We start from the raw sequence: 62149 nt of genomic DNA, 5'->3' as shown, positions 1-62149 counted from the left end.
AATTGAATTGGAATAATAATAATTGGCTTCGGCATGAATTTAATTGTGTTGGAATTGAAATAATTGTGAGCAATGAAGAATTGAATTGGTTTGGAATTGAAATCAGTTTTAGTATTATTTCAAATTAGTAATGTTAATTCAATGCATTGACATTTGAATTGAAATTAATTTTGGGTGATTTTCATTTCAATGCATTGGAATTGAATTCGAATAAAAAAGATTGGCTTGGGCATGAATTAAATTTGGAATTGAAATAATTGTAAGCAATGAAGAACTGAAGTGGATTGGAATTGAATTCATTTTGAGTAATCTTAATTCAATGCATTGAAATAAATTTTGTGTGCTTTTCATTTCAATGCACTGGGATTGAATTGGAATAAAAATTATTGGCTTGGGCATGAACTGAAGTCGGCTGGAATTGAATTAATTGTGAGCAATGAAGAACTAAATTGGATTTGAATTGAAAACATTTTGAGTAATGTTAATTCAATGCATTGAAATGAATTTTGGGTGCTTTTCATTTCAATGGCTTCTAATTGAATTGGAATGAAAATGACTGGCTTCGGCATGAATTTAATTGGGTTGGAACTGAAATAATTGTGAGCATTGAAAAATTGAATTGGTTTGGAATTGAAATCATTTTGAGTAATGTTAATTCAATGCATTGAAATGTGAATTGAAATGAATTTTGGGTAATTTTCATTTCAATGCATTTCAAGATCCAAAGTATTGACCTTGGTATGAAATTTGCTAATGTTAATTCAATGCATTGATATTTGACTTACATCGAAATGAATTTTGGGTGATGTTCATTTCAATGCCTTGGAATTTAATTGGAATAAAAATGACTGGCTTCGGCATGAATTTAATTGGGTTGGAATTGAAATAATTATGAGCAATGAAGAACTGAAAGGACAGGAATTGAAATCATTAAAAGTTAATTCAGTGCATTGAAATGAATTTTGGGTGCTTTTCATTTCAATGCATTGGGATAGAATTGGAATGAAAAAATTGGCTTGGGCATGAATTGAATTCGGTTGGAATTGAAATAATTGTGAGCAATGAAGAACTCAATTGGATTTGAATTGAAATATTTTGAGTAATGTTAATTCAATGCATTGAAATGAATTTTTGGGAGATTTTCATTTCAATGAATTGAAATTGAATTGGATTAATGATTGGTTGGGGCATGAAATGAATTGAATTCGAATTAAAACAATTATGAGAAACGAAGAATTAAATTGGAATTGAAATCAATTTTCTGTACTGAAATAACTGACATTGTGTGTGACAAGTAATAATACGTAGTAATAGTTACTCATGTTATTTACCTTTGTTCCAAATCCATGAAATGGCCCTTTTGGTATTGATATTCAGTTTACCATTCAATTGACAGCAAATTTTTGTATAACCAGTGTTGTTGATTTTTGGGTTAACTAATTAACTTTGTATACCATTAATTTTGTATAATTTTTATGATTTCCCGTAACAATCTTCATCTACTTTCATCATAGTTCAATTATTTAAGCTTTTGTGTTTACAGAAACCCTCTTAAATCTAGTGATATCAAAATAAGTACCTGTAATACATACCTAGATGACTTATGTGTGCCATCGAGGGAATAGCAATTCTGGCTATCTACAAAACATAGCCAAATTCATTTTTGACTGCTAAAAGTTTTTGCCCCCCCCCCTCGACCAACCCGAAAATCTTTGAACATGATAAATTACTGGGATCCTAATGTGCAAACCCTAAATGGTCTGTATAATGGGAGCAGGAAATATTGAATTTCTGCTTCGCCTCTGTCAAAATTTGCTCCCCACCCTTTCGGCATGTCAAAATATTCTTGCCCCCGGAGTTCATAATTATTGCAAAGTTTCTAAATTAAAGAGTGTTCTATGATTTTTTGACGGGTTAAAATGATCAGAGTCAAATAGGGGGATATTTGTTTCTACCCCGATGGATATTAGTAATTTTCTTCTACGGCAATCACTTGAAATATAAATTGTACATTTCAACTTTTACAAGAATTCTGGTGTATCATCCTGCAACCTGTGGCCGGAATCACAATGCTAAAACATAAAGACCGCAAGCCCGGCAGGACTGAAGCCACTGACTTTGCAACGTATGGAGTTCCACTTTACTTTCAAGAGGTCAAAATTTTTATTTGCTTCCCTTTATTTTGCCTGTCCCGCACCAAAGGTTTTCTAAAGACACCCTCAACAAAACACACACGAATTAGCTTACCTTGTTGTTTATTTCTTATTGCGAATCCCGTTGCGAATGTAGCTGAATGTGATTCAACAGGGTATATGATCGTCTCGCACCACCGCCTGTTTCTTGTCTGTTCGGCATTTTTATAGGTAATATTTGTGTGCGCGCGCCCTCATCTTAAATTACGAATTTTGACACTGGTTTGACACTGTTCATATACCGCGCGTGATGACGCTATTGCACTTTTAGTATATACAGCCATGATTTGACGGTATGCTTTAATGTTTCTTTCAGATAAGCTTATTGAGCAAGTTAAAATCTACTCGAAATGTAATGCGATTACGTAGTAATACAGACCAGAGTTCCTGTTTTGTGGTTGATCAATTCTAACGATTATGGGCTCCAATTTCCCAAATGCTTAATCAACGTTTCTCAAACCATCAATCATCTTCAGGACCATGCACTAACACGACAATGTCTGATGTTATTCACGATATGCATAGCTTGTTTTTTTTAAATATTTTGTTAGTATTTATTTTATTGCGTTGCGAATATAGCTGAATGTCATTCAATAGGGTGCATGATCGTCTCGCACCACCGTCTGTTCGGCATTTTTATCGGTAATATTTGTATGCGTGTGCCCTCATCTAAAACTACGAATTTTGATACTCACTTCAACTATAATAATCCCCCTAAAATACCTAAAATAAGAAGAAAAAAGCAACAATTACCCGGAGCATCTTAAGTATATAACACCGTTCACCGTGCTATGCGCGCAATGGCCCATCAAAAAGCATAACATACCTTTATTTGGCGCTAAAATCGGAACAAAATATGCTTGTATTCTAACCCCCTCCCTAGTCTTAAGGGTAGAAGAGGTATTGTTGGTCGAAGCAACCTAAAAATCGATTTTCATTATCTAGATCAATATAGTATTAAAAATAATACCTTGATGTTTTGCAAAAGTTCATTCTACAAATCGTATACTTTGCAAACTTGCTTAATTTATTGTTGTTAATGAGTTATGTACGTTTTACAAAAGTGTTGTTGTTTCAGCCCTCTTTACAACGTAACTCAAGAACCGCAGCACCTATAAAAGTATATCTGTGATATTTTAATTCTTCTACACGCTCGCTATGAATTGAGCAATGCAGTTTTTGCCAAAGCTCACTACCATTCGTAAGATGCTGTGAACTACCAAAACACAACAGTTTAAAATAATTAATAACCTTAATGCGTCAATCGACTCTGAAGACTGTGGTGAAGTTGAACTACAGTGAAGAAACCCAGCATGACAGTTAACGACTGTAAGAGCCCAATACGTAACAAAATCCCAGTACGTATCAATTTGATACGTATTGGGCTCAACCTCTTCTACCTAGAACAAAAAGTGGCAAAAAATAATTCATCCCGCCCAATACGTAACAAAACTAAAATTTGATTAAAATTACTTTATTCATACTCCCTCCCTCTGTAGTGGTTTTTGTTACGTATTGGGCTCTATACATTTTTTTGTTACGTATTGGGCTCCGGTTGTTTTTCAAGCAAATTATGGATATTATGTGCATGTGTTTTAATAGAAGTACTTTATATTGACCCAGTAACTCATTTTGAGTCTTTCTAGAACAAAATATTTGACAGTGTTTTATCTCTAGACTTGGAATTTATTTGTTACGTATTGGCCTCTGGTTATTTTAAAAGGACATTATCATGATTAAATGCATGTTTTTGTTATAGAATTACTTTATATTGACTCAGTAAATCCTTTTGAGTCATTTTGAGTCTTTCTAGAAAAAAAATTTTGACAGTGTTTTTTTCTCTAGACTTAGAATTTTTTGTTACGTATTGGGCTCTGATTATTTTTAAAGCACATTATGGGTTTTAGGTGCATGTTTTTGTTATAGAATTACTTTATATTGACTCAGTAAATCCTTTTGAGTCATTTTGATTCTTTCTAGAAAAAAAATTTTGACAGTGTTTTTTCTCTAGACTTAGAATTTTTTGTTACGTATTGGGCTCGGGTTATTTTAAAAGCAAATTATGGGTTTTAGGTGCATGTTTTTGTTATAGAATTACTTTATATTGACCAATGACGTAGAAAAACATAGATCGCTGAGCTCGAGCTGGTACGTTGCCGTTTCATTGACAATCACACACTGAATAAGCCATTATGAAATGAAGGGACCTAACAAAATCAGCATCAAATACAACTAAAATGGAAATTGAATTTACTCTAGCATGTATGGATTAATAAAATTAAATAAATTACTTGTTTTAGCATATTCAACTTTACTGTGTACCATTTTTTTATCAAAAAATTGCTGAATAATAAAGGCAAGCACGTTCCTAAATCTAGTTCATTCGCCCGTTGCCATGCGGCGCTACAGGAACGGCGACTGAAGGCGAAATTTCGTAAAGTGGTAGAGTTGTTTAGCGTGGCAACACTGATGAAATACCAGATTTAGGCGTGTTTGCCTTTATAATTCAGCAATTTTTTGATAAAGACAATGGTATACTGGGAAATTCAATGCGTTTTAATACATGATTTGTTCAACTTTGTGATCTATACAGCACCCAAACCGGGACCCAAACCTGCTTCACAGATTCGGCGAGCAGGGCACTCTATCCTTTCTACCTCATTGATATTGACTCAGTAAATCCTTTTGAGTCATTTTGAGTCTTTCTAGAAAAAACAATTTGACAAGTGTTTTTCTCTAGACTTAGAATTTTTGTTACGTATTGGGCTCTGGTTATTTTTAAAGCAAATTATGGGTTTTAGGTGCATGTTTTTGTTATAGAATTACTTTATATTGACTCAGTAAATCCTTTTGAGTATTTTTGAGTATTTCTAGAAAATTATTTTTTACAGTGTTTTTTCTCTAGACTTAGAATTTTTTTGTTACGTATTGGTCTCTGGTTATTTTGGTGATTATTTGCATTTTTTGTTTGCTATAAACTTACTTTATATTGACCCGGTAACTCATTTTGAGTCATTTTGAATAATTCTAGAACAAAGCTGATTATGGTTATTAGGTGCATGTTTTTGTTATAGAATTACTTTATATTGACTCAGTAACTCATTTTGAGTCATTTTGAGTCTTCTAGAAAAAAATTTGACAGTGTTTTTTCTTTAGACATAGAATTTTTCTTGTTACGTATTGGGCTCTGGTTATTTTTAAAGCAAATTATGGTTATTAGTGCGTGTTTATGTTATAGAATTACTTTATATTGACCCAGTAACTCATTTTGAGTCATTTGTGACTCTTTCTAGAGTCATTTTGAGTATTTTTAGAACAAAATATTTGTCAGTATTTTTCGGCTGGATTTTTTTTGTTACGTATTGGGCTCTATACATTTGTTATGCGTTTTGGAGGTTAAACTGTCGGAAAAGCTCTTTTATCCGGATTTGTTCGCATATATGGACATGAGCTGACCTCCAGTTAATATTTATCGAAGAAAGAAAAAAAATTCGAGTGGGTCTAATTTTTTGTTACGTATTGGGCTCTATACATTTTTTGATGTGTTTTGGAGGTTACACTGTCGGAAAAGCTCTTTTATCCGGATTTTTCGCATATATGGAAATGACTTGACCTCCGGTTAATATTTATCGAAGAAAGAAAACAATTCGAGTGGGTCTAATTTTTTGTTACGTATTGGGCTCTATACATTTTTTATGTGTTTTGGAGGTTACACTGTCGGTAAAGCTCTTTTATCCGGATTTTTTCGCATATATGGACATGAGCTGACCTCCAGTTAATATTTATCGAAGAAAGAAAAAAAATTCGAGTGGGTCTAATTTTTGTTACGTATTGGGCTCTTTACATTTTTTATGCGTTTTGGAGGTTACACTGTCGGAAAAGCTCTTTTATCCGGATTTTTTCGCATATATGGACATGAGCTGACCTCCAGTTAATATTTATCGAAGAAAGAAAAAATTCGAGTGGGTCTAATTTTTTGTTACGTATTGGGCTCTATACATTTTTTGATGTGTTTTGGAGGTTACACTGTCGGTAAAGCTCTTTTATCCGGATTTTTTCGCATATATGGACATGAGCTGACCTCCAGTTAATATTTATCGAAGAAAGAAAAAAATTCGAGTGGGTCTAATTTTTTGTTACGTATTGGGCTCTTTACATTTTTTATGCGTTTTGGAGGTTACACTGTCGGAAAAGCTCTTTTATCCGGATTTTTTCGCATATATGGACATGACCTGACCTCCATTTAATATTTATCGAAGAAAGAAAAAAAATTCGAGTGGGTCTAATTTTTTGTTACGTATTGGGCTCTATACATTCTTTATGCGTTACACGGTCGGTAAAGCTCTTTTATCCGGATTTTTCGCATATATGGACATGACCTGACCTCCAGTTAATATTTATCGAAGAAAGAAAAAAAATTCGAGTGGGTCTAATTTTTTGTTACGTATTGGGCTCTTAACATTTTTAATGTGTTTTGGAGGTTACACTGTCGGAAAAGCTCTTTTATCCGGATTTTTTCACATATATGGAAATGACTTGACCTCCGGTTAATATTTATCGAAGAAAGAAAACAATCGAATGGGTCTAATTTTTTGTTACGTATTGGGCTCTATACATTTTTTTATGTGTTTTGGAGGTTACACTATCGGAAAAGCTCTTTTATCCGGATTTTTTCGCATATATGGAAATGACTTGACCTCCAGTTAATATTTATCGAAGAAAGAAAAAAATTCGAGTGGGTCTAATTTTTTGTTACGTATTGGGCTCTATACATTCTTTATGCGTTACACGGTCGGTAAAGCTCTTTTATCCGGATTTTTCGCATATATGGACATGACCTGACCTCCAGTTAATATTTATCGAACAAAGAAAAAAAAATTCGAGTGGGTCTAATTTTTTGTTACGTATTGGGCTCTTTACATTTTTTATGCGTTTTGGAGGTTACACTGTCGGAAAAGCTCTTTTATCCGGATTTTTTCGCATATGTGCCTGGACACCTCGAATAAGCCGTAAAGTCCCTCTCTGGTTATTTTTACTTTTTTACATATTTGCAAAGAGCATGTTTCAGGGATTAAAATGACACCTCAATGAACTTCATATGACAATCAGAAGCGAAGTTATGGCTTGTTATAGGTTGTCATGAATCAAAACGCGAAACCGAGAAAAACGCGTTCAAAGTTATGGAAGCAAAATGACCATTCATCAGATGGGCCTCAGAAAATGTGGATTATTTCATGTTTCCACTTATTTCTTTAAAATAAAACTTTGTATGTGTTTAGAAGAAAGCTTAAACATTTCAAATTTGCAAAAATCTCAACTTCGCCAAAATACGAGATTTGCATAGGCCTATATTTACACCTGTAGCTCGAAATGAAGTTTGCCGAGTTTACGGCTCATTCGCCGCGTCCAGCCACATATATGGAAATGACTTGACCTCCGGTTAATATTTATCGAAGAAAGAAAACAATTCGAGTGGGTCTAATTTTTTGTTACGTATTGGGCTCTATACATTTTTATGTGTTTTGGAGGTTACACTGTCAGTAAAGCTCTTTTATCCTGATTTTTTCGCATATATGGAAATGACTTGACCTCCGGTTAATATTTATTGAAGAAAGAAAACAATTCGAGTGGGTCTAATTTTTTGTTACGTATTGGGCTTTATACATTTTTTGATGTGTTTTGGAGGTTACACTGTCGGAAAAGCTCTTTTATCCGGATTTTTTCGCATATATGGAAATGACTTGACCTCCGGTTAATATTTATCGAAGAAAGAAAACAATTCGAGTGGGTCTAATTTTTTGTTACGTATTGGGCTCTATACATTTTTTATGTGTTTTGGAGGTTACACTGTCGGTAAAGCTCTTTTATCCGGATTTTTTCGCATATATGGACATGAGCTGACCTCCAGTTAATATTTATCGAAGAAAGAAAAAAATTCGAGTGGGTCTAATTTTTTGTTACGTATTGGGCTCTTTACATTTTTTATGCGTTTTGGAGGTTACACTGTCGGAAAGATCGGTAGGTCGGCGTGTTGGGGAAGATGGACATGACCTGACCTCCATTTAATATTTATCGAAGAAAGAAAAAAATTCGAGGGGGTCTAATTTTTTGTTACGTATTGGGCTCTATACATTCTTTATGCGTTACACGGTCGGTAAAGCTCTTTTATCCGGATTTTTTGCATATATGGACATGACCTGACCTCCAGTTAATATTTATCGAAGAAAGAAAAAAAAAATTCGAGTGGGTCTAATTTTTTGTTACGTATTGGGCTCTTTACATTTTTAATGTGTTTTGGAGGTTACACTGTCGGAAAAGCTCTTTTATCCGGATTTTTTCACATATGTGACCGTACAGCACGAATGAGCCGTAAATGTCCTCAATTGTATTCTGAGTTACAGTGTAAAATGGGCATGAAGGTCGTATTCATAGGTACCTCAATTGGGTGCTACGTGTACCTCATTTAATGAGATACACGTAGCACCAAATTGAAATACCTATGGATATGACCTTCATGCCCATTTTACACTGTAACTCAGAATACAATTGAGGACATTTACGGCTCATTCGTGCTGTACGGTCACATATATGGAAATGACTTGACCTCCGGTTAATATTTATCGAAGAAAGAAAACAATTCGAATGGGTCTAATTTTTGTTACGTATTGGGCTCTATACATTTTTTATGTGTTTTGGAGGTTACACTGTCGGAAAAGCTCTTTTATCCGGATTTTTTGCATATATGGACATGACCTGACCTCCAATTAATATTTATCGAAGAAAGAAAAAAAATTCGAGTGGGTCTAATTTTTTGTTACGTATTGGGCTCTTTACATTTTTAATGTGTTTTGGAGGTTACACTGTCGGAAAAGCTCTTTTATCCGGATTTTTCACATATATGGAAATGACTTGACCTCCGGTTAATATTTATCGAAGAAAGAAAACAATTCGAGTGGGTCTAATTTTTTGTTACGTATTGGGCTCTATACATTTTTTATGTGTTTTGGAGGTTACACTGTCGGAAAAGCTCTTTTATCCGGATTTTTTCGCATATATGGAAATGACTTGACCTCCAGTTAATATTTATCGAAGAAAGAAAAAAATTCGAGTGGGTCTAATTTTTTGTTACGTATTGGGCTCTATACATTTTTATGTGTTTTGGAGGTTACACTGTCGGAAAAGCTCTTTTATCCGGATTTTTTCGCATATATGGAAATGACTTGACCTCCGGTTAATATTTATCGAAGAAAGAAAACAATTCGAGTGGGTCTAATTTTTTGTTACGTATTGGGCTTTATACATTTTTTGATGTGTTTTGGAGGTTACACTGTCGGAAAAGCTCTTTTATCCGGATTTTTTCGCATATATGGAAATGACTTGACCTCCGGTTAATATTTATCGAAGAAAGAAAACAATTCGAGTGGGTCTAATTTTTTGTTACGTATTGGGCTCTATACATTTTTTTATGTGTTTTGGAGGTTACACTGTCGGTAAAGCTCTTTTATCCGGATTTTTTCGCATATATGGACATGAGCTGACCTCCAGTTAATATTTATCGAAGAAAGAAAAAAATTCGAGTGGGTCTCATTTTTTGTTACGTATTGGGCTCTTTACATTTTTTATGCGTTTTGGAGGTTACACTGTCGGAAAAGCTCTTTTATCCGGATTTTTTCGCATAATATATGGACATGACCTGACCTCCATTTAATATTTATCGAAGAAAGAAAAAAATTCGAGGGGTCTAATTTTTTGTTACGTATTGGGCTCTATACATTCTTTATGCGTTACACGGTCGGTAAAGCTCTTTTATCCGGATTTTTGCATATATGGACATGACCTGACCTCCAGTTAATATTTATCGAAGAAAGAAAAAATTCGAGTGGGTCTAATTTTTTGTTACGTATTGGGCTCTTTACATTTTTAATGTGTTTTGGAGGTTACACTGTCGGAAAAGCTCTTTTATCCGGATTTTTTCACATATGTGACCGTACAGCACGAATGAGCCGTAAATGTCCTCAATTGTATTCTGAGTTACAGTGTAAAATGGGCATGAAGGTCGTATTCATAGGTACCTCAATTGGGTGCTACGTGTACCTCATTTAATGAGATACACGTAGCACCAAATTGAAATACCTATGGATATGACCTTCATGCCCATTTTACACTGTAACTCAGAATACAATTGAGGACATTTACGGCTCATTCGTGCTGTACGGTCAATCATATATGGAAATGACTTGACCTCCGGTTAATATTTATCGAAGAAAGAAAACAATTCGAATGGGTCTAATTTTTTGTTACGTATTGGGCTCTATACATTTTTTTATGTGTTTTGGAGGTTACACTGTCGGAAAAGCTCTTTTATCCGGATTTTTTTGCATATATGGACATGACCTGACCTCCAGTTAATATTTATCGAAGAAAGAAAAAAATTCGAGTAGGTCTAATTTTCGTTACGTATTGGGCTCTTTACATTTTAATGTGTTTTGGAGGTTACACTGTCGGAAAAGCTCTTTTATCCGGATTTTTCACATATATGGAAATGACTTGACCTCCGGTTAATATTTATCGAAGAAAGAAAACAATTCGAATGGGTCTAATTTTTTGTTACGTATTGGGCTCTATACATTTTTTTATGTGTTTTGGAGGTTACATGTCCATATATGCGAAAAATCCGGATATCCGGATTTTTCGCATATATGGAAATGACTTGACCTCCAGTTAATATTTATCGAAGAAAGAAAAAAATTCGAGTGGGTCTAATTTTTTGTTACGTATTGGGCTCTTTACATTTTTTATGCGTTTTGGAGGTTACACTGTCGGAAAAGCTCTTTTATCCGGATTTTTTCGCATATATGGAAATGACTTGACCTCCGGTTAATATTTATCGAAGAAAGAAAACAATTCGAGTGGGTCTAATTTTTTGTTACGTATTGGGCTCTATACATTTTTTTATGTGTTTGGAGGTTACACTGTCGGAAAAGCTCTTTTATCCGGATTTTTTCGCATATATGGAAATGACTTGACCTCCGGTTAATATTTATCGAAGAAAGAAAACAATTCGAGTGGGTCTAATTTTTTGTTACGTATTGGGCTCCATACATTTTTTATGTGTTTTGGAGGTTACACTGTCGGAAAAGCTCTTTTATCCGGATTTTTTCGCATATATGGAAATGACTTGACCTCCGGTTAATATTTATCGAAGAAAGAAAACAATTCGAGTGGGTCTAATTTTTTGTTACGTATTGGGCTCCATACATTTTTTATGTGTTTTGGAGGTTACACTTTCGGAAAAGCTCTTTTATCCGGATTTTTTCACATATATGGAAATGACTTGACCTCCGGTTAATAGTTATCGAAGAAAGAAAACAATTCGAGTGGGTCTAATTTTTTTGTTACGTATTGGGCTCTGTATATTTTTTATGCGTTATTGAGGTAACACTGTCGGAAAAACTCTTTTATCGGGATTTTTCGCATATATGGACATGACCTGACCTCCAGTTAATATTTATCGAACAAAGAAAACAATTCGAGTGGGTCTAATTTTTTGTTACGTATTGGGCTCTATACATTTTTTATGTGTTTTGGAGGTTACACTGTCGGTAAAGCTCTTTTATCCGGATTTTTTCGCATATATGGACATGAGCTGACCTCCAGTTAATATTTATCGAAGAAAGAAAAAAATTCGAGTGGGTCTCATTTTTTGTTACGTATTGGGCTCTTTACATTTTTGTATGCGTTTTGGAGGTTACACTGTCGGAAAAGCTCTTTTATCCGGATTTTTTCGCATATATGGACATGACCTGACCTCCATTTAATATTTATCGAAGAAAGAAAAAAAATTCGAGTGGGTCTAGTTTTTTGTTACGTATTGGGCTCTATACATTCTTTATGCGTTACACGGTTGGTAAAGCTCTTTTATCTGGATTTTTCGCATATATGGACATGACCTGACCTCCAGTTAATATTTATCGAAGAAAGAAAAAAATTCGAGTGGGTCTAATTTTTTTGTTACGTATTGGGCTCTTTACATTTTTAATGTGTTTTGGAGGTTACACTGTCGGAAAAGCTCTTTTATCCGGATTTTTTCATATATATGGAAATGACTTGACCTCCGGTTAATATTTATCGAAGAAAGAAAACAATTCGAATGGGTCTAATTTTTTGTTACGTATTGGGCTCTATACATTTTTTATGTGTTTTGGAGGTTACACTGTCGGAAAAGCTCTTTTATCCGGATTTTTTCGCATATATGGAAATGACTTGACCTCCAGTTAATATTTATCGAAGAAAGAAAAAATTCGAGTGGGTCTAATTTTTTGTTACGTATTGGGCTCTATACATTCTTTATGCGTTACACGGTCGGTAAAGCTCTTTTATCCGGATTTTTCGCATATATGGACATGACCTGACCTCCAGTTAATATTTATCGAACAAAGAAAAAAAATCGAGTGGGTCTAATTTTTTGTTACGTATTGGGCTCTTTACATTTTTATGCGTTTTGGAGGTTACACTGTCGGAAAAGCTCTTTTATCCGGATTTTTTCGCATATATGGAAATGACTTGACCTCCGGTTAATATTTATCGAAGAAAGAAAACAATTCGAGTGGGTCTAATTTTTTGTTACGTATTGGGCTCTATACATTTTTTATGTGTTTGGAGGTTACACTGTCGGAAAAGCTCTTTTATCCGGATTTTTTCGCATATATGGAAATGACTTGACCTCCGGTTAATATTTATCGAAGAAAGAAAACAATTCGAGTGGGTCTAATTTTTTGTTACGTATTGGGCTCCATACATTTTTATGTGTTTTGGAGGTTACACTGTCGGAAAAGCTCTTTTATCCGGATTTTTTCGCATATATGGAAATGACTTGACCTCCGGTTAATAGTTATCGAAGAAAGAAAACAATTCGAGTGGGTCTAATTTTTTGTTACGTATTGGGCTCTGTATATTTTTTATGCGTTTTGAGGTAACACTGTCGGAAAAACTCTTTTATCGGGATTTTTCGCATATATGGACATGACCTGACCTCCAGTTAATATTTATCGAAGAAAGAAAAAAAAATCGAGTGGGTCTAATTTTTTGCTACGTTTGGGCTCTTTATGCGTTTTGGAGGTTACACTGTCGGAAAAGCTCTTTTATCCGGATTTTTTCTCATATATGGACATGACTTGACCTCCAGTTAATATTTATCGAAGAAAGAAAAGAATTCGAGTGGGTCTAATTTTTTGTTACGTATTGGGCTCTCTACATTGTAATGCGTTTTGGAAGTTACATTGTCGGAAAAGCTCTTATTCGGAATTTTTTCGCATATATGGACATGACCTGACCACCAGTTATTATATATCGAAGAAAGAAAAAAAATTCTAGTGGGTCTAATTTTTTGTTACGTATTGGGCTCTGTATATTTTTTTATTCGTTTTGGAGGTTACACTGTCGGCAAAGCTCTTTTATCCGGATTTTTTCTCATATATGAACATGACTTTATCTCCGGTTAATATTTATTGAAGAAAGAAAAAAATTCGAGTGGGTCTAATTTTTTGTTACGTATTGGGCTCTATACATTTTTTATGCGTTTTGGAGGTTACTCTGTCGGAAAAGCTCTTTTATCCGGATTTTTTTGCATATATGGACATGACTTGACCTCCGGTTAATATTTATCGAAGAAAGAAAAAAATTCGAGTGGTTCTAATTTTTTGTTACGTATTGGGCTCTATACATTTTTTATGCGTTTTGGAGGTTACTCTGTCGGAAAAGCTCTTTTATCCGGAATTTTTTGCATATATGGACATAACTTGACCTCCAGTTAATATTTATCGAAGAAAGAAAAAAATTCGAGTGGTTCTAATTTTTTGTTACGTATTGGGCAGTATACTTTTTTTATGCGTTTTAGAGGTTACACAGTTGGAAAAGCTCTTTAATCGGGATTTTTTTCGCATATATGGACATGACATGACCTCCAGTTAATATTTAACAAAAAAAAAAAAAAATTCGAGTGGGTCTATTTTTTGTTACGTATTGGGCTCTTTACATTTTTATGCGTTTTGGAGGTTACACTGTCGGAAAAGCTCTTTTATCCGGATTTTTTTCGCATATATGGACATGACCTGACCTCCAGTTAATATTTATAGAAGAAAGAAAAAAAATCGAGTGGGGGTCTAATTTTTTGTTACGTTATGCGTTTTGGAGGTTACCCTGTCGGAAAAGTTCTTTTATCCGGATTTTTTTCGCAAGGAGTTACTTGATTTGATCTCTAATTAATATTTATTTATTGAAGAAACAGGAAGTACCGACTATTTCTTTTAAAGGCGCATATTGGAATGTCATCTTTCCCTGGGTAAGATCTGACACCAGGCCAGCCCATGGCCCGAGGGTAACATGAGTATGTTTGTTTTACCTTGAAGGCAAGGATAGTCTTGCAAATATGGGCTAACTTTCCCTAGGCCCTAGGAGTACAAGTTCACAGATTTTGTTATGTTATGCGTTTGGAGGTTTGCATGTCAAAAATGGGGTTTATAGGATTTTTGGTTTCATGGTTCGACTTCATTTGATATCCCATTAATATTAATCATAGACAAAAATTATTCCATTTGTAGGTGTTAATGTAAAAAAATGATTTTATTCTGATATTTTTTAGCGGCGAAGCCAGCTGAAGCAATACCCGTGTATCAAATCGCTTGTTAAAACCATAGTGCAGTTATGTCCACGACAAATTCACCGTGACCTCTCCAACCATAAACCCGCTTAGTGAAGATTAAACCGAGATATGCAGTACTAAACCATTATAGTAATCGATTGTCCAATGCAAATTTATTACCACGTGATAATATAAATCCAAGACCGCTACGGTCGACTAATCCAATCGATAATGACGCTATTGACATGTACGGGCGGAGCTCCACTGACCGAGTTTTGGGGTATTTTGCAATGGTTTGCTGTCATTTACTCATCAAGGTAGTCCCCCGTTATTATAAGGACTATGCTAATGATTTAAAGATTGACATGTAGAGAATAAACCATACTTGATTGACAGAAAGTACTAAGTTTGTACCTATTACGGTTTCGTGACACCCTCTTCCAAATGCGACCAAGCCAGGGCGGTCCGGTGAAGCAAAATGTGCATTGGAATAACATGGGAGTTTGGATATAGATGGTAGGATTTCTTTCTCATACAAATGTATGGTCCTCGTTATTGAAGCATGTACCGGGTCGAAAATTCAGAAATTTTGAAAAGAATAAGTAATTGAAACATAGAGCAAGTACTAAATCATAGCTTTTATACTTTTTGATATATGACGCTAACTAGTTCATCTCCTATATCTACAACACAGCGCTACCAGTAGGGGTCAATTGCCTATTGTGATTGCCCCTGTGTTGTGTACATACATGTAGGCAACAATAACTGCATGATGCACCGAACAAACTTTGAGATGAGTGTTGTGTGAGATGTGTTCAGTCCCACACAGACTGTCCTGGACTGTCCCACAATCTTGGTTCGGTTCCGTCTTTGGATAATGGAATGATACATAATTACATACGACCTATGAACAAAAAGTTCTGTAACCCCATTAACCCGCCCCAGTTTCAAATTCCGCTTCTAAAATAGGCCTACTCCGTGCCAAAAACCCATTCTTCTTTTTCCACAAATCAATGTCAATGATTACACACACTGTCGGATCATGCGGCGATCTTTTGTGCGTAATTATAGAGGGCCAGGGGATTTACATTAATTAAAAAAATCAAACAGCCCTAGAAATACAAATTGTAGTGTAATGATTGACAGACACTATTATTTCTTTTAATGAAAACAAATTGTAATCGAAAACCCAGTAACCAGTAACCAAACATTGAACTGATTAATAATGTTACATAGTCTTCATTACCAGTCATTATCCACGGATCCGAGTGTAGAAGGGTCTAAAAGAAAGCCGGTGGACTGTGATGAAACGCGGGAAGAAATTGCATAGAAGAACGAATAAAAGGAGAGAAAACGTAGAGATATAGGCCTAAACAAAGAAAGAACGTGATGGTTAACGTACAAAGAAGAGGGGGAAGGAGAAAACGAGAAAACGGAGAGAGACAGGGCGGCCGTAAACAAAATGGACTCTGGTCGGACATAATGACCCCACCCCCTTTAAAAGAAAATGACAGCCCGTGAGACCACCGCTTCCGAAATTTTATCGGCGCTTGATTCAATTTCGGACTGTATTTTGTGAAAATTTGGGTATAATATTTAGGCCTACATTGTTGACAAAATATGAAAAGCACATGAGGCCAATTTAATGTTTAGCGTACAGTCCTTTTAGAAAACAGGACATTGACATGGCCCAAAATGGGGTTAATTTTAAGTCTAAAATAAACCAAAAGGAAAAAATTGGCAAACTGTATTTTTTTCACATTTTTGTCGACTGAGCAGGAGAGGGGAACTTGCCACTCTGCCCCAGGGCGATACTCCATTGGTGCTGATTTAGGGTGTGGTGCAGAGGGTAATCGGACACGCACGTATTTTTTCAATCTTGCTAAATTATTACTTCAGTGTCTATTTCGTGTAATTGATCTTTTCGATGAACCCATAAGCCTTTGCGATTACACCTGATATGTCGTCATTTGACTCCAGTACGCGTCAGGCCGATCCGAACATCGTTTAGCAAACATCGTTACTGCGATATTGTATATAAGTCGACGTGACATCTCAGGTGTACTCGCAAAGGCTTATGGGATTTACCGAAAAGAATTGGATGTTGGGATATGTTTTTAAACATAAGATACATTTTTATAACTGGTATTGTTGATGTTTGGTTACACATTTGATGTTGTTTCAGTTATAATATGCTAGCATATTTGCCCTCCCAAGCCTAAAATCTGGTGGTACAGCCGGCCGGATTGTTTTAACCAACTCAACCATTTGATACCTACTATTTCACAGTAACATGAGTGAAGAGAGGCAAATGCATAATATCGGCTGTATTTTCTACCCGATGTTGAATATTTTATTGAAGTAAATAATATCAAGGCCCTTCACAATTAACTATTAGTTTACTTTTTTTTTTTTTTTTTAATTTGTTTAATTTGTTTTTTTAAACCCAAAATAAACCGGGCCCATAATTATTTTCGCGATTTTGACCCGGCCGCGCATGGCAACACAACAACTTTTTTTTTTTACCTAATCATAACACTTGTATATCGATCTAATCTCCTAAGAGGAATACACACATTATTTTCATTTAAATGTTTCCGACTTTTTATCGTTTCCGGCATATGAAATCTTACTTTCGTTATGAGTTCACCTACAAAAATATGGAAAATGTATAAAAAACAGTGTAGGTAACATTTAGATGTACAATTATGCTAAGCTTGAAGAAGCTATCATTTTATACAGGACAGAAGTTATAAGAGTGGAGGTAGAACTTTTGAATGGCCCTCGTATATCAAGGAGGTTCAACGCCCCTGGGAAAATGCCACAATGAAATAAAATATGAAATATAATCTTCAGTAGATAGCAATGACTTCACATAACAATCTGCTATCATTTGATAGCACTGTCTTTACATAACCATCAGCTATCTTCAGTAGATAGCAATTACTTCACATAGCCATCAGCAACCTCAGTAAATAAATATGACTTTACATACCCAGCAAACACAAAAACGTTTTAAAAACATTTTAAATAAGTTATATTTTGGCTTTTGGTTTAGGTAAAAACGTTTTAATAACATTAAAATGTCGGGTTATATAAAGGTCATGATAACGTTTTAAAACGTTTTGTATGAAAACACACTACAACAATATTTTTAAATGTTTTCAAAAAATGTTATTGTAAACTATTTTTGCAAACATATTTGCCAAATATTGTGTCAATACTTAAATAACATTATGTTAAAATATTTGAACCCAGCTAACACAGAAATGTTCTTAAAATGTTTTTTTCAAAACATTTTAAGAACATTTAAGTGTCGGGTTATATAAAGGTCATGAAAACGTTTTTAAAACGTTATTGAAAATATTTTGGGCAAACATTTTTCGCATAATATTTTTTCAACCCCAAAATAACATTCTGTTTAGAATGTTTTGTATCAAGTTTTCAATAATGTTTTTGGAATGTTATTAAACGTTTTTATACCCTTTATATAACCCGACATTTAAACGTTTTCTGTAAAACATTTTTGTTTGCTGAGAAGTAGATTATCAAAAAATGTTTTTAAGGTTACGAAAACGTTTTATACTCTTAATATACCATTTCTATAACCCGACATTTAAACGTTTTCTGGCAACCTTTTATAACCTTTTTTTCGAATGATGTCGAAAACGTTTTGTGTTTGCTGGGTAGCCATCAGCATATATATCAATAGATAACAATGACTTTATATGACCATTTCTAGATTGGCAAATACTGTATCAAGTTGACAATTGATATAGGGCCGTAGCCCTCACCCTAACCTTTAACCCTAACCCTAAGCCCTATAACTGTAAATCTTAACCCAAGTCCCAAACCAAAACCCTAACCACAAGCAGCGCCCTTACCCTTACGCTCTGAAAACCTTAACCCAACCCGAATATCCTAAACCCTAAACCATTACCCTAAGTCCAAACCCTAAACCCTAACCATAACTAATTCGGTGGGTTGGGATTGTATTTAGCAGTTCAGCATATAGGGGGCGAAATGTCAGGTAGGCGAAGTGTCCTATTTCCCTTTAGTAGATACGTGGTGTGTGAGCACTATATTCAGCAGTTCAGCATGTAGGGGGTGAAATGGTAGGGATGCGAAATGTCCTGTTTCCCTTTAGTAGGTGAGAATAACTTCACAGAGCCATCAGCTAACCCCGGTATATAGCATTAACTTTACATAGCCATTAGCTATCTTCAGCAGATAGTAAAGACTTCACATAGCCATCCGCTAATATCAGTAGGTAGCACTGACATCACATATATCCATTAGCTATCTTCAGTAGATAGAAATGACTTCACATAGTCATCAGCTATCTTTAGTAGATATTAATGAATTCACATAGCCATCAGCTAACCTCAGTAGATAACAATGACCTCACAGAGCAACCAGCTGTCTTTAGTAGATAGCAATGACTTCATAATAGCCATCGGCTTTCTTTAGTAGCTGGCAATTACTCCATATTAGACATCAACTATCTTCAGTAGATAATAATAACTTCAAATAACAATGACTTCATAGAGCCATATCTTGAATAATTAGCAATAACTTCACATAGCCATCAGCTAACCTCAGTAGATAGCAATGACATCACATAGCCATCAGCTATCTTTAGTAGATAGCTTCACACAGTAATCAGCTATCTTCACCAGATATAGCAATGACTTCACAGAGCTATCAGCTATCTTCGGTAATGAAATGAATTGACACAGCCATCAGGTAACCTCTGTAGATAGCAAAGACTTCACAGAACAAGCAGCTATTTTTAGTTTGAAATGACTTCTCAGGGCAATCGGCTACCTTCAGTAGATAGCACTGGCTATCTTCAGCAGATAGCAATGACTTTATATAGCCAACAGCTATCTTCACTAGTTAGATAGTAATGATTTCGCAGATATTTATTTGATAGCACTGACTTCACATTGCCATATCGGTTATCTTCAGTAGACATGGTAGATAGTAATGACTTCACAGAGCAGTCAACTATCTTCATTTCATAGCACTGACTTCCCATAGCCATCAGTGTCTTAAGTAGATATCAATGAGTTTACATAGCCGTCAGCTTTTCTAAGTAGATAGCAATGACTCCACAGAGCCATCAGCTAACATCAGTAGATATCAAAGACTTAACTTAGTCATCAGCTATATTCAGTAGATAGCAATGATTTCAGAGAGCCATCAGCTAACATCAGTAGATAGCAATGACTTCACATAGTCATCAGCTATCTTCAGTAGATAGCAATGACTTTAATAGTCATCAGCTACATTCAGTAGATATTAATAACTTATCATTGCCATCAGCTATCTTCAGTAGATAATAATGACATCACATATACATTACCTAACTTCAGTAGATAACAATGACTTCATAGAGCCAGCAGCTATCGTGAATAGATAGCAATAACTTCACATAGCCATCTAGCAAAGTAAGCAGGGGCGTCGTTAGACCAATCGCATCGGGGGGGTATACGGCATATTTTGCCGACGGAAATATTTTGGTCTGTCTAATACAATTGTGAATTGTAGATCCCAAATTTATTTTTTCGCCAGGGCGCTCAAGAATCTAAAAGGTGGGGGTGTGTGTGGGTGTGTGTGTGTGTGTGGTGGGGGGGGGGGATAATCAAAATTTTTCCTCAATATTTTTTTTTTCATTATTAACTACTTTTACAATAACAATATTGTATAACAACAACTTCCGCACATTGGCTTTTGTAATCTGCCGACAATCCTATATGTTTTGCCGACAACCGTCACTTTTACCGACAACATTAAGAATTGGAGGAGGGGTGTATCACCCCATATAATACCACCCCACCCCCACCCCCTTCTAGCGGCAGCCCGCATAATTACGTCACCGCAATCAAAAAGGAATGACTGGGCACCATACTATATAGCATATATTCATTCCTTCCTAGTTTCCGGCATGTTTTTGTCCTTTTGGGGCGTCCTCTTTCATGATATATCTTTTAATTTTCTCTGTTTAATGATGAACGTAACGTTTATACTAAAAACCATATACAGTTTATTGGTAAATGACCGATTTTGTTTGGAACAGAAATCGCATGTGCTCAAAATGGTTTGTGGCCGAATTGGCGTGGGACCGAATTGTTTTGGGTGCGAATCGACCTGGCCCTCAGGACGGGTATGGTCGAGGACTCAGGGAAGGTAATATGGATTCTGCTTAAGGGGGTATAATACCATGATTTTGATCAGTATCCCTCTTCTTTTTTTGTTACAAATTTATGAAGTACATAATTTATTCTCTTTAAGTGGAGTACATGAATAGAATACATTAAATTCTTTGTTATACTATCTACAGAAAACTTATTCAGCAATGCATGCTAAATAACACTGAATAAATTAAATAAATTACCTTCTATAATGTGTTGTTAGGAAAAGAGATTTAAAAAGGCTATATGTCATCATAGGTCAGGTTAGGGAAAGTGGGGTAATCCCGGGCACCTTTCGTTAAGGCTACACAGATACAATATTAAATAAAGTTCATCAGTGAAAATCATATCAATGCAAAGTAGGAGTAATGTTCTAACTAGTAACTAGTTTTTAATAACTCAACATCTATAGTTAATAAGTTATAATAAAAAAACAAAGTGGTAAAAAGTGATGGGGTAATGCCGGACACGGGGTAATCCCGACACATGATTGTTGCTAAGAGGGAAAGTGGAGTAGGATGATAATCCCTAGAATGTATTAGGTACTTCTGTTACCTCAAGCATACAACTATGGTGGCTGTTGCTGTTGTCTATATTTTCGAAATAACAAGTGTCCGGCATTACCCCATCTGTATAGAGACGCATGTGTGTCCGGGATTACCCCTCACGGTCCCGATTTAATTTTTCAGTGCTTGTTCTACTAATCCATTTTTAAGATACCAAAATTCATACATCCAGCTAACAATCAAGTATCAAACATAATTTTCATCCATACTTCATCTGTGTCCCTTGTCGCATTAACTGTCACCCAGCTAATAAATCACTTTTCAGATAAAAAGTCAACAATGACAATTTCTGTTTTTTCGTAATTTTCACAAAGAAAGACGAGACCCAAAGCGCTGGTAGTAGTACACGTGAGGTACACCTTGAGGCAGCTAATACCCTAAGGTAGTATAATAGTGCCACCCCTCTCCGTTTAGCTGCAATCGATGTGTCCGGGATTCCCCACAGTCCGGCATTACCCCACTTTCCCCTATAGGTCACTTGGTTCAGGTCAAATTTAGGCATCCATTTTGAAAACTTGTGATATCATAATGAGGCATCAATTTTGATATTTTGTCTTTTACTGGATATAATATTGAAAAGGTGTGAGGTGGATATACTAAAATACCTTGGGATGTAAATGGTGAGTACAATTTAGATTGCCTAGTTGAGATGGATTGGACACATAAATATAAAATAGTTACCAAAATCACAAAAGTGAAGCTTACGAAAAACTACCTAATATGGTGGTATAGGTGACAAGAAATACAATTTTTTTTTCAACATTGCTGTAGTGTGGTTGTGGTAACCTGTTACCTATGGCTTAATTTTACATATCAACATTATTTCCCTAATGTGTTAGCAACACATATCCAAAATTTTAACGAAATCCGATGATAGTAAGCTTTCCAAAATGAAGTGAATTTAAAACACCAGTGATGTACTACCTTTTGGCTTCTACCTTTAAAAGCATGTAAGTTATATTGATACCGATGCCACCAATAGAACGAGAAGATTTACCCTTCATTTTGCATACCACTTTGTCCAATTGTTTTTCTCATTTCTTCACAAAATGCAAAAAAAAATGCAATGGGTGTAGTACCCCCTTTAAAACCTTTTTTGCAAATTTGTTGTATGTTTACACATGTGCCAAACTTTCAGACAAATTTGGTGTGATTGCAGGACAACATAATAGAAAATCTATGATTTTCACACATTTCAGATTTTTGCAGTATTTAGGGAGCGGTCATTATTTAATTACGCCAGCAAGGGGGGATGGAGGATTTCCATATTTTTCTCGATTTTTACGTTCCCCTTTCAGGTTCCCCCACCAATCAGGTAAAAATATTGATGTTCTCCTCTCCTAACTAAAAACAAGTCCTTGGTCTTTTTTGTTTTTGATTTGTTTTTATCGAATGCTTTCGGTTGACACTTGTACTGGTTCTCACATTATCCAGTCAGAATGTTACAGCACTAAAATCATAGATTTACTTTTTACAGTTAACAAGTCACTGTACACCTGATCATGTGATGCCGCGATGTAGGCCTACAAAAGTATAAAAACAAGTTGGAAATTATTATGGAGGGGAATGACGTTTCTTGCTTCCCTTTGAACATGAAATTGCTGCAAGAATATCATGGGCGTGCCCAAAGACATCGACAGGGGGTCCAGGGGACTCAATGCTAGGCCTCTGTCGGGGTCCAGAGCCTCAGTGGGAAAGCCTCTTCCCCCCCCGGAAAATTGACATTCTGCTGTGATTTAGAAAACTAATAATGTTTAAAGGCATATGGCCTATAAAGTTAGGCGCACCAGGTGCATAACAGGAGGCCAGAGGGGGGGGTGACGGATTCCAGAAAATGGATTCTCTTCTTCTAAATTTGATTCCTGGTTGACCCAGGCGGCGGATGACATGATCGAGCCGGCAACTTGTGAAACCGCCCGGCCGTATGGCATTTTCCAATATACTCAGTTAGTTTTGTGGGGTTCATTATCGAACCCCAACGGTTTTACTGTGTATTTATATTATTTATCAACATAGGCCTATTTGTTTGTGATATTTCAAGCGTTTTAAAATTTCAAAATAATCCCATTCAATTACACGGTTGACGATGAAAATTTACTGAATTTAGAGAATGCAATGCGGCCACCACCTGGGTTGACCCACAAAAGTGTTTGTGGGGAGTGAAAATGTTTATCATTTGGTGTCGGTTTCACCAAAGTATTGTCTTTTTTGGAATGAGCTAACAAAAATATAGACATATAGTCATTTTTTGCGTTATTAGCAACTTGAAAAAAATTGACTAATTATTTTTGAAATTTTAGGTTAAAGCAATAAAAAGGGGTCATCGGATATGCATGGGGTAGTAACTTCAAATTTTTTTGTGTTCATTCAAGACATTTGATTTTTGGTTTTTTTGCAGCTTTGTCCCAAAAATGTAATTTATACATGGTAAATGTTTGCAAAATGGAAAGTATATCAAGTTGCGATGGATATTTGGATCAAAAGTCAATACAAACATTTTTCTGAGACCTCTGGTTTCTGACCTATGAACTCTTGAAATTAAAAGTAGGCACTAATGCGTGTTTTAGTGATGGAGCCTCTTTTATAATCTTGAGCAGTTTCTTGCATTACAAAAGTTTGTATTAAACTTTATATTATTGATATACAAGCTTTAAGTTTAAGCTATTAGGAGCATTCAAAGTGAAGGCAGTTTCCATGGCAACGGCCATATATACTCATTTTAAAGCAAATTCTCCCAGTAAAATTGAGCACATTTCTCAGTAAAATAACAAATGGGGGTAAATGGGGCCACGATCTAGAGAAGGGGCAAGTTTTGAGAGGAAAATAATAGTAATAAAACAATTTTAAAAAATTAAAAAAGAAAGAATACAACACACGGTCAACCCTCTTAAGAATGTAAGCATTAAAATAACACCTTTTCTGGCCCACCAGGATAATAATTTATAATTTTTTCATAATTTCCCAATAGGATTTGCTCACACGTTTAAATAACTTGATATCATATTATATCAGTGACATTAACAAATATCGTATATTGGACATATTTTTCGTATAATTACGATATTCGCCCATTGGCTTACTGAACAGAGCTAGATAATTATTATCTTGTGTAATAAAAATCGACGATCGAATATAACTTTTTCGCAAGGTACCGATACCAATATGAAAATCCGATTCATAATAAATTGTAAGTATGGGATAATACTGGACACTTCACCCCGCACACTTTCACCACCTATATTTCCACGCGGCCCGCACACTTTCATCCCAGCACACTCTCATCCCGTACGCATTCGCCCTCTAAATAACAAGCTATTCTATGTTCAAAATGGGAAGAATGGGCCGGTTGGTCCAGTCGATTTTTTTTTAAACTTCAGATTTTAAAAATCCAAACAAGTATTAAATACTGGTTCATCCATTAGGGACATTGTCAATTTTTACTACTGGATATTTGTTAGATTATCAATTAAGACTAGTCTTTCAAAAAAATTTAAATTAAAAAAACCCATTTAGTTTCTATATCTGTACAAATTTTAAAATAAATCCGAACTCGATTTTTTTTCTTTCTTCGATAAATGTCACGGAAAAAAGAACTTTTTCGACAGTGTCGGAGCCAAAACGCATAACGTAACAATTAGACCGTCTCCACTTTTTTTCTTTCTTCGATAGGTATTAACCGTAAATCAGGTCAACTCCATTTATCCGGATTGAAGAACTTTTCTGAGAGTGTCGGAGTCAAAACGTATAACGTAACAAAACAATTAGACCCCCTTGAATTTTTTTTCTTTCTTCGATAAATATTAACCGGAGGTGAGGTCATGTCCATATATGCGAAAAAATCCGGATAAAAGAGCTTTTCCGACAGTGTAACCTCCAAAACGCATACAAATTGTATAGAGCCTAATACGTTACAAAAAATTAGACCCACTCGAATTTTTTTCTTTCTTCGATAAATATTAACTGGAGGACATGTCATGCCCATATATGCGAAAAAAAATCCCGATAAAAGAGCTTTTCCAACAGTGTAACCTCCAAAACGAATAAAAAATGTAAAGAGCCCAATACGTAACAAAAAATTAGACCCACTCGAATTTTTTTCTTTCTTCGATAAATATTAACTGGAGGTCTGGTCATGTCCATATATGCGAAAAAAACCGGATAAAAGAGCTTTTCCGACAGTGTAACCTCCAAAACGCATAAAAAATGTATAGAGCCCAATACGTAACAAAAATTAGACCCACTCGAATTTTTTTTCTTTCTTCGATAAATATTAACTGGAGGTCAAGTCATGTCCATATATGCGAAAAAATCCGGATAAAAGAGCTTTTCCGACAGTGTAACCTCCAAAACGCATAAAAAATGTATAGAGCCCAATACGTAACAAAAAATTAGACCCACTCGAATTTTTTCTTTCTTCGATAAATATTAACTGGAGGTCAGGTCATGTCCATATATGCGAAAAATCCGGATAAAAGAGCTTTACCGACCGTGTAACGCATAAAAAATGTATAGAGCCCAATACGTAACAAAAAATTAGACCCACTCGAATTTTTTTCTTTCTTCGATAAATATTAAATAGAGGTCAGGTCATGTCCATATATGCGAAAAAATCCGGATAAAAGAGCTTTTCCGACAGTGTAACCTCCAAAACGCATAAAAAATGTAAAGAGCCCAATACGTAACAAAAAATTAGACCCACTCGAATTTTTTTTTTTCTTTCTTCGATAAATATTAACTGGAGGTCAAGTCATGTCCATGCGAAAAAATCCGGATAAAAGAGCTTTTCCGACAGTGTAACCTCCAAAACGCATAAAAAATGTATAGAGCCCAATACGTAACAAAAAATTAGACCCACTCGAATTTTTGTCTTTCTTCGATAAATATTAACTGGAGGTCAGGTCATGTCCATATATGCGAAAAATCCGGATAAAAGAGCTTTACCGACCGTGTAACGCATAAAGAATGTATAGAGCCCAATACGTAACAAAAAATTAGACCCACTCGAATTTTTTTCTTTCTTCGATAAATATTAACTGGATGTCAGCTCATGTCCATATATGCGAAAAAATCCGGATAAAAGAGCTTTACCGACAGTGTAACCTCCAAAACACATAAAAAATGTATAGAGCCCAATACGTAACAAAAAATTAGACCCACTCGAATTGTTTTCTTTCTTCGATAAATATTAACCGGAGGTCAAGTCATTTCCTTATATGCAAACAAATCCGGATAAAAGAGCTTTTCCGACAGTGTAACCTCCAAAACACATAAAAAAATGTATGGAGCCCAATACGTAACAAAAGATTAGACCCACTCGAATTGTTTTCTTTCTTCGATAAATATTAACCGGAGGTCAAGTCATTTCCATATATGCGAAAAAATCCGGATAAAAGAGCTTTTCCGACAGTGTAACCTCCAAAACACATAAAAATGTAAAGAGCCCAATACGTAACAAAAAATTAGACCCACTCAAATTTTTTTTTGTTCAATAAATATTAACTGGAGGTCAGGTCATGTCCATATATGCGAAAAATCCGGATAAAAGAGCTTTACCGACCGTGTAACGCATAAAGAATGTATAGAGCCCAATACGTAACAAAAAATTAGACCCACTCGAATTTTTTTCTTTCTTCGATAAATATTAAATGGAGGTCAGGTCATGTCCATATATGCGAAAAAATCCGGATAAAAGAGCTTTACCGACAGTGTAACCTCCAAAACACATAAAAAAAATGAATAGCGCCCAATACGACACAAAAAAATAGACACACGCGAATTGTTTTCTTTCTTCGATAAATATTAACCGGAGGTCAAGTCATTTCCATATATGCGAAAAATCCGGATAAAAGAGCTTTTCCGACAGTGTAACCTCTAAAACACATAAAAAATGTATGGAGCCCAATACGTAACAAAAAATTAGACCCACTCGAATTGTTTTCTTTCTTCGATAAATATTAACCGGAGGTCAAGTCATTTCCATATATGCGAAAAATCCGGATAAAAGAGCTTTTCCGACAGTGTAACCTCCAAAACACATAAAAAATGTAAAGAGCCCAATACGTAACAAAAAATTAGACCCACTCGAATTTTTTTCTTTGTTCGATAAATATTAACTGGAGGTCAGGTCATGTCCATATATGCGAAAAAATCCGGATAAAAGAGCTTTTCCGACAGTGTAACCTCCAAAACACATAAAAAAATGTAAAGAGCCCAATACGTAACAACAAATTAGACCCACTCGAATTTTTTTTCTTTGTTCGATAAATATTAAATGGAGGTCAGGTCATGTCCATATATGCGAAAAATCCGGATAAAAGAGCTTTACCGACCGTGTAACGCATAAAGAATGTATAGAGCCCAATACGTAACAAAAAATTAGACCCACTCGAATTTTTTCTTTCTTCGATAAATATTAAATGGAGGTCAGGTCATGTCCATATATGCGAAAAAATCCGGATAAAAGAGCTTTACCGACAGTGTAACCTCCAAAACACATAAAAAATGTATAGAGCCCAATACGTAACAAAAATCTAGACCCACTCGAATTGTTTTCTTTCTTCGATAAATATTAACCGGAGGTCAAGTCATGTCCATATATGCGAAAAATCCGGATAAAAGAGCTTTTCCGACAGTGTAACCTCCAAAACGCATAAAAAATGTATAGAGCCCAATACGTAACAAAAAAAAATCCAGCCGAAAAACACTGACAAATATTTTGTTCTAAAAATACTCAAAATGACTCTAGAAAGAGTCACAAATGACTAGAGAAAGTCTAGAGAAAAAACACTGTCAAAAATTTTTTTCTAGAAAGACTCAAAATGACTCAAAAGGATTTACTGAGTCAATATAAAGTAATTCTATAACAAAAACATGCACCTAAAACCCATAATTTGCTTTAAAAATAACCAGAGCCCAATACGTAACAAAAAAATTATAAGTCTAGAGAAAAAACACTGTCAAATTTTTTTTTCTAGAAAGACTCAAAATGACTCAAAAGGATTTACTGAGTCAATATAAAGTAATTCTATAACAAAAACATGCATTTAATCATGATAATGTCCTTTTAAAATAACCAGAGGCCAATACGTAACAAATAAATTCCAAGTCTAGAGATAAAACACTGTCAAATATTTTGTTCTAGAAAGACTCAAAATGAGTTACTGGGTCAATATAAAGTACTTCTATAAAAACACATGCACATAATATCCATAATTTGCTTGAAAAACAACCGGAGCCCAATACGTAACAAAAAAATGTATAGAGCCCAATACGTAACAAAAACCACTACGGAGGGAGGGAGTATGAATAAAGTAATTTTAATCAAATTTTAGTTTTGTTACGTATTGGGCGGGATGAATTATTTTTTGCCACTTTTTGTTCTAGGTAGAAGAGGTTGAGCCCAATACGTATCAAATTGATACGTACTGGGATTTTGTTACGTATTGGGCTCTTACAAACGACAACACAGGTAGAATGTGTATTACAACAAGCATAATTATAAATAAATACAAAACATAATAAGCATGGCTGAATCAAAAGTACTCCCCTCTCAAGATCGGTATCGCCCCCTGCCCCCCCCCGAATAGGATGACTCACGCTATGCCAATGGAGAGACGTGGTATAAGGTGCTTTAATATAGGTAAGGACCATTTTAATAAATTGGGGAATCCCCGGTTCTTCCAGTTAAAACATTCAAAGCCAAATCATGGAATCATTGATGCATACAAAATGAAGGTCAAATCCATAATTTCTTATTCATTATATTAATCGCTGTAAATGTCAGTGCTAACCATTACACAAACATTAGAGAACCGTATTTTTAGAGATTTTCCGCTTCGAAATCACGAGGTAATGACCAAGTATTTTCGCAAAGAAATTATGTGACGTGTATTGCATCGTTCTGATTAAACGAGATTCACTTTTTTCTGGTTTCAAAACATATTTTAAAGGAGTATTTTGTGATCCTAGCATCCTCTATTTATGTCATTTTTCATTAGATATCCACGAAAAAACCTTTTCCCAAAATGTCAGTTGATTCCGATTTTGCGTTCGCGAGTTATGCATGATTATGTGTATTACACTGCTCCATAGACAATGCGTTGTAATTTCGTTCTGGTGCACCAGAACGAAATTCAAATTTCACGATATCTTTGCTAAACGAATTAATCTGCAAGAAATATTTTGTACATAAACATTATGTAGCCAGAGGTTTCCAGTGATATAAAAATCTCAACTTTTTTTGAGAAAAGTGGGGGATGAGGCTGTGGATCACGAAATGCCCTTTTAACTGGTTGAAATGTCTCCTTCAAACCTTTCATACTGGATGGCATTACTATAGCAGTTCTCATATTTGACTATATTTCCCATTTATTAGAATCAAGCATAAATGAAATTTTGTAAGTAAAATATTAAGAATGCTTTATAGATATGACGGTTACCAAACGATCGTAATGACTAAGGACTAATTGTTTGATTGGCGTAACATAAAAAAAGTAGGGTAGGTAGGTCGGGATTTTTTTTTTAGGGTCGGGCCTAATTTTAGGGTAGGTCGGGTTACGCCAATCAAACAATTTTTAGGCCTAACTTTCAACCTTCGACGTCTGGAAAAAGGTTTGAATGGTACCGCATTGCGTTATTCCAGTTGAAATACATACATCCCCTAAAGAAGACATGGCCTTAATTGTCCCCAAAAGGGGTGTAGATTTCAAATGGAGTCACCTATTTAGATAGTCCCATTCAGAATTCACACTCCCTATGTATATTAAAAGGTCATGACCTCTTATACATCTACAAGTCACTGAATGATCTGTCACCAATCTACCTGTCTGATTGCTTGAAGACCTATATCCCAACCAGAGAGGATTTACGTTCGGCGTTAGACGCAACTAGTTGTCTCCAGGAGCAGCAGATTAATTGGTGATAGGTCTTTCAGTCCCTCATTTCAAATATATAGTTTTGGTTTCTCTATTGTTCAGAAACCAAAAATCAAGGGATTAAAATGTGGAGATGAACTGGTATGCAATCATAACACTATTGTGCTGGGAGGACACAAGAGGGTATATATAATCAAAAGTATAATGGCCTATAACCATACGTATATAATAGCCTATTGTGCTAACATTTTCATTATCGATATCTATCAACGCGGGCGACTTTTGCCGTAGATGGCACACTTCCATGACACCATAAAATTACACCCGAGTTTGATAAGTTATGCATAGACATCGTTGAGACACAAATGATGGATATACGAGACCTAGGCCTACATGTAGAAATCATGTGCATATATTGAGGGGTGGGGGGGGGGGTGGGTGTTTTGTTTATTTGTCTGAAATATAAACGATGCATGATGATGTAGATGATTTGATTATGAATTAGATTATTCCCCGGAAAGAACAACCAATACCTCTTACCTATATGTTCCCTCCGCCACCTATATATAACCTCCTCCCTCCCCTCCCCACACTCGATATCGACTCTTCCCTATTCTTCCACTCCACTCTTGAGCCCCCCTCTCCCCCTCCTTCCCTTCCCACTTCCAATGCTCTCTCCCCTCTGTTTCTCTTTCCCCCTTACCCTTTCCCCCCTCCCCCTCACACACACACACACACCTACCCTCTTTCCCTGGCGATCTCTTCTATCTCTCTCTCTATTCTCCAATAAATAAATTGAATAAAAGTTAGTTTAAACCAGCTTTCTATGATATTGATCTTCCGTCATGCGTCATGCACATAAATAGAGTTATGTATAATAGTGTTGATATGAATGAAGTCATAATCTGTCAAGTGGCTATTGTAATGTCTGTGGAAATATTTCGATGGTCTATATATTTTCACAGTGAAATCAACTTAGGCTAATTCGTAGTCTCAAGTCAATGCTTTCAAACTAAATCAATGCTTTCAAATGTAGACTGCTTTGTTCGACTTCTCTGCTCGTGAATATTGCACTGCGAAATTTAAACATTTCTTTTGTATACTTAGAGTAGGTAACTTCAAATCAGAGAAGATGTAAAAGAAGGAGATAGATCCAGCTATCCTCAAACAAAATATGTGTGTTGCCGCTCATTCAAAAGCAATCACGCTATTTAGGTTTAACAATAAAATACAACAAAAGGGTTCGAACCCATGACGGGTGTGATACACAAGTTGCTGCTTACTGGTTTTAGGGAAAGGTCAGTGTCTGTATACCATCAATACCATGCATACCATGCATGCAGATCCTAACATCCAGTTTATTTCAAATAAAATATGACCGAAGTTCCATGGCAAATAATAATTTTGCACGCTTGGTTACGCTTTCAACCTCTACGATTTATGATACAGACTATTTTCAATTATCAAAATATCTTTATTAGGTTTGCAGGAAATGACAGGAAAATACATTAAAACAATAAAATATAGATGATCAAAAATCATCCCGTTTCTAACAAAATCCTAAAACACTCTCCTAAATAATTAATATATATTCCAAAATGGGCGGATTTTTTGGAATCTTTACAAAACTACATTTCTTTCTTATAGTATCCACGTGCGGTATCCTGCAGAGCAACATCAGGTTCTTAACACACACGTGTCATACTTTCAAGGAATTATCTATAGAAACATTGGATATGGTTTCAATTCTGGAGTGAAAATTAATCAACCGTAGTCGGCAAGGCACATCACATCAAAGGCTACTTTCAAGTAGATGTGTAACTACTTGAGAATTAAGGACTATGAATAGGTGCGACAGGATAACCTACGGGATTATCTCAAGGATATAATTCCGTTCTTCCTCCTTCTTTTTCAACTTTCCTGCTTCAAATCAAATAATTTTACGATCCACACCACTTATAAGAAACTGAAACCAAAACCGAAACTGACTGACACAAATCTTCGGTATTAAACAACAGGTAGAAACAATGAGTTCGATAACTAATGATTCAATTGGTTAGGCAGGACAATAGGAAACCACGTGATTAAAACCAAAACCAAAACTAAAACTATATATTTGAAATGAGGCAGTGTACAGGGTCCAAAATTGGGGAACAACATCCCTTTAAACATCAGAGTTTCTCCCACAGTAAATAGTTTCAAGAGTAACCTAAAACTCACCTGTACTGATTGCCGCTATTTTTGGCCTTTTTCAGGTATTATTATGTTTTGTATATATTTTGTATTTTTTGTAAAGTGCTTTGAGCAGGTTCTGGAAATGCGCTATATTAAGTGCTGTTTATTATTATTATTATTATTATTATTATTATTATTATTATTATTATTATTATTATTATTATTATCATTATTATTATTATTATTATTATTATTATTATTATTATTATTATTATTATTATTATTATTATTATTATTATTATTATTATTATTATTATGTCTTGTCTTCCATGGTGGTAGATATCAACTGGAATAACCCATAATTTGTGGCTTTGAAATTGAACGAAAAAAGAAAAAAGGTCTCACCTATTTGCGAATTTCACTAGTGCGTACAATCTCTTTCAATTGCTCTGAAATAGAACAAAGAAAAAAAATCTCGGAACAAGTGTATCCATGAAATCATAACTTTCGTGTCTGCACTACCTGCGCAAATAAGTCTAGGCTGTAGGCTTATAGTTACAGCAGTTTCTGCCTCAAGTTCCGCTGCAGCTGTCCAAAATGGGTGCAAATTTACATACTTATTCTATCATCTTGATGCTTATCGTCCAACAACTACATCATTCCAATGGAGGTAAGTATAGCTATGAGGTTCGTGATGATATTATGAATTTGGTATTTGTATTTTTAGCGATGTACAATCGTTTCATATTTGTTGATGATATTAACTGCAGCAAATTCAGTCAAGTGTAAGCTTACACATGACAATATTGGTAATCAGATCATATAAAATGTATGCAGTGAAATAGTTTAACCATTTTGAAATGATATTTAACCTGTCTATAACCTAGTTGGATTGTTCCCGATATTCAAGGTATTCTCATATTAAACTATCGTCGAGTTTCACTCCTCTGTTTTTCCAGCATATCGACACACAAGGAATCCTTTAAAGGTTTGAAGCACCAAACAATATGACTTTCGTGGTATTGTGTTAGACTGGCTCAGAAACTATCCAAACACAGAAAACAATTTTGTATGTTGTGTTTTCAGAAGTACGTATTCCGAAGTATTTCCGGAAATGTTGGTATCAAGAATAAATTTAAACGTTTTGCTCCAAATCGTATAATTATTATATTTAATTCACTCCAGCTAATCTTGCCCTACCTGAATTATGGGTTACAGGTACTGTAGAATGCACAGAGCTATCATTGCTAGCTAATTATAAATACGTTTATGTACAGGTACTCCATAATGTGCTGTACTCTACATTTAATAATTATGTTACTAAACGTTGTAACTTCCATGAGTACATTGCTCATACGGACGATCGTAAATATCATCAAAATTCAGATTTTGGTACCTTTGTCATTGTCATAGATGTGCTAACATAGCCTGTTAGGGCCTGTTAGTGGTTCAGCCGAAAGCCGTGTATTTAAGACAAAATAGGGCAATGTACATGAATCTGTAATTTATATACTGACAGTATAAATAAGCTACATGTTTTTTAATCGGGGCTTCAACCTCATCAATACTGGTGTTTTCTTCGTTTTTTGCCAAATGTTTCATTTCAATAATACTAAATGACAAATTGAATGACTTATCCTTCACTTCTAAGCAATTTATAAACAATTTTATTTTTTTTACACTTGCGCTGGGGTCACTACTTGGGCCTTTTATATATATTTAAGGGATCTGGAATGAGCGTTTTGAGCGTTTCGACAATGTTTTTTGTGGGACATGAGAGCACATCAGACATATCGAATTGCATTCTGAATACGAAAATGTCTTTCTGATATCAAATAATTTTCATTTTTGAAATTCACGATATAATACAAATTTTATGACAAATTATTAAAATGTGATATTTTTCACATTTTTTGATAGGGTAAATACGCCTATTCTCGGTCACTTAAGAAACAACCCGCTCTATTTCTTGCGTAAATAATTATAAAAGTTAGCTATATGGGAACGTGCATTCCCCACAACACCCCGTTTAACATACCCTGCATGACATCTTCCATTGAACTTGTATTGGGAGTACAAGGTCAAAAGGTCAAAGTCGACGACAACGCCTATTCTCGGTCACTAAACACCTATTCTCGGTCACCGTGTAGTTTTTCTATACCTATTCTCGGTCATTCTCTTTTGGAAGCCTGGTTGATCGGTATGATGCGGTTTTGATAACTTAAGAGAGTTTATCCGATAGACTCAGATGGTAGGTGGAAGATGGGGTCAGCAAATTTTGTTCATATTTTGTCAATCAAACATGTGTCCATGAGTATTTACAGTGGAGGTATTAAAAAATTTTGAGGACCCCCACTGGGAGATACTGGACCCCCCTCAAAATTAACCCCTATGATTGTCTTCTCAGACACAAAAACTAGGAAATATGCGCTAACTTTCGACTAGAGCCACGTAATAACACCAATTTGCAGACAATTTATTTATACTTCACAGTAATTATGCACATTTTGTCTCGACAGAGCAATTACAAATTCTTTAGAAAAAGTTTGGATTGTTCCATTTTCAGAGAGGGGTGTAATTGCCTTTTTAGCAATTTTATAAATGTTAAAAATCCCAATTTTGAAGCCAAGTTTACAAGATGATTGTGAGAGTTCCCCAATATTTTTGTAAAAGTTATTGATATGTTGGATAAAGTAAATATAGGCCAAACAATTGAGCAAATAAAAATCATGGAGACTTTTTCCGTTTTAAAATGAGCACATCTTATTTCATGCCCTTTTTCAGAAAATACAACCGCGACATTTCTAAGCTGTAAACTCATGTTCGGTGATTTTCCATGTTTGAAAAGAAATTGGATAAAACGTGAGCATATTTGAAGTAAACAACATCAACAATACTGCATAATAAGTTTGGGGCCTAAATTTTGCTGTAGAAATGCTTAGAAAAGGACTATTCCATTATTTGTTGGGTGTCAATACCCCGTGTCAGTACTACAATTCCCTCTGTTTTGATTTAAAAATTGCATCATGCTTATATGCATCCTCAAATGAATATTATCTCTTTCTTCCAAGGTACATATAGCCTACAATTATTTTCTATCACATGTAGTGAACAACAAAGACAATAGTAATATTGGAATGATACATTCATCAAGTAGGGGTGTTATTATGATAAACATAAAAATGCTTATCTGTCTATGATTCCTATTTTTTGAAATACCAATAATGCTGCTGACATTGAATTGATTTTGGGGTTTGTATTGAGGTTCCTATGAACTTCTTCCTCCTCATCTCTCTCCCCTCCTCTCTCTCTCCATGCTCCATCATATTGCAAAGCATGTAAAAATCAACATTTTTAAGTGGCATTTTCTACCATGCGTGGCAATATTTTTCATTTTTTACTTCCTTTCTAGTTGTATTAAATAAAAAATACATTTTCATTTAAGGGCTCGGATTTTTCCCAAAAAGACCTAACTTGCTTTGGTGTTTTGGGAAAAAAATCTATATCAGATTAAGGTCAAAATTTTCAATTGATCATCGGCTTTAAGGTGGTACTACACCCCTGGCCAATTTTGTGCCTATTTTTGCATTTTTCTCACAGATTATAGCGCATTGGTGACAAGTAAGATATGTATAATTATAGGGGCAAGGAGTATACAACTACTGCAATGAAAATTTTATTTCAGCACAGACAACAGTTGTGGAGTCAAAAATGAGGGAAAACCAATATTTGATCAATAAATCAATAACTACTTATCTTGAGTCCCTGAAATTCCAGTGTAGTAACTGGATTCCTTGCCCCTATAATATACATAACTTTTATTACCAGTGTTTTATTAGTTTTTGAGAAAAACGCAAAAATAGTCACAAATTTATCAAGAGGTGTAGTACCACCTTAAGTACATATCATCATATTTATACAATTTACTTTGAGGACTGTTAATTTTTTTTTTTAATTATATACATTTTTAATAATTTGCCATAAAATGTGTATTATGTCGCGAATTTAAAATTAGCTTTAATTTCATGGCTATCTTTACAGAATCAGATTTTTTATTGAAACTGTTGAAAAGTGACGCTACTATTTCTATACCAAAACTATTATCAAAACTGGCTCCGTTCGCAGTAACTCGGAGAAGGTCTACCTTTCTTGTATTAAATAATTTCATATTCATATCCATTTGAGTGATTAATAAAATGGCATGTTTTTATTTACCCGGACATTTGCTCAATTCACTGGGGAATTAAAAATTAGTATAAATGGCTGTTGCCATGGAAACTCTCTTTGAATTCTCCTAATATATGTAGCCTAAAAATAAAGAATCCATGTATATCAATAACATAAAGTGTAATACAAACTTTTTAATGCAAGTAATATGAAAATGGGTCAATTTTTGGCCAAAATTCCCCAAATTACTAAAAACATGCATTTTATGACTAAAGAGTACTTATGAATTTCAAGAGGTCATAGACCACAGAAAAATATTGTTGCTGTCATCTGGAATAAGGGAGGCAACAAAAGATGGCATAATGGGTTTTATCTTGATAATAATGTGGATGGAACCTTCCGAGTGGATCACCTGATGATGTGCGCTGGTACCGTACCGGAGATGAAATTTGGCAGGGACCACCATGACCACATGGTGCTCATGATATTCAGGTCACTATCGAGCAGCAGATTATGCCTGCGCCTGTGGCAGTTTCCAGTTTCCGTGGCAACAGCCATTTATATCAAAGGGCAATTTTTTGGAAAATTTTACAAGAAAATTTACCAAATGTTACGGGGGAAATTCGCTTAAAAATGACTGAATGAGTATAAATGACTGTTGCCATGGAAACTGCCTCTTCCCTTTGAATTGTCCGAATAGCTTACACTGTATATCAAAAATATAGAATAAACCCACTCCCTATCCGAAATGGCAGGGATGTGCCTCGGCCATGTTAAAAGAAGTGGAAGTGCCCTCCCCCCGGGAATAAACCAAAATATAAAATGCAAAAAAAAAAAGAGCAAACAATTTATCTACATGTTTCATTTTTAATAGTACATGTATGTTATTTTTCTATTTCATCATTAATATCAATATTGTTATGTAATTTTTAAACTGTTTTAGCTTTTTTCTATAATATGAGGTTTACGGGCATGGTTCAAAGTCTAGAGTAAAAAAGGGTAAATTTGGTCAAAATGGATTTTGCCCGGTACGCCCACCCTTTTCAAATAAAAGACATACACGCACAAATGAGTGCCATGTGGTCATGGTGGTCCCTGCCAAAAGTCAAATAAAAGACATACACGCACACCCCACACACCAACACAACGCCTTAAGAAAAACAAAACATGACCAATTAAAGCCCACTACTAGTACTATGATTTACCCCCCTCCCCCACCCAAGGTTAATAGGATTTTGTACTTTTGTGGCATGGGCCCTTTGTAGGCCTAGTTCCTAATATATACTATTCCGTATACCCAAAGTGCTGATACATGTAAAATGATTAAAAGTCAGAATAGGAGATTGTGATCATCATAATAATCGTGATAACACTAACATAATAGGCCTTTATGTTCACGGAGCATTATTTACTGGTGATTTTACCAATATGCTGTAAAAAAGAAGCACCCATCACAGATATTGGAACCATGTACTTGATTTGTATTCTTAAATGTGGTGCTCAACTCATCAAAGCAATAACTGACTCAAGATAACTGACTCGAGATAAGGGACTGATCAACAGTGAAAAGATCATACGTTTGATGTTGGTGTAATATACAGCATCATTATACAAATGCCATACCGTTTATGGGGAAAACATATGTTTGTGTTTTCTGAAAAGTAAAGAAGTCTCCATAATTTTTATTGAATGATATAATGAACAATATGAAAAAAATTGGGGAACTCTTACAATGACGTCACAAAGTAGAGGGATATTTCACTTTTTTTTCAAAAGTTGTAAAATGTGAAATATGGCCCCCTCCCCTGTAAATAAATGGAACATCCTGATTTAAATATTTGTTGTTTTATATTTTTCAAGAAGACGAAGGATGAAAGATTTTGCGTACAAAATTTACTTTCATAAATGCTCGTCTTAGGTGCAAAAATATTGTTCAAAAATGGTATAAAACCGCATTTTACAAGTCAGGGAAATACACGCTTGGGAGTTCATGGAGCATTATTTACTGGCGATTTTACCAATGTGCTGTAAAAGAGAAGCACCCATATACTTGGTTTGTATTCTTAAATGTGGTGATCACCTCTTCAAAGCAATAACTGACTATTGACTCAAAATAAGGGACTGATACAGTGAAAAAATCATACGTTTGATGTTGGTGTAATATACAGCATCATTATACCAATGCCATATATTGGGGAAATACATGTTTGTGTTTTCTGAAAAGTAAAGAAGTCTCCATGATTTTTATTGCATTATATGAATAACCTATGTACAGAGCTTCTCTCCTGTAATGAACAATTTGAAAAAGATTGGGGAACTCTTACAATGATGTCACAAAGTAGAGGGATATTTCAGTTTTTTTCAAAAGTTGTAAAATGTGAAATATGGGCCCCCTCCCCTGTAAATAAATGGAACATCCCAAAATAAATATTTGTTGTTTCATATTTTTTCAAGAAGACGAAGGATGAAAGATTTTGTGTACAAAAATTTATTTTCATTAATGGTTGTCTTAGGCACAAAAATATTGCTCAAAAAATGGTATAAAACGGTATTTTACAAGTCAGGGAAATATGTGTTAGGGGCATATTTTAGGGGTACCATATTTCCTAGGAGGGGGCATACCAGATTTATTTAACCTGATTACTGTGAACACTTATCCAAACTTACTAAATTGCCAAAATATGGTTGAAATTTGCTGACCCCCATCTTCCGCCTTTTTCCCATTTCATCGGTATTTCTCAGAAAATCTCTCTTAAACCCATAATAAAATACGTGTGCAGTATTCTCAGATATATTGACAAGGAGCGATCCTTTCAAAACGGTTTATCGGGGTCCGAGGTGGTCCTATTTTGTGGGAGCGCACAGCGGAATACGGTGGCACACCCGACTAGTCCAGGAGCAAGATCACACAGGGGCCCTAAATAAGGAGTTCGTTCACCCCACTACATACAACTACAAGGTTTGACACCATAGGTAGTTAGTAGGCTATGGACCCTCTAGATCACTGCTAGGTAGGTAGTGGACTCAAATTGTGGTAACACTTTTTTACAGGTCATTTTATAATATGGACGTATAATCACATAAAATCACAAAAAATAGGACAAAATTAAGGAGTAGGGGAGATATAAATTCCCATAACTCAACTTTTACTTATAATAATGAATTTATTTTGGTATGAATATGTAGCTAATTGATTGTTCTAACTTCATAGTATTATTTGAAAGCAAACCTAGGTTTCATTAGATCATGATTGGAAGTGGCCAGTCCATACACTAGTGAAAAATCTGATTTTTCACAAAAATGCGTAGGGTGGGTGTTTTTGTGGCACTGGCTTCAAATTTTACTATTGTGCCAATTTCTATTTTCAAAATTAATTAAGCTCCATTTTTTAATTTTGTTTTTAATATCAAGCATATCTAGACAAACATTATTGTTCCGCGGTTCAAATATCAAAGTGCATGTTTGCGTGCATGTTGGTTTGTGTTGTGTGGGTTTGGGCTAGGTGGGGTGTGTAGGTGGGTGTGGGTGTGGGTGTGTATAGGATTCGGGGTTGGGGTGTTTTACGTGTCTTAATATGTCACTCAGCTGAATTTTATAAGTTCCATTAACAAAATTTGTTTGGTAAGTTACCATTCATGTAATATTTTGAATATTTATATGTGCGGGGTGAGATCAACCACTGCTTGTCAGGAAAATAGACTGAAAATGTTAAAAATAGTTACTTTTCCACATGTAGCAGCGTGTGTAACAATATTAAGGGGTAGGGGAAATATAAACTATCATAACTCAACTTCAACTCATGATAATGAATTCATTTTGGAATTAATATGTAGCTAATTGATTGTTCGAATGTTTTAGTATTATTTTAAAGCAAAGCAAACATTATTTGTCAGGTAGATAGACATAAAATGTGAGAAAAGGTTAATTTTTCATGTATAACAATGTCAAATATGGTATTATTAAGGGTTAGGGGAAATAAAAACCACCATAACTCAACCTTTACTCATAATAATGAATTCATTTTGGTATCAACATGTAGCTAATTGATTGTTTTAACTTTCGAGTAATATTTTTAACAGAAAAACCATCAGATAGACATAAAGTGTGAAAAAATGTTAATTCTCCAATGTGTAACAGTGTAAAATATGACAATATTAAGGGGTAGGGGACGTACAATCCAACATAACTCGATGTTTATTCATTATAATTTATTCATTTTGGCATCAATACATAGCTATTTGGTTCTTGTAATCTTTTAAAGCAAAATGACCATTAGTTGTTAGCTGTATAGACTTAAAATGTTAAAAACTATCAATTTTTCCAGTGTAGAAGCGTAAAATATGACAATATTAAGGTGTAGGGGAAGTCAAGCTTTACTGATGAAAATTAAGTCATTTTGGTAACAATATGTAGCTAATTGATAGTTTTAACTTTCTAGTATTATTTTAAAAGCAATTAAACCATTAGTTGTGAGGTAGATAGACATAAAATATACGAAAATGTTAATATTCCATGTCTAACAGCGTAAAATATGACAATATGTGACTCCTCGCCACAACTGAGCCCGGATGTCGCCAATCATCATTTTTGAGATATTCAACCAAAATATTCTGCTTGAAATTAGCTTTAAAATGATGTATATCATGTCTATAGTACTTGACATTTAAGTAGTGAAAAATCAATAAAACAGTCAATAAATCCTTTCTTTCCTATTGTTTATTGTTAAGTTCGATGGAGCATATCTCAATAGTGGCACTGGCGACATCCGGGCTCAGTTGTGGCGAGGAGTCACATATTAAGGATAGGGGCACAGTGTAATTTACCCATTACCAACTTCAAAGTAATGCGCCATATTGCCTTAGCTCCAAAGCTGCAGCACCCATATTTATCCAACAGTCAAATATGTTGTAAAATCACTCATTAACTTTCATGTTCATTTATTTTTCAGATTCAAATTATTGTTAAATTATTCAAATGCTTATATTTACCCAATAACGTATTTGAGATTAAACATTGACTTTGTTGTATATTTTACACCCTGCTACGATTGGTACACGCAGTCAGCAGTACTAGTGTTTATGCATGCAGCGCGTGCATAACTGAACCCCGTTCCCACACCCCCCCACACACACAGCGGCCATGCGAAAGATGGATTTTTAATGTCACAAAAAACAAAAGATCCGCCAAATTTGCAACGGTTCCGCCTCACAAGCTTCAGCGCATTCAACGCTACGATAATACACAATGTTAATTTAAGATAGACAGTGACATTCATAATTACACAAATTAAATATTTGCAATTAAAAACTCGTGATTTTGAACGATTCTGAATTTTATCAATGAAAATGCAGCGATGACGTCATTGGGTTAACGATTTTCCAACTGCTGATTGGTTGATTGCGTCACTGTCTGTGTTCTGTGCATGCACGGTACGGTCCGTACGGAATGATTTTTCGTATGGGTAAAATACACTGTGAGGGGACATTCGAAATTTCAAATCACCAAAACTCAAGTTTTGCTGATGAAAATTAATTCATTTTGGTATCAATATGTAGCTATATTTGATTGTTCTCATTTTCTAGCATTATTTTAAAAGCATTTAAACCATTAGTTGTCAGGTAGTTAAACATAAAATATGAGAAATATGTTAATATTCCATGTCTAACAGCGTAAAATATGACAATATTAAGGGGTACATACAAATCACGAAAAACGTAAGTTTTGCTGATGAAAATGAATTCATTTTGGTACCAATATGTAGTTAATTGGTTGTTCTAACTTTCTAGTAATTATTTTAAAAGCAATTAAACCATTAGTTGTCAGGTAGATCGACATAAAATGTAAAAAAGGGTTAATTTCCATGTGTAACATAAAATAATAACAATATTAAGGGGTAGGGGACATACAAATCACCAAAACTCACGTTTTACTGATGAAAATGAACTCATTTTGGTATCAATAACACTGCAGATCAGTGGCGTAACTACGGGGGGGGGGGGTACAGAGGGGCAAAATGCCCCGGGCGCCACCCTTAGGGGGCGCCAAACTGACTAATTTAGCATCGATTCTGCGCCCCTCCAAGCGATGAAAGTCAAACAAATTATTGCGCTACGGGCACCTGAACAGCGCCCTCACGAATTTCAGCCGACAATTTCGCCTCCTTATCGGTTCCGGCCTTGATATTATTCCGACAGCCTGTCACTAATTCACAATCGATTTTAAACATTTTTTTAACATACTTTTAATGTTGAGGTCCTACTCTGTTGTTCCCATAAAAACAAGCACGATTCACTTAAATTTAGCTCAGGCGCTAGTTTTAACCGGAACTATACAAGGTTACACCAAATGCGGAAGGATTTAGTGTTTTAATGTTAGTCCAGTCAATCTAAACAAATTTGTGGGGCCACCCACCACTAATTGCAACATAATTTTTTTCACTTTTATACAATTTAGAGATGTCCCCTGAACATCATATCAAAAATATACTAAAATATACTTGGTGGAAATGTAGTTTTTGGCGGGAAAAGGTCATACAGGGGTCAAATTTCAAAATTGCTCTAATCTTTTTAAAAACTATACCAAAGTATTCCTCTAGTCTTAAGGATTCAGAAAAAGGCGGTTTGTCATATCTGTGATGTACCATTCTCAAGTTATAAGCAATAAAAATTCCTTTAAAAAAGGAATGTGGCGCCCAATGTGAACTTGGACGTGATATGGTGAATTCCATGGTGTGTAGATTTGGTATTATAATGATTTTTCTAGGGAAGAGTAGAAGATGATCAAATGCAAGAGGAATGTGTTTGATTGGGGAAGGTGTTCTGACAATCCAAATATAAACTTAGTCCACCTCAAATGACCTGTAACAATTTGTGATTGACATTACTTAATTCACCTCGGATGACTTTGATCTGACATTCAACATTTTCGCGCTTACACCAATCATATCCATAACAATTTAACTCTTACAACTTCATGTCAACTCTCTAATTTAAAACTCTAAATTTCTGTCTGTTTGCCTTTTCTGTCTTATACAATTTAGTGCACAACAGTTTGTTACAATTATTAAGATAAGCAAACATTGCTGGGTAGATAACAGGATTTAGTTATTTACTTAATCCAATCATGGAGGTAGTAGCTAGTCAATTTTGGTCTTCAGTGTTTTAAAATACAACAATGTAGAACATGTATAATTAATATACCGTGTTGTTTGCATACAGTTTGCCGCCCAATTGTGCCACCATATTGCAACTTTGGCAATAACCGCTATATAGATTCTATGGTAATTAGCAAACAAAAGCCATCAGTTTAAGAGGCCTCGTTAATTGATCTTATCACTATGGACCACAAGGGTCTCATCCCAATGGCACAGTCCAATAACCTCAATTACATAATCATAGTGCAAAATTTGACCTCAAGTTGCAGAGTATGAGTTTGTGTTCCCAAATTTTCAAAGGATGAATGTACAAATGTATTAGGGTTTAAGAACTGTTCCCATGATAGATGAGCATGTTGTGGACCCTAGTGTATGGTCAAATGTCACCGTATATCGGGTTTTAAGGCATACGGTAAACTGGTTGAACGCATACAAAGGTCAGGATTTATTTGGTGTTTTTATAAATCCTAATTTTGTATTTTAAACAAAGAATATACGGTCACCATTTTATCCCGTGCATATCAGAAAACAATAATAAAATAAAATCCAAGCAAATTGTGGTTTTATTTCTGAGCTGGGCATAATTTTAGCAAAACAATTGCGAAGTCAATCTAGCAAGAGTGAAATTAGAAGCTTTTCACAAAGTCATGCCTATATTGTGGCGCGCCTCCGTAGAGGGCGCCACAAAAAGGTCAAAGGTCAAATTTTGGGTTACACGTGGGTCAACTTTGAAAAAATGCTCCGATCTCCTTGAAAATGGTCTCAATGTGTTCGTCCTTTAAAAACACTCCAAAATAAGAATAGTTTGCCATATCTTGGATGTTTCGTTACCTAGGTAGCAGGGTAAAATAGGTTATTGACCATTGAACTAGGTTGACCCCAACCTAGTTTTTGATGTTACGCATGTAATTAAACAACCTAAACAGTGCAAATATTCTTTAAATGAATCATGTTTGCAAGACGAACAATTTGAGACCATTTTGGTTAAAATCAGACAATTTTTAGTTTTTTGACCTCTTATGAACCCAACATTTGACCTTTGACCGTTTCGGTTCTAACTCAAGAACCGTACATCACAGATATGGCAAACTATAGTTTTTCTGAATCCTTATGACTAGAGGAATAATTTGGTATGGTTTTTAAAATGATTGGGGCGATTTTGAAATTTGACCCCTGTGTGACCTTTTCCTGCCAAAAACTACCTTTTCACCAAGTATATTTTGGTATACTTTTTGTATGCTGTTCAGGGGACATCTCTGACATTCATAGCAGTGTAAAAAATTCTGTTGCAATTAGTGGTGAGTCAAAACCCACTTTGACTGGACTATGTCCCTAATGGGTTTTTTCTAAGTGGTCAAAAAATAACACTGTCAATTGCACAAATAGCACACCCATGAAAATAGCGGTGCTATTTGTGCTAACATGTATATAAAGTAATGACAAAATTGCGCTAATAGCACGTGTAGGCCCGAGGAGATAAGTTATGTGTATGTTATCTGCGCAACTCAGTTATAGCGCCTTTCTCGGTCCAGGGCAGGAACCATTTTTGCCGACAGAAATGTGACATTGTTGACCCAATTTTTCCGACCGAAAAAGCTCGAAAATACGACAGGGTAGGGGTGGGGAAGGGGTAGAGGAGAGGAGGGGCGGGCGGTCACAAATAATTTCTCCTCGCTCATTTGTATTCGACAAATGGCTATAGCCCTAATTTAAGCCTGCAGAGCAAAATGCAACACTTATCATGTGTTCATGCATGACCATGTGTAGGACACATGGCAACAACGATGTCAACATAGCTCATACTAGGAACACTGACCGAGAATAGGAATGCCGACGGAATTCGTATACCTATTCTCGGACACTCCTGTTTCTATGGGAATTTACATAAACACAACACCAATCATTTGCTATGGTGTTATTTATGATGCAGATGGATCAATTTGTTAAATTTACAGCTTTAAAACATGGTAAAATGCATGTACAATTTCGAATCACTGATTATATTACAATCACCATTTTAATTACCTCTTAAATGATGTCATTATTTCTTTTAAAAGCCTATATTTCAGGTCACCATACAATCTAAAAATCTATTATTTGAGGTGAACTGTGCTGCCGTGACCTTGAAAAGTCACCAAAACCTGCAGCACCGGTAGTCGCAAAGTTCGGAAGACACGGCTAAAATTAAAGCAACGATCGTCAGCGGTAAAACTGACCGAGAATAGGCGTATTGACCCTACATAACAGTCCTCTAAGTAAATTCTATAAATGATATATTCTTAAAGTGTATGTAGCTGGGAGGAAAAGCCGACGATCAATTGAACATTTGACCTTTCATATTGAAGATATGGATTTTTCCCCAAAAGACCTAATTTTTTGGCTGTTTTGGGGAAAAAAATCAAATATCTTCAATATGAAAGGTCAAAATTTTCATCCCACGTACATACACTTTAAGAATATATCATTAGGTTTATAACATTTACTTCGAGTACTGTTAAATATCAAAACATCAATTTTAATCATTTGCCATAAAATGTGTATTACATTGCGAATTTCAAAATATCAAAATTATTTTATATCAGAAAGAAATTCTTCGTATTCAAAATGCAATTCGATATGTCTGATGTGCTCTAATGTCCCACGATAAATACTGTCCAAACGTTCATACCCCACCCCTTAAAGCCTTCACCTAACGTTCTGTTAGTAAAAGTGCTCTTGTTCTTTCGAATCTTAAGCATGGAACAACTCAGCGTGCCACCTCGTTGTTTCTCTAGAAATAATGATATCTCTCATGTATTATCAGGCGATAGTAATCTTTTAATCTATGTAATCTTTTCATGTCAGCACGGCCATTTTGTCTTTTGGTTATTGTAGTGTAAATTATTTGGGTTGAGTTTCACTTATATTTGTTGTTTTCGGTTTTCGGTAACTTTTAAGGGAAAGGCAAACTTTTTGGCCTCCAGCCTTTCCCAACTATTTTGACGTATTTTGCTTTTCTTTTTAAATTTTTTATGGAATGAATATGGTGTTGGTGCTCGTAAAACAGGGGATAGAATTTTATCATTCAGTAGACATGAATAACGACATTTCATTGGTTAATAGGCAAATAATATAATTCCGTATCGTTCAGTTTTCATAAATTACCGTACAATATATAGCCGTATTAATCAGCTCTTAATCAGCACCGGGAACCAGCGGGTCTGCATACTCGCGGAGTATTGTAACCGTGCTGATCGCGTATGCGGTAGAGACGGCAATTACGCGCTGCCTCGCGTTACGCGCTAACTGTGCGTCGCGCGTTGACAATAGCGCGCCGTATTACATGGTCAAGTAATGGTAAATTTGGGGTGAATTATTTTAGATTGGTGGTGTTATTTATTTATTTATTTATTTATTTATTTATTTATTTGTGTAGGCCTACACTAAATTCATGTCTACTGAATGATCAATTATTCGTTACCCCCGTCTGTTCATGCAATACGAAAAATATCACTGGTTTGATGTTGTATCACACTCGGCATACGGCCTCGTGTGATACGACCTCAACCCAGTGATATTTTTCGTATTGCATGAACAAACAACTAATAATATCAATACGGGTGATGATCTTTTTCTTTCGAAGGAAAACACGTACCTTCAAGTGTCTTATCTCCTTTATTAACAGCCAATTGCCCACCTGATTGGACAGCGTTTAATAACCACTGTTATCTTTACGTTGAAAAGGATGCAAATTGGCTAAGCGCTGAAAGAGACTGTGAGGGTCGTGGAGCTGATCTCGTCAGCATTCACTCATCTGAGGAAAACGAGTTTATTACTAACATGACAGACGGTAACGAAAGGGTATGTTTATATACACACACAAATAATCATTAATTGAAATTAATTAAGAAAAAAAAATTGTGTGTATTATGAAACTTAAAGTTTAAAACAAGAATAGAAGACAAAACAATGACATAACGTTTATACCAATGTATGCCAGTAATATGCAAAATGTTCTGTAATATGCAAATAACCAAGTACACACTCTAATGGATTTGTGCATCTATCAGGAACTTTTGTTATGCTATAATAGCCTTCCGAAATTGACGTGTTGACGGTCGCCGTCTACATATATACATCAGTGAGCATCAAATAAGAAGCTAGGTTGATCTCCGTGTCACTACATGGCTTTTTGTTCATTTCAAATTTCTGAACAGTATTTTGTCTAACTTTCACGAGCTCTTAATTTTTGAACACTTGCAATTGCAATTAGTACATGATACCCGCAGTAACTCATAAATACTAGTACCATCAAAAACCTACGAGCACTGATGATATTGCTGCTGTATAGCCCTCCATCCCATATATGTTCAATGGGAACTTGGTTGTGGTGCTGTGGTGATAATCTTCTTTGCCATTATGTAGAAAACGTACAAAATTATGCGAACATGATGTTTTACTTACCTGATTTGAAGAAATATGCAAAAAGATGACAAAATTTTCACTTGCATACACGTATTTTTGAAACCATTTCCTCCCTTTTTAAATTCCCAAGCGGTCAAAGGACGCATAATATGACGTCATGTTTAGATTCCTTGATGCGATCAAGCAAAATCAGTCGGAACTCGGAAATATTAAATTTTTAGTTTCTTATGGGATAGTAAAAAAGCATTTACAAAGCTGCATTTGACAGAAATCTCCAATGAAATTTGTCAACCAGTTAAACAGATATGAAAAAATTCAAAGAGTTTCAAAAAAAGAGGAAACAAAAGGAAATATTTCCTTTGTTTGGCTATATCTCAAAATCAATATTTTCGAGTTCCGACTGACTTTGCCTTGATATCGCACAATATAACGGGTAACAGTCATCGATGACGCATGCCCGCCTGTCAATTTCCGGCGCGAACGTATTTTTGTCGCAGACCAGACTACTAACAGGAACCATTCAACTTGCATTGTGGTTTATGTGCATGACATGTCATATAATTAATTACAGGTTTGGATAGGACTGGACGATATTGCTGCCGAAGGAGATTTCACATGGTCAGACGGTAGCCATTTGAATTTCACTAACTGGGGAAGTAATCAGCCTGACAACGCGAATGACGATGAGCATTGTGTGCATTTAAAGTGGAGAGATCCTGGAATATGGAACGACTTTACGTGTCGCTCTACAAATCCCTTTGTTTGCAAAATGTAATTTATTTTCATTTTTATCTGTTAGGCAAAAACACAAAATGAAGCTAAATGAGTAATTTCTAAGGTAATAAAATGCCTTATTGTATCCACTTGTGCGGGGACTGGAACGCAAGACCCTCGTAAGACGGGTCTGATGCACTACCAATTGAGATACACAGGTTGTTCCTGAAAGAGGCTAACAGAGCTCATGTGTGGTGCTCATGGTTGAGCTGTCCATTAGCGCCGTCTGCTCGTCCGAGACGGGCTACTTTGTCACCGGATGTACTACTTTCCTAACCATCTCGTCCGACGGACGCCCTGAAACTTTGCCACAATAAGTAACCAAGTAGCAGTGGCGCAGCACGGGGGTGATGGGGGGATGTTGGTGGAGATACCGGGACAAAATTGATCCAATTTTTAATGTTCTTCTTCCACTTGGTCCGTTATAGTCCATAATTACCCTTATTTTGGCCCATTTCAGCATTAAATTTGCACATTTTAGGACGCTACGCGTGCATGCCACAGTAAAGTCACGTTGGAATTTTGCCCGGTACGCCACTGATAATAAGGCATTTAAAGACAGCGCCTGAGCCCCGATATATAAAAATCAAAGTTAATAACGAGGAAGGTTGGTTTTAAGAGGAGGATGTCATACGGACTAGTTTACTTTTACTGATTTTACACACTGCAACCCACACCAGTGCACCCCTTCATATTATTGCAAAACATTAACCGTAGCTATATGACATTTAATTTTAAGCTTATCGACAGCTTGGACAATGGAATGTATCAATGGCCCGTGTCAGAATGGTGGTCAGTGTACGAGCAGCGGTACAGGTTTCTCTTGCACCTGTGCCTTTGGATGGGAAGGAACGAACTGTGAAACTAATGCAGGTAATACTTACTTTGAAATATGATTGTGTGACAAGGAAAGAATACGAAAGAAAATCGTTACTTTACTCACAGTGTTGCTTTGAAGAAGTCACATATTCAGACTGTAACTTGATAAGACTAGCATTTACCGGGGGCGGTGTCATACTGTATGCTTGTTAATGTGATATCCCATTAGACAGGTCCATCACAAAGCTTGGGTCGGGTGTACAGTCATTCTGCTTTAAATTAGCATTGAGTGACCCGTTCGCAAATTTGGGCGCCATGTTGGACTCAAGTACACTTTTGTTGTGGCCTCTGGATTTATTTTGATCACCATGGTTCAATAAACATACAAGCACCTTTGAAGTTTTAGTACTTGTATACTTTGACCATTGAAAGAGAAGCTTCACCTTTTGCGTGGTCTTGACTTTGCTAAGCCAAATTGGACTTCACGTACACAGAACTTTATAATTTAGTTGGATGGGAAGCTTCCATCTGATACCCTTTATTGTTGGGTGAAACTTTATTCTGGTTTTACTTCAATAAGATTTGCTAATTTTAGACTTCACATTTTACCATTTAAATTCACAGTTTTTCAAATAATTTTATGATAGGTACTAGATGTAATGATCCTTTACCTGCTGAAACAAGTAGTTCTCTCATTGGTCGTTCAAAGACACAAAGAAATCTTTAAAAGACCTATTTCCAGCAATCTCCATGACCACGGCAAGCGCTGTGAAAAGAAAATCGAGGTCAATCTGTGACCGGATGACTGACTGACAATAGCTTCTGGCATTTATTTATCTTCTTAACTCCTCAACTGTCACTGTCCTCAATCAATGAACTATATCTACAGAATTATATACATAGCTAACCATGGCAAAATGTTAAAGGACATCAAGAATATTTATTTATTGGGCGCTTTATCGTATGTCAACCAGTAATGAGCTCAGCAAAACTCAAATCGGGTAGAGATTCTAGGGTTTTGCAGTCCATTCCTAAGAATGGGCACTAATACCATGGTATAGCCTCTGAATCATGGGTTTAACAAGGCAAAACCCAAATCCAGGTAGTCGTACTAGAGTTTTGAAACCCATTCCTAGGAATAGCCCACAAAACCAGAGTATAGCCACGAATTTTAGGTTTAGCACGGTGAAAATCAAATCGGGGAGCAATTCTAGAGCAACAGGAATAATTCGGAATCAATAATATGGTATAGCTTCCCAATCTTTACTTTAGCTCGGTAAAATTCAAATCGAGCAGGGATTCTAGGGTTTTGTAGCCCATTCCTTAGGATGGGCATCAATACAAATACGTCAAAGGTATAGATTTAATACCAAAGATGATGATTTTTGCATGTTTAGTGGTATGTCTTAGGCATTTGTTTACCATCAGAGAGAGTTGCAAACTAATATTTTTGACACCATAAATTAAAATGTGTTTTAGTAACGGTTAAGTTGTCGCATCGGCTAAGAATGGAAATCAAAATTTATACAGTCATGGACAAAAGTTTGGAATATGTTTATTTTTGTATCAAATGCAGTTTTTAATCATACTATGAACAGGTTTATTGTTCTGGAATAGTGCTCAGTTGAATTTAATTTAAAGATACAAATCCTTTGATGTTTACATCACACAGTTTGTCAATGAAACAGAGAATTACCTGAGGAAACGCATTACAATGGAAGAATCACACAATCGCAACATTTTTGGCGGACTCTTTGTATCACAAAATGAGATTAAAGACACTAGCAAACTTTATTGTTTAAACAAAAACTTAAACTCTCACTGTGACATGTTCAGATAAGTTTCGTGCTTGAGAAAACACAACTCAATTTTTGGTGTGTCCACTCCTAGCCAGCTCAAGGCCATATATGCGACGTGACATTCCCTGGACCAGGATTGCCAAGGTTCCTTGTGGAATATCTCGCCGGCAATCAACGAGGGCGTGTCTAGGTTCCTGCAGGGTGATTTGTTGGTTGTCCATATTACCTATCCTGCGGGGTACCTCTATAGTGTTCATATCCGGGCTCAAAGCCGGCAAGTCCAGGTGTTCTACATTCTCATTTTCAAGGAATTCCCTCACGCATAGGGCTCTGTGCGCCGTCTAGGCAGGATACAATCCTCAAGCATTGCTTGACCGACCTGTCTTCGGACCTTAAATCGGTCATCTTGTCTGTAGAGGAGGAACCATGCCTTGTCACTGAAGATCACATTACGCCAGTGGCCTATTGTCAAATTTCCATGTCTCTGTGACCAAAGGAAGCACGCATGCCGATGTCGTTGCAGAAGTATCTGCTTTCTTATTAGTCGGCTTGGGCGAAAACCTGCACTAACCAGTCTATTGTTCACAAGTTTCCTGGTGACAGGCGCGTTTACGGACCTCAGCCATTCTGCCGGTAGCCGAGATGCAGGCTTTGTGCGGCCATTACGGCAAAGTCTCAAGAGAGATCGGTCTTTCCTGGCGGTTGTCTTTCGGGGCCGACCTGATCTTGGTCTAGGTGTAGTAGTTCCGGTCTCTAGACCTCTCATCAAAATTTTAGAAACTGCACCTTATATAATTCCTAAAGCGGCACCAATATCCTTCTGTTTGTAGCCGCCATTACGTAAATCAATGACACGGGCGTATAAATCTGCACCATGATCATAAATATCGTATACAACAGACAGATGCAAGAAGTAATATGGAATGGTACCTGAGACCTTGCCAGACACCCGTGACCCATTTTGCATGGCTGACGGGTCATTGATGGTAAGAAATATGCACTAAAAAAATAAAAAATATTCCGAACTTTTGTCCATGACTGTATTATGACAATTGATGCCGACGGGTAAGAATAGACTGCATCATTGATCTTGTTCTTACTGCAGATTTAAGTCTGGTACCAGGTGATTGTCCGGACTTGTATTGTTTCAATGGAGGCACATGTACCAGACATAGTGATGATAGCCTTACGTGTCAATGTCATCCAGAATATGATGGAGATAGATGTGAATTTGGTAAGAATGTACCCGTAATCTATACAATAAGTAAAATGATATAATGAGTTATTGTACAGTTTGTTTTAATGAAAGTAATTACAATAGCCTTGAATGCCATTTAGAGTACCGAAGATTGGAGCTTTGCATTGGGGGGGGGGGCATATTCTATAGGATAACATCCAAACTCAATATCAAAAATTTATGCCCTTTGTATGTACAGTTCGTTGCAATGCTGACTACTGCTTCAATGAAGGGGATTGTGGGTTATCCAGTGAAGGGCAGTTAACGTGTTATTGTCGAAATGGATATACGGGAGACCGGTGTCAAACAGGTAAGATAAATAAATAAATAAATAAATAAATAGATAAATAAATAAATAAATAAATAAATAAATAAATAAATGATAAATAGTTGATCATATTTATAAGCAATTTTTGTGAGTCACACCCACCAAATCTGTCCTACAAATAGCATTTTGTTGAAGTGGTACAGTATATGGAGTTGATTCAAATAACATAAAACCTTGACGAATTGCACTTGAAACTACATGATGGGGTGAACTCGAGGTGGAACACTCTTGTAAAATGTTAATGAGAGTATAACACTAAATACTTGAACTTGAATACCGTATGTCAAAACAAAGTAGATTTTTTGACAGATTGAGGACCTTTCTCTTTCTTTTAATATCCTCATAGCTCCTGCGACGTCATCTACATCTTGTCCACGTCACTTTTGTCTCAATAATGGTATTTGTGCTGTCTCGGGGAGTTATCAGTTTGTTTGTGTTTGCATCGGGGACTTCACCGGAGATAGATGTGAACAACGTAAGTTCGTTTATTTATTCAATAATATAAATATGGTCATGTTTTAAAAACATATGGTTCTGTCAACTCAAACGTCATAAAACACTCTCCTGCACAGAGTCACTTTTCACTACGATATTTTTTGACGATCTATGGATAAATAAAGCTCAGCAATCAGCATATTGACACAAGGTTTATATCATACGTTTCTAGGTCTACAGTTTTATTACATGATTTCGGCTACCGTTATACATATACGTGTTCATTCGCGCGTGTCTGCAAGAATACAGGGTAATTTTGCGGTTGTTTTCTTGATATTGATGTTCATATTTATAGATTATTGATTGAGAATTGTTTTATTATTATTTTTTGCAGAGAAATGTCCAGATGGCTATTGCATGAATGGTGGCGAATGTTTTGTAACGAAACAAGGTCGATTCTGGTGCCGATGTCTTGCGGGGTACCGAGGAGACACGTGTGGAATCAGTAAGGAAATAGATGCACTTGTCATCATTCTTGTTCTTTCTATTTGCCCGGTCCAAATCAGTGAGGTGCGTGACCCAAAACGGGTTTTCGCGCTCGGGTGCAGCCCGTCACTCAGAAGACCCGGTAGTTAAAAGACCCGCTATTCAGAAAACCCATTATTCAGAAGGCCCGCTAGTCAGAAGTTGCTGAGTAGCGGGCCTTCTGAATAACTGACTTTCTGAAAAGTGGGCTTTTTATTGAATTTTATGTAAAAGTCCCGCTACTCAGAATTTTTTCTTCTGACTAGCGGGTTTTCTGCCTAGCGGGCTGTATCCGTTAAAAGACCCGCTACTCAGAATGCCCACTCTTCAGAATTCTGACAAATGGGCTGTTAACCCTAACCCCTAACCCTAACTTCTGAGAACTGCGTTTTTTGAGTGACGGGTTGTCTGAATAGCGGGTGTGATTCTGCAAAGGGCCTGTATGGGGTTATATCAGATGAGAAATTGTTTTTAGGTACCGCACCACTCCCCGCAGCCCCGCACCGCTCCCCGCAGCCCCGCACCGCAGCTCCGCACCGCTAAAAGTTGTATACACCGTCCGTCAAGGTCATCGTAGAGCTATTTTTGACACTACAAAATGTATTCATTATTCTGGGAGTGTGGAAGAGGGGGAGGTTGGAAAAAGGAGGTTTTTAAAAATCCCACAAAAAACACCCCATGGTTAAACTATGGTTTTGAATAGCTAAATGGTTAAAATGGCAAGCCTTTTGTGTAGATTTTCATGTTGGACCCTCATCCTGCATACACTTCAAAGTTGAGGTACTGCGTTTATCATTTATATTTAAAGCAATTTCATTTGAGACCAAGGAAAAGGCATATAATAATTTATTCAAGTAAATGATTTACTCATTTTACTCATGATATGATGTGTTTTTCCCTGCAATGAAAAGCTGCTCTGTTAATTTATACAATCTTGAACTTCAGCAGCGATAGAAACACCAACATGAAATTAGGAAAAGGTGTCGATATCGTAAAGCATTTTAAACATTGTAGGCCTATGCATCGTTTTGTGATCAACACTGTTAAAACACAGTCTATTAAAACAATCTCTATTATTGTAAGGGAGAGGAAGCCAAGCCAAAATGTTTGAGAGAACCAGCAAAACATTACACGTGATTTGATATGCTTCAACATTCACAAGGAAACTGGTCAAGTAATAATAATAAAGGTATCAAAGCAATTGTTCAAGTTTCCTCTTTGCACGAATCCATCCATATCATGATAATTTGTAGAAGAGTTCACTTTAATGGTAAAGGCATTTTTGGGACACCCTGTACTTATAAATATTCATAATAAACACTAACTTTAACCATAACCCTATTAACCCAACGGGCTTCTAAATTTAAAAAATTTCAAATTTCAAATGTCAAAATTAGCCAATGGACGACTATTAGGGGATTTGCCATTTGGTCTAATGTCATTTGGTCTAATATCCATTTCGTCTACATCCATTTCATCTAAACCCATTTGGTCTATATCCACTACGTCCCTTAATCATTTGGTCATTTAACCATTTGGTCCGATAACCATTTGGTCCGATAACCATTTAGTCTAATAACCAATAAGTCTAAAACCATTTAGTCTAACAACCATTTAGTCTAATACCCATTTGGTCTATAAGCAATAGGTCTATTAGCCATTTGGTCTAATACTCATTTGGTCTACAAACCATTTAGTCTTACAAGCATTTAGTTTATTAATAAATAGACGAAATGGTATTAGACTAACTGGTTATTAGACCATACGAGTACTAGACCTAACGGTTATTAGACCAAATAGGTATTAGACCAAATGGTTATTAAAGAAATATTAGACCAAATGGTTATTAGACTATATGGTTAGTAGACATACCGGTTATTAGACCAAACAATATTAGACTAAATGGACATTAGACTATATGATTATTAGACTACGTGGCAATTAGCCTTTCTGGTAATAGACCAATTGAATATAGACTAAATGGGAATTAGACCAAATGGTATTAGACCAAATGGTAATAGACCGACTATTATAGCCAAGCCTCTGCTGTGCGGGAATGTGGTGCGGGGCAGCTGTGGGGAGCGGTGCGGGGCTGCGGGGAGCGGTGCGGTACCTAAAACAATTTCTCATCTGATATAACCCCATAGGCATGTTAATCAGAAGGCCCGCTACTCAAAAAATACCCGCTACTCTGATTAGCAGATCTTCTGGTTAGCGGGTCATTTTAAATGAACACAAGTCCGCTATTCAGAATTTGACGGAAATTCTGAATAGTGGGCCTTCCTATTAACGGATGTGACGGTTGCCCCCCTTCGGCTTGCTTTCTGGCTACGTCAGCCCCAGTGGCGTAGCCAGCACTTTTTCAGAGGGGGGGGGGGGGCAAAGGGGACAAGACAAATTTTAAAGGGGCACCTTTAGGCGACAAAATCAGTTAATGTTACAAATGCGCGCGCGAAAACCTTTGCCATTTTGAAGCTAAACTGGTTAAATATGGTACAGAAAGTGAAAAAATTCGCCCAAAGCGCGCAACAATTGCCACTTTTTAGGTTAAAATGGCAAAATATAATGTTAATTTGCTCAGAAACACAAAAAAAGTCTTAAACGTCGGGGCGGTCACCATCCCACGGGGGGGGCAAGGGAGAGGAAGCAAGACTTTTCACAGGGGGCAGCTGCCCCCTTGCCCCCCTTGGCTACGCCACTGGTCAGCCCATGTCGGCTGTAGCCCTCCTCATGAAGTTCCGTTTTTCTCTGCCAGGTTTTGCCAATGTAAGATGTGATGTCGTCCCGCCATCTGCGTTTGTGTCTTCCCCATCTCCCTCTGCCTGTTCTAGATTGCCACTCTGTTAGTCTTTTTGTCCACCTGTTATCATTTGATCTTGCTAGATGTCATGTCCATCTCCATTTTGCCTCTTTTATTTTCTCCAGAATTTCCTTGACTTTGGTTTTATTTCTGATATGCGAGTTCCTGATTTTGTCCCGAATTGTGATATTCAGCACACGTCTATTTTGTCCCGTAATAAACTTTTTAGGCTGCGTCTTAAATGCAGCGCCTCAAGCGGTGACCTGTTTTTAATTTAAAATCGTAGCGGCTCTGTCATTGGTTATTATCAAACAAAGCTATCACCTCAATTCTATACAAACCACGATTAGGGGCACACTTAGAAACTTGCTTGACAAAACTTCGAAATTCTTTTGATATGGTAATCTACAGAAGATCTTATCTGATAACACATAGGCCTACATGATTCTACTATACTATGTTAAATTTTATAAGACGGATTCAATTATTATTATTCTTCTTCACGAAAGAAAAAGAAAATTATCTGAATTAAAATTCTGACGGGGTTCGAACCCACAACCTCCGGTTTCACAGTCGAGCGCTTACACAACTGCGCTAGCAGTTCTGTCAGAAATGATTTTGTTCATTAGCTCTTATTGATTACGAAATTAAGCGCGTATACACTTGAAATGCTATTACCGCACTTGTCTCTTTATAGCCTACTGAATCTCCAATCAATAATGAACCTTGCCTCTGACTATGCGGTTCCTATGCTTATCAGTAAAAAATTTCGGAAGTGGCAAATGCATTATACCCACGGGGGGAAGGGCACTTAAAACAAATGACCATACGGGTATGCTCCCCCGGAAAGACCCCCCTTTTTGGATTTCGCAGCTCCGAAAGACCCCCTATATTTGACCAAAATAGAACTCCGAAAGACCCTTGATTTTGATAAATAAATATTTAGCTCTAAAAGACCCCCAAATTGTTCATTCCTCATATTTCTGGGATTTTCAAGCAACAAGCCAAGAAAGACCCTTGATTTTAACGTCCCCATATTTTACTTGTTCGCAGCTCCAAAAGACCCCCTTTTACTGGTAGGCCTACGCCCGCATCTCCCAAAGAACCACCACCTAAACATTCCGGGGGAACATACCCACCAAATATTGTTGATGTGCCTAGGCTACTGCTGACATTTTAATTAACATTGAATTATAACAATATAGGCCTACTATTGACTTAGTGATAGTAATACTAGTAAATTCAGTACTTATAATATATCAACAAAAATAATAGTCAATCTTTCTAATATTAATAATACAGATGATATTAATATATAAAGAGTTTTGTTGCAAAAAGCCCTTTATACATCTACTTTTTGAGAAAAACAGCTTTTTCAAAAATTGTTCAATTATTACTAGTTCGATTTGATTCATTTTGGTTTTGAATAAAGTGTTGATAAATAGAAACTAAAAGAATAGGTTTGGTACAATTTTCAAGCCTTCCTATTTATTTTATTATTTCGTTTATATCGTGCCTTTTGTGGATGTAAGGGCTTTTGCAACAAAATTAATTTACCCCTTTTCTAGAAACCATCTTTGCAATCAAATTCGAACCCATATTTTGCACTACTTTATGTAACTTGACTAATGCTTTCAAGAGAAAAATTGACATATCTCATTTACTTTTATTAAATTCGGCAAAATGGCATTTTTTTAGTATTTCCGAAGCTACAACTTTTGTTAATCAAAACGATTTTTTTCAAACATAGTGACCCAAAGACAGTTTCTTTTTGGTTTTAATACTAGGTAAAGATTATCATGGCTAGGCCTATACATCAAAATATTTTGACATGCCAAAAATATTCCCCTTTTATAGGCCTACCATTTGAATTTAGGCCTATCCTGACATGTTTCTACATCACATTCGCAATATCGAAACGGTGCAAATACCTATAGCTGTGCCAATATTGGCTCCCCCCTTGTCCCGCCAAAAAAAAGCTTCCCCCTATAATTCAACACCCTGGGATAAGTATTGAATCACATCACCCCCTCCCCTGCACCTCATCTTGGTGCGGCACTCTTTTGGCCCGGGTCTTTTGGTGACAGATCGAATGGAACAATAGGGTGTCTTCGGGTGACAGAGCATGTGCTCGTAAAAAATATAGGGTCTGTGGGTGACAGCGACGCTGAAAAGGGGGTTCTTAACAGCCCTACATACTAGTACGCGTCACCTCCAAAGTGGGAGGCGCTTTAAAATCCCCTTTTATTATTATTATATTATTAAGGTGGGGGGGCTTGGTAGTATTTTGGAAAAGAAGTTGTCACGCCATCTGATAAAAAAAATTTGCTTCACCTCAGAGCCCCCCCCCCAAAAAAAAAAAACAAACAACAACAACAACATTGCACCACCTCGGACCTGAAAAAAAAATTTGGTGGCAAGGGTGCTCCAGTTTTCATCAAGTATATTAATTTTATTTTAGCTTCAAACTGGCAAGTATTTTGTTCGCATTTGTTTGTGAAAGGTTATTCTGTGAGTGAATACACTTGATTCACTCCACTTCAAAGATTTTCCCCAGAGTCCATGCCACGTGATGATGGGAGCCATATGTGGGGTCAGTGGATGGATCAGAGTATGGTTTTGGTGAGATATCCTCACATGAACCTATATTTTGAAGAAAATAATCACAAGACATGGATCTCCTTTGAAAACATTCATGAAAAAAACATGCTAAAACTCACCATTTGAACCAGAAGCGTGTACCAGTACTAACCAGCTGGGGCAGAGTGCTCCCTGAAAAGAGTGCCCGCATAACAAAAAATGAAAGAAAACGGGAAGGGGCCTGTTTCCCACCAAAATTACCCCGATCATGCACCAAAATGAATGTAAAATACCAAATTTTGGCCCGGTTTTTGGAGGCTCGAAAACTTTTAAATGTAGGCCAGTTTATATGTAGGCCCTACAGTCTCGCTAAAAAAAACCCAGTGTATGTACATATCGCATTAATAATACCGGTTCAAATTGATGATTATTTTTGTATTTTCCCCCAAAACCTTTATTTTTCCCTCTGATCACGAAAGCTGACTACGCTCCTGATATGAACTCATTTTAACATAAGAAGAACGTTTTTCGTGCTACGCGAAATTTAGGTGCTACAAAATGTAAACTGTTTGCTTCATCGAGACGCTAAAAATTGCTTAACCGAGGTAGGCCTACTAAAAATTGTCACGACTCAGCCCCCCCACCTTGATATCAAATGGTGCGTCCCTATATTGTACCATACCTGCCATGTATGCATGCATGCAGGGACCGTCTTTAAAATAAATTATATCAAGTTGGCAAGTTACTATTTTTGGTGAATATTTTGTATTGAACCATGATCTTTCTGACATAAACATTCAGAGAACACCTCAAGGAAATATGAAATGTCCCATATATATCTTTACTTTAAAGTCGAAGCTGCAAGATAGCCTGAATAAAATTTAAATTTGCCGGCCAAAAATGTGATATTTTTGAACTTTTTCTTGACCACTTTCATGGAAACAAAAACTTACAAGAAACCTCGGTAAAACTGACGATTTACAAGGAATTTCAAGTCTCAAAAGAAAATTTATCCGTGTTATTTTGCACACAAAATAGTTCTTGTCTCAAAAATCCAAAAGAAGAATGTGTTTTATCTGTACTTTTTATAATAAAGCTTCGGGACTTTAGGTCTCGAATTTCGTACCACGACAAAAGAAGTACAGTACATACATCTGACACAAAGCATACATCCTTTTGGCCTGATATGGAAACGTAATTAGAAGGTAGCTATTGTATTCTAACAATAAGATCGGGGTCAAATAGCTTACAAAAGGCTCCTCCGATTTATAGTGATCTACAATCAATCGGCAAGCTGCGAGTTATTGATTTTAATCAATCACGTATTGCACTCCCCAACGGTAACAGAAGGGTTTAGCCCAGGTTGAAATCTCATCTCCTCCCAGTCGTCATAAGCGAATTATAAGTATGAATTGAAACCCTCTAGAAGTGACCAAAGTATACCGCACATGGCGCTATTTATAAACCTGAAAGATTTCTAGCACAGGTCGAATGCGAAAAAGACGGATGTGAGCATTCTTCATTCCATTACACGCTGTGCTGTTATCAGTTTTTGTTCTAGGTATCGCAGCCATATGTCATTGTTGGCAGCACACACTGATTGAAGACCTTTTTTTTTTAAATATCAATGATAGTTTTCTATCAAACAGAATGTCTTTGTATCTACCAAAGCAGCTCCAGCCAGCCTTAATTCTGATTAGAGCTTCCTCTCTCGTGTAGTCTTCCAGCTTCACAGTCTGGCCAAGATATTTGTAGCTTTCTACTTTTTCTATCTCATCAGTTTCAACTACAATGGGCTCATTAATTTAATGTCATGAATGGGACATGTAACATAATTTTTACATGGGGTAGCGACTGATCTGACTTTCCGGAAATAAGTTGTAGAAGGTGGTTTACGTATTTTTTTACTTTTACAAATAAATGACACATATCGTTCTATTTGTCCCATTACCAACCAGGTCCTTGTCCAAGTGATTATTGTGGTAGTGGTGGACAGTGTTATTTGAATTTCAATGAAGAGTATGCATGTGATTGCTTTCTTGGTTTTATAGGAGACAGATGCGAAGATGGTGAGTGTACACATGTAACTTCAAATTCAAAGTGAACCTGAGATTAATGAAAGTGATTAGACAGCAAATTATTCATCTGCTATGTTGAAAAACTGAAAGCACAATGCAACACAGGAACAAAAATAAAAAAGCAAGAAGTTTTGACCATTGTTACATGGTTGCAACATTTATATGAGGAACAAATCACAAACTTTTCTCAATTAACATAACAGATAGATTCCAAAAATAGACAACTTTGTTCTCATTCGTTAGTGTATTTTAGTAGATCACAAATATGGTACTTATGGATAGCTACAATAAATCGTCGCAAGCATTACTGGTCGACATACGATAAAACGCCCAATAAAGACTTATAAATAAAGGCCATATCCTTTTGTGACGTGTCCATTCACCCATATAATAATAACAATCAATAA

At 36.0% G+C, this 62149-nt stretch overlaps 1 protein-coding gene and 1 long non-coding RNA gene across 2 annotated transcripts; both read left to right on the top strand.

Moving 5' to 3' along the window:
* Window positions 1-33220: 33220 nt before the first annotated feature.
* LOC140157799 (galactose-specific lectin nattectin-like) lies at window positions 33221-51949 on the top strand. Its single transcript, XM_072181045.1, has 5 exons — window positions 33221-33313; window positions 47628-47803; window positions 48939-49127; window positions 49892-50014; window positions 51851-51949. Exons 1-5 carry the CDS (start codon window positions 33241-33243, stop codon window positions 51947-51949), a joined length of 660 nt encoding a protein of 219 aa, XP_072037146.1. The 5' UTR covers window positions 33221-33240.
* Window positions 51950-52864: 915 nt separating this feature from the next.
* On the top strand, window positions 52865-53781 carry LOC140156340 (uncharacterized). Its single transcript, XR_011859530.1, has 3 exons — window positions 52865-52993; window positions 53196-53306; window positions 53671-53781. It is a non-coding gene; the product is annotated as an uncharacterized lncRNA (long non-coding RNA).
* The last annotated feature ends 8368 nt before the right edge of the window (window positions 53782-62149 follow it).

Source organism: Amphiura filiformis, chromosome 7 (genome assembly GCF_039555335.1).
Source record: "Amphiura filiformis chromosome 7, Afil_fr2py, whole genome shotgun sequence".
NCBI lineage: Eukaryota > Metazoa > Echinodermata > Ophiuroidea > Amphilepidida > Amphiuridae > Amphiura > Amphiura filiformis.
The sequence above is the reverse complement of the archived record's forward strand: the minus strand, read 5'-3'. Positions and strand labels throughout refer to the sequence as shown.

Bases quoted from the DNA above. Each gene is read 5' to 3' on its own strand.
- LOC140157799 (XM_072181045.1), top strand. From the start codon at position 33,241: ATGGGTGCAAATTTACATACTTATTCTATCATCTTGATGCTTATCGTC. The intron at 47,804-48,938 runs GTATGTTTATAT...AATTAATTACAG, and splicing joins TGACAGACGGTAACGAAAGG to GTTTGGATAGGACTGGACGA. The intron at 49,128-49,891 runs GTTTGCAAAATG...GCTTATCGACAG, and splicing joins GTCGCTCTACAAATCCCTTT to CTTGGACAATGGAATGTATC.